This window comes from Strix uralensis, chromosome 9 (genome assembly GCF_047716275.1).
Source record: "Strix uralensis isolate ZFMK-TIS-50842 chromosome 9, bStrUra1, whole genome shotgun sequence".
Lineage (NCBI taxonomy): Eukaryota > Metazoa > Chordata > Aves > Strigiformes > Strigidae > Strix > Strix uralensis.
The window spans coordinates 30,608,662-30,678,421 of NC_133980.1; the positions used below are offsets into that span (position 1 = coordinate 30,608,662).

Below are 69,760 nucleotides of genomic sequence, written 5' to 3' on the forward strand. Positions count from 1 at the left end.
ACATCCAAAGTCTCTTCCTCCTAAATTTTTCTGTGTTTCTGTGTCTGATCCTGCTGATGACCCATGCAGTCTGCTTTACGAGGAGTGAAGGGAAGAGAAGAAAGCATTAGAAAACATGAAGAAATGTATCAGTATTGCTGTCTGCTGCAAGCTGTGCCAGGGAGCAGACGCTAGCTGCCTTTTCTCTTCTAGATGAATTTATTTGACTGGAAAAACAGCTGCTGTTGCTGTGAAGTGTCCAGATGAACCTGTACATAGACCTGGGGCAAGTGGGAATGTCGAGGGGGCAATTTGGGAAGGCAGGGAGCCCATGTTGGCAGCAGCCTCTGCCCTGCCCGGGGACCAAGCAGAGCTCTGGGAGCGATGTGCTGGGGAGGAGCTCCTTGTACTGCTTCTTTCCTCAAGAGCAGCTGTTTCAGGCTTACCTGGATTATGACCATGATGAGAGAGGGTTTCTTGTTGGGCGTGCATCCCCAGGAGGGGTTGCACTTGATATCTGACCTTTGTTTTCATTTCATACCAGGTGTTTCTAGGCCTTGAAATTTTTCTGTGGGCTCAAGGGGACAGTTAAGTGAAGGAGGAGGAGCGTAGGGAGACAGGATGTGTGCAAGGGTTGTGCTTTTGTGTCGTAGCTTTTGTGAGAGACAGACAAGCTTTGTGGGCCAAGAACAGCAGGACTAATCATGGGCATTTCTGGAGGGTTGTGTGCCTTCAGAGCTCTCGGCAAATGTCAGCCAGTTTGTCTGCTGCCCTGCAAATGCTGCTCGCTGGGAAGGAGAAATCTGACTGTCCCAAGTGAATGCTTCTCCCCAGCTGCTTTTCAGCTCACTTTGCCAGAGAGACTAAAAAAAGGGCTGCCCTTACGTGCAGGGACTGTGGATTGCACAGAGATACAGCCCAGCAAGCTTGAAATCATGGAGGGGCCAGTCCGACCTCCCCAGGGCCCTCTCCCGAGTTCAGGGCAGGGAGGGACCAGTGTGTCCAACAAGGCAGAAAAGCTCTCTGAGCTGTGGAGAGGAAGGAAGCTAAGCCCAGGGATGGAAGGTGCCATTATAGACTCAGATGTCCTGTCTGAAGGGAGGTTGGCTACCTCATCTGCTGCCTCTGCCTGGGGAGGGAGGGCTTGCATACCAGCAGAGGAGGGAGCTGTGTTGTGCCAGCAGCTGGAGCCTCCCAGAGTCAACCTGCAAAGCTGTCACTGCTCTTGCTCATGGAGAAGAAGTGTTACTGACAAGCTGGCTTCCTGAGCAGTCTCCTTGCTGGGCTAGTTACCCAGATCTGCTCCATAAGGAGGTTCATCAGCTCCCCTGCAGCCCAGCTATTCCTTGGGAAGGTGTGATGTAGCTGGCTTGGTTAATCCCAGATGTATTTTAATGAGATACCATTTGTAAAAGGAGTTCCCAGTGCTGGTGAGACCAGACAGGGCAAAAAAAAAGTTTCCAAACAGGTTTGTAAACCTCTGTCTTCTAGTGATAGGAAAATTAAACAGAAGCCATCTTTCTGCGTTCATCCCAGCGAGGTACTGTGAACCTGTCTGGGAGAAATCAGCATCCAGTTCCTGATTAAAAAGGTGGGAGCAACAGCCAGGGAGGGTTAAAAGAAGGTATGTGCCTTGAGGCTGTGCTAAAGGGAAACCCTAGATATTTGTTTCTCAGTCAGAAGTTCAGCTGATGGATGCCTCTAGAAGGTCCTGGTGCCTGGGCATAATTTTACTTGCCCTGCTCTGTTTTTCTTCAGAGATGGAGGATGCTGAGGGCTGAAGGCACCAGCTGGGTGCTTGGTGCCCTTCCATTTCCCTCTTCAAGGTTTTTAGGTGGGTGGCCAAGGCAGGAGGCAGGCAGCTGTTGATTTGCAGAAACAGACTCTACAACTCAGAGAGAGTTATACAGCAGGTGTGTTTACTCCGGCGCCGGGGTGCAAGGGGATTTCTCCACAAAGCTTTCACCCCAACAGCACATTTTACCAGAAACTTCTAGAGTGTGGATATACATATTCATTGGATCACATAACACAAATATCCATATGCATAAGTGAGGTTGGGTTAGCTTTTATCTTTTAATTTTTTTATCCTCATTTTTTGTTTTTTAATGTGGCTACTGTCTTGTCTTCTAAAATCCCAGCTGTTTTAAATGATATCAGTGGCTTGGCAGATTCATTCTTTCAGGCCTTCGGTGCTCCCTGCACAGACCGATCAGCGTTTCTGATCAACCGGTCTGATTTCACAAGTGGCTCCACTCCTGCTTTGTGTTTTGAAGGGTTTTCCCCTCTGCTTTTGAGGCCGTATGCTTATTACAGAGCTGTTTTTTCATGAGTGGGAAGGTTTCTCTCAAGGAGAATCTGCAGATGTTTGGGGCTGGTTTTGTTCCTGGCTCTTTGATTCATGGTAGTTCTTGGGATGTGTGAAGGATGGGAAGAGGTTCAAAGGAAGAACCCGAGGAGCTGGTTTAAGAGTTCAGCTTGGATGATCTCTATGTTGAAAATGAAAACCTGCCCCTCTGCTCCCACTGCCAAAATGTGATGTGCTGGGAGTCAGCATGCAGACCTCGATCACGTCAAAGCTGTGGAGTCTGAGAGTACTTCCACGGCAGAGAGCAGAGGCTCTTTTGTGGGGTGCACTAGGTGCCCTGTTTAAAAATCGTAAAGCCCTGGCTGAGGTTCCAGCCCAGGACGGCCTCTGTGTGGCTGTTCTTTAACAAAACGCCCAGTTTTTGTGGCAAAAGACTTTCGGATACAAATGCAGTCAAATATTTGACTAATCCAGCAATTGCTTTGGGATTTTGCTTGAGTTCAAACTCAGCAATTGTGGCTGTTGTGTGGTTGTATTAAGCCTATGAAGGCAACTGCCCAGAGCAGGTAAAGCCACATTCCACTTTGCCTTTTTTCTTGATGCCTGCTCACATTGTAACTTCCTCCCCCAGCAGAGCTGGTGCCTTCAGGCTGCCCCAGCACCTCTTGGCACAGCCCGTGTGCTGCAGGGAGCTGCACCCGCTGGCCTGGCAGTGGCAAGGAGACCAGCTTGTCCCTTCAGTGCTTCACAAGGCATAAAGAAAGCAAGCTGCGCCTTTCCCAGAACTGCTTCTGAACACGCTTTGTAGCTGCTGTGACTGTGCCTGGGGCTCCTGTGGGCTGAGGCTGAAATGCATGTCACAGGCTGGGTTTGTCCCTTCCCTGTGTCCCACTTACAGCTCTTGTTTTTTCTAATCTTCCTCTCCTTTACTTCATATCACAGAACCAGATGTTGGTGTTTGCAAGTGCCCTGCAGGAGAGGTACTGGACCTGCTGGGGCTTTGGATGACCGATTTGCTGTGAAACCAGGAGCCAAGGAGACCCGTCCCGCTGCAAATGGAGCTGCCAAGTGATGCCAGAAGCTGCAAATGCCAACCAAGCTGTGGTGGACCAGGTAAAGCACATTGTTTTTTTTCTTGTCCTGGAGAAGTTGGAGGGAAGGACCACTTGTGGCATTTAGCGTGGTCCTTGGAGCTGACCATGGGAGGATCTTGCTGGGCTGTGGGTGCTCGGGTATTGCCATGGTTTTAAATGCATGAGATGTCCAGTGGTAGAGAGCTGCCATGTGCTTGGGCTCTGAAGGAGGCTCTGTGCCCTCCTTGGGTGGAGGAGAGGAGGGCCTGGTGCTCCCCAGCCTGTGGTGCCCCATGGCACTGGGTGGGATGGAGAGTGCCCTGGCAGGACCCTGCCAGCTGAGGAGAAGAGCTGGGTGTGGAGGAGGAGAGACTGACCCCTGCTCTGCCTCTGTGACTGTGAAAGGCCACTAAGCCCTGCTCCTACAGTGCGCTGGTACTGCAGCATGTTTCTGCCCTCAATATGGTGGGGACTTAGGTGGTTTTTAGCTGCCAGAGGAAACACAAGGCCAGGAGAGTTGGGATTAAGGTAGAGTGAGCCCCAGAACTATCGAAGCATCCTGTAACTGTGTAGGTGATCAGTGCCCTTGACAACTGTCCACTTTCTTGTTTAGGCTGAGATGCCTAAGGGCAGTACCCTGCTGAGTCAGGCCTGAACCTCCATCCAGAATGGACCCATCTTCCTGTGGCATTGTCTCCTGGCAGTCACAGCCTCACAGTTACTGCCTTGCTAACCTCCATGTCAGAGATTCCCCTTGAGCTGTGATTAACTTCTTGAGGCTTGTAAATTTTCTTCTGCATTTACACAAAGACAGCTGGCTGGATTTAATGGTTTCATAGTATTACAGAAAAAGAAAAGCTAAGAGGCATTACATTTGTTGGGGCCAAGGACTTTGATTTGTTTCAAAAAGCAACGGGGAAAAACGAGTTTACTCTTTTTGGATTTCATGGTTGCACCGCTAATGTCAGGGTGTGCAAAATGTAGGCATTTGAGATACTGTCTTGATTTAGAAAAGGAGTAGAGAACCAGCTCAGGGTTTGGAAGTGAGATGTAAAATAAACAGAAAGTGAGGAAAAAAATTGATTCCGAACATGGGAATAAAAAGGGAGAAAGCAAACCCAGGGCTGTGTGTTGAGGTGTGTGCTACCAAAAAGATCAATGTTCTCCCCTGCAATGTGGGATTGCATTGCTCAGGGGAAGGCAGGACAAACATGGTTAAAAGGAGCCAACTTTATTTCCCTTCTTTCTCAGAAGAAAACAAGTACAAACCCTACTTGGATTAGAGAGGATTATGGACTGTCCATTGGGGAATTCATGATTGGAACTTCATGATGATGCAGTTGGGTAAGTGATCTCACTGCAGTTATTTGGTAGGAGACCTTTTGATAGCATCTAAAAGGGTTTGAGTGTCGCAGTCAGTCCCTTCGTTGAGCGCTGGAGTTCTTCCTTCATGGGTTAAAACGGGGGAAGGGAATGCTCCCACGGATGGTGTAAGCTGTCTGTGCCAGCACTGCCCTCCTCTCCCTGGGGCCTCACTGCAGCCCTTGTCTTTGCCTTTGCTGCAGCTCCGTGTCCTCTGCAAGACACCAGCTGTGCCCAGTTACTCTGTGGGTTCGATCTGGTGAGTGCAGCACTGATGCCAGGAAAGATGTTTCTGATGTGCCTGTGTCACCCGCCAGGGGCTCTGGTCCTGGTGTCCAGAAGCTGGGCAGTGCCTGTGCTGGGGCTTTGTCTCGGAGCCTGCAGCAGGGCTGTGGGGGGATGCAGGCTGATGGTGCTCTGTGTCCTTCTGGCACTGCAGCAAGAGAGAGGTTAATAATGCCACACGCCTGCTGCTGCCCTTGGCTGTATGCTCATGTGTTTCTGCAGGAGGATGAGAGCTGTCAGCAGCATTTTCCAGGGGATGGGGGAAGGATTTTCAGCCCTGTAGAGCAGCTCCCTGCATGAACCCTGTGCCTCTGAAGAGAGCAGGGCCAGCAGCCTGCTTCGGTCAGACCCTGCTAGGATGGAGGAGGGTGGCTTGTCTGAAGTGCTGAGGGGGCTGGGTTGCTTCTGTGCTGGGCTGTGTGCCAGTGTGATCCCCTCTCCACGCCCTGGGCTGCTCCACATGTGTCCTCTTGGAGTCAGAAATGCAGGCAGCCAGCTGAGAGCCAAGTGTGATTTGGGAATGATGGCTCCAAGCTGAGCTTACTGGTGACAGTTGGATATTGTGCAGGAAAGCAGAGGGGAGCTCATGGGGCAGAGAGAGTGTTGGCAAGGGAAGAGGGGCTTCTTGGTCCCTGAGGGAGCAGAGATGGATATGTCCAACCTCAGGAGTGGAGAGGGGGCAGCAATATAAACTCCGTACGTCCTCGTGGTGATGTTTCACCACCCATTTCACCTCAGTGGTGAAATTTCAGCTTCTGGGCTCTCTTTTTGAAAGCGTGGGTCTCCCCTGGGGACAGATGGCTGATGCTTCCTTTTGTGGCTGGCTTGCAAGCCTTCTTGGAACTGATAAGCCTGGTTCATTGGGAAGAAACCCGTAAGAGACTTGGGCCTCCCTCGACTTCCCTGTCTCAGCTGCACCCGTGTACCTGGGCAGGGAGCTCTGTGAGAGGGGGGGTCTGTCTGAGAACTTTCCATCTCCAGGCATGGTGAGGCCCAGGACTGGGTCAGAAAGTGGAACGAGGTCAGCAAGGGACTGTCTGTAGCCGCTTCCCCGTGCCGGGGTAATGCACCCGGGGCTGCGGCTGTGCTGGAGCCGGGCGGGTGTGCTGGAGGTGGTTTCAGGGCCTGCTTGCTGTGCTCACTGGGTGCTTTGGGCGCTGAGCATCCCTGTCCCCTCTGCCCCCATGTCACAGAGCTGTCCCCCCCGCCCCCCATTGTGTCCTCGCCGTTGCCATGGCAGTGTTGGGGCTGCCCAGTGCCGGGATGCCCAGTTGCCCTGGCAACGGGGACAACAGCCTGTCTGGCATCGGGATCCTCCTGTGAGTGTGTCCCCACAGCCCCTGCAGAGAGGGAGAGGTGGGGGATGCTGGGGAGTGGTGTCTGCGTCCCCTTCCCGGCCGAAAGCCAGAGGGCGGCTCTGGGTGCTGGTGCTGTCGGGTGGCTCAGCCACAGGCAGGCAGGGGGGAGCTTGGGAGCGGGGCGGAGCAGGGACCCGGGCTGCAGAGGAGTTCGGGGGGGGGGGGGTGACACCCCCTGCCCCATGCCGCAGGGCTGGGGGCATCCCTTGTGCGAGATGGGGGTGCCTGGGGCAGGGGGGTGCCCGGGGTAGGGGGCCCTCGGTCCTGCATTTGAAATCTGTAGGGATTTTCTGAGCAGCAGTTCCTGCGTACGTCCAGGGAAAGGAGTGGTGGGCTTGGCAGTGCTAGGTCTACAGTTTCACTTGATGATCTTAAAGGTCTTTTCCAGCCTAAACGATTCTATGAAATGTGGTCCAGATGCCAGAAAAAGAGTAAATAAAAAAGGACATGCAAAGTTGGCAAGCCAGGATAGCAGAGATCGGATGCTGGGAAGGGGAAAATGGTGCTGTAAATACTTAAGGCAGGAGCCACAGCAGTAAATGGTAGTATGTGGAGCTGGGGACTCTCCAGCAGACCCTTGGAAGGGACCCTTGGTCCATCTCACTGTCAGCTGACAGATGAAGTTCATGAAAAGAAATAGTTGTGGCTCGTGGGACTGCACCCACAGCAAAAGGCTTTTTTGGCTCAGGGAATATTTTTATGGAGTTTTACTTCTATGAATCTTAACTCTGCCACTTAAATATGGTCTAATCATGAAACAGTGTGGGGCGGCCTTATGTTCTCCGCTTAGGAAGGATGCCACAGCCTGGAGACACAGGTGTATCCTTTGGGTCTGCTGTGAATGGGATTCTAGATTTTCAAAGTCTCATTGTTACACCTTCCAGGTTTGCCTAGTCATGGCCACTGGGAAGATTCATCGGTCCATGGGATCCTCCAGAATGGCTGATGGACTCCAGAGTAAGGTGGCAGTACGTCGTTATCCGAAGCTGGTCAGAGAGGCAGAGCAGCGTGTGCCTGTAAGTACCTGCTGGGGGCTGGGTAGGAGCTGGGTTAAGGCTGGAAGCTGCCCCTGTCCCTCCTCTGCCTTCCCCTCCTGTTGTCAGGGTGCTGTGGAGCCAGGCACCACCTCCCCACCTCTTTGCTGCCGTGCTTCTGTTGGAGGGGGCTGTCATGGTGCAGTGGGGGGTGGACTGTGTTGCTTCAGGGTCAGGGTCTTGCCTGAACGTGCCAGTGGAGCCGAGATAAAGGAATTACTGGGCATTGCACGGGAACAGCTGAAGCACAAACGTGCTTCCTTCCGTCCTCTTTGCTGTGTGGGCAGTAACATCTTCTGTCACGTGGGCATACCTGCCAGTGCTGCCCTGGCCACACCGCTGGGCAGCTGGGCATGTGGTGGGCTGCTCAAACCGCCTGGAGTCTTGACAGGACACGACTGTCCCAGATAGAATAGCTTCCAAAAGAGTTGTTTCATGGTATCTCGTGTCCTGTGTGGAGCACAGATGCAGCCGTGCAAACAGCAGTGGATTCAGGGCGATTCCTCCTTCCCACCCACAACTGTCCCCTCTGCTGGCTGGAGCTCCCTTCACTGGAGGTGACCCAGTGCTGAGGCTCTGTCAAGGAGACATCTCTGTATCCTTCTGTGGAGGGGTCTGTGAGGCCAGAACAGCGAGAAAACAAGTGCTAATGGAAAAGAAATAACGAAAACTTGGACCCATTCCTCTCCACCTCAGTCTTGGCACAACACTGCTTTTCTGCTTTCCTCTGACTCACCCAGCAGTGCCATCTCCACCTGCGTGTTGGCTGTGAGCACTGTGCAAGGGTGGAGTTAGGGGATTTCTGATAACTCCTCCCCGCTCTCTTCAAAGGTCTCTGGCTCAATCCAGCAAAACTCAAGAGGGAACAAATACCCAAAGAGCAGAAATCCCCAAACATGTCACATCACCTCATGAAGGAGAAGCTAATGGGACAGAGCCACTTGCTTAGAGCGTGTGTATTCCTCTCTATATCATTAATTTACTGATGTTAAATATTTCAGCAGGTAATTTACGGGACTTCCAGGACTATCCTAGTGGCTGTGATCACAAATTACTCATCAGTGGCACTTGAACGAGAAAGTCTTTCTGTAGAAAGGCATTTCTGTAGCTCTTGCTGGTGTTTTGCATTTCAGCTGACTCCCTCTGCCTTCCTGAAGGAGATGTCTCTTACCACCAAGCAGAGGCTGGCCAGCACCCGGGAGATGAGGCGGCCCCGGATTACCCAGCTTCTAGACATGGGTGAAGCCTCCCATCACAAGGTAGCCTTTTCCTGCCCTTTTCCTTGCTGCTTGATGTGACATTTGAAGAGGGTGTGTGTTTGTGACAGGCGTGCCTCCGGCTCATCTGAATACCTCAGTGGCTAGGGCCTGTTGTCTTTTCAAACTGCTGGTGGTGGTGGAGTTCCTTCTGCTGGGGAAAGGTAGAACGTTTTTCCCTGGTGAGAGGTTGGAAGTCCTGATCTGCACTAAGTCAATATAAATAACCTCTGCTGAAGTTGGTGGGTTTTGCTGGAATTTAGCTGATACTGGGGGAAGGCTGGGGCAGGCCACAAGGGCTCAAGCTTGCCATTTTCCATCCTCCTGGTGAAATAGCCACCTCGTGCTTTGGTGTAGTCACTGTCAAATGCTTGGGGTCATGGGACTCCCTCAACGGTGGCAGCATTGCCCCTTGAAGGCTGAGGGCCTATAGAAGTTACTCGAGATTTAACAAAACCAAGTGCATTAATGTTTTGGGTTGGAACAATGTGTGGGACCTTTACAGGGTGTTAGATTTTGCAGGCTGCCAGATATACAGGGGAATGGCCCTGGGCAGAGGGGAGTGGAAGTGCGTTCTCTGGATCAGTGGTTACTTAGATGTATGTTTAAGCTGCTTTTCTCACAGGACTGCTCACCACAGCACACAGTCCAAACGGGTGGATCGCTGAGGTAGGCTGTTGAGTGGAAAATTGCCAGCAAGAGACCTGTAACCAATTGGTTAAGGATTGCCCTAGGCAGCACAGGAGGCTGGGAACGCATCAGATGAGCGCACACATAACTGGCAGCGTGCTGCAGGCACGAGCTGCCGTGTGAGCGTGGCTCCTGTGGAGCAGCAGGAGGCCTGCCTGGGTCTTTTGAGTGGGAACAGTGCAGCTGGGAGAGGGGAGACAAAGCAGGGAGGAATTTTCTCAAGTATTGCCTCTGCTCTGTGAACATTTGCTGTTTGTGTATAGTTTCAGACATGCTTCTGCAGTGGTATTAAATGAAATGGCAATAATGGAATACAATAAAGCATTTATTTAAAGCCTGTGGAAAAAGGAGATACCAAGTCCAGTCTTACTGAAGTTGCCCAGTAATGCTGAGAAAAGAGCTAAACCTTACCACTATCCAGCATTCACCTCCTTTGTCTTTTTCCCAACTACTGTGTTACCTTCTTTTTAGCCTTACCTCCTCTGGTAGTGTTGTCTTCTAACTGGTTTCTAGGCTCTCTATCAAAAAAGATATTTAGGGATGTGTGGGACTCGGTCTCTGTCTCAGAGTAAAGATCATCCCAAAATTGTTTCCCATGGAGTCTCGTGTAAATTCTTGGGTTTCGCCTGCTCCATGAGTGCTCGTGGCTCTTCCAGGAAGTGCTCTTGGAGCTGTGTGACCACCTTAGCACAGGGCTCTGCTGGCAGTAAGCGCTGCCTTGCATTCTGGAGAAGGAAACCTGGAGGAACACCCGCCAAAAGAGCTTCTTAGCTTGAGCTTGAACTTTTGATCAGCTCAGAACACAGGTGGGGAGCTGTTTCCCTAGCGTGAGCTGCGTGGACATACTCACCAAGAGACTGTACTCCACTGGAGATCGGTGTAGGATTCTTTCATGAATCTTTCTCCCAGCAGCTGACCCTCCTCTCACTGCTCTGTCTTGCCTCTCCAGTTCTCAGCAGTTGACCTGGAACAGAGCTTGTTTCAGCCTTTTCCTTCAGAGGTGGTATTTCAGAACTACGTCCCCTTCGAGGTCTACGAAGTGCCACTGATTCTGAGGAACACTGACAAGGTAAGTGGTGGGATGCGGAGGTTTAACACTGTGCTGGAAGAGGAGAGCAGAGTAATTCCTGTGGTTTACAGCATAACAAATTATCTGCTGCAGCACAGCACACCCAGAATAAAATGTCTCACCACCTTTATTCTGCAAGATGGTGGAAATCTTCCCATGCTGGGGATTCTCCCCTTGATTTTGGCCACGCATTGGTGGTATGTAACGCAAAGGAGCTTTTCTAGTCGGCGTCCTTCCCCTTGAAAGCCCTGGATTGATGGGAACGTTGAGGGTTGTACAGTTCTTACCTGCTCTCCTGCTTTACCTCGAGTGTGCACCATATGCTGGTGGCTCCCTGGTTAATCTCGGTTTCTGGCAGGGCACCTCTGCCTCTCACAGCCTGTTTAGCTGCCTCTGTGCAGCTCACTGTCAAGGCCCAGAGCTTGAGCCTTCTCCATGCTGGAGGAAGTTATGGTTAGTGGCATTATCACTCCAGGAAGGGTGTTTTGAAGCAGCAGGGGAAATGGACTGATTTAGCAGAAGCAGTGGGAGGCCTTTAGGTGCCACTTTAGGCTCCTGCTGAGCTTAATGCAGTTCTGCTCAGGTTTTTCTAAGCAACGTGGCTCTCTGCTTTCCCTTTGGAGAACCACAGCACATCCAGAGTAATGTTCTCTTGAAGGTCTCCACCTTTACTTGAAAAAATTGTGATCGTTTTGAGATTTCCCAGGAGAGTTGAGAAGGGAGAAGTTGAAAAATGCCAGCAATGTTGTTGCACTGTAAAGAGGAAAATTGAGACCTTTTGAATTTTGGCAGGGGAAACGTTTGCTTCAATGAGGCATGTGCCAAGAGCAGCTGGTGGGAAAAGGCAGGAGGGAGGAAAGGAGCTGAGTGGGAAAGTGCTCTGGGAGAGAACATTGTACACGCAAGGGTTTCTCTTGACATGTAAGAGTAAGTGTGCTGGAAGCAGAGAATGTTCAGAAAAAGAAAGGTGTAATTAAAGATACTGTTCTGTAATGAAGAGTAAGATGTGTACGTGAGAGGAGGGCAGGACGGGCAGAGGGAAGTGTCCCTGAGAGCACGTGAATTAACCCCCCCTCCAAATCTACCAGTCTTGTTGGAAAACAAACAAGTGGACAAAAAAAGCTGTCAGGGCATGTTGCAGGTGGGGGAACAGCAAGAGAAGTCAGAGTATATTCTGAGATAACAGGTTTTGACAGGGACGTGGTTGGAAATGGAAGACCCTTTGGCAAAGACAGTTGCAGGGTGGTCCCTCAGTTATTCCTGGAGAGTCCTGCGCCATTCCTGGCCTGGCGTTTAGCTTGGGAATACTGGAAAGAGCAGCGTGGGTGCCCCTGTCCAAGGGATACCATTCATGGGGTCCACGCTGATTCTGGGCCCTGGCAGAATGGATTCCATCCTGGTGTATTAGGTGCATGTACCTCTGTAAGGAACTGAAGGAATTGATGCCTCAAACATTCATCGACAGAGAAAACCTCCAGGACAAGCTGTGGCCTTTGTGATTAGTCTAAGGAATGTCACCCGAGGGAGCAGGAGTGTATGGAAGGCTGCACCCCCCACTCCCTTGCAGTTGTACTGACAAACTCCTTATGTGGGCCTCAGAGGGGGGAAACTGAGTGGAACCGAAAGTTTCCCCTCAAGCACAAAGACCGCTAATCCCTGGCTGCACTGTGTAAGCCCGGTACTGTGTGGCTCTATTGTGTAAGCCAGACACCATGCTTGCCTTGCTAACAACTTCGTGCCTTCACCGTTGAAGGGGCGACAAGGCCTGACAAGAGGTGAGCATTTCTGCCCCAGAAGCAGAAGTATGTTAATCAGCTGATAAGATGAACTGAAACTTTGCTGTGTGTGCACCCACCGCCCAAGATGGTCGGACCTGAGACAACGCTGGATCCAGGGGTGCTGATCCAGATTTCTTTGACTCTCTTTCTCACCTTTCTACTGCTTTCCTTTCTTTTCTTTCTTACAGATTTATAAGAGATCACATTGCTTATTATCCTTTTCCAAGTTTAAATTGTTTTCTACTGCAAGTAAAACATTTTAACCGGTCATTTGGTGTTGTTTCACCTTAATTTAACCCAAGGGGATCACGGAACTGTTGTGACTTCCTGGGCTTCCATCCCAGGTTGTGACAACCTCAAGAGTTAAAAGTGCTTTGGAAAGGTGGTTAACACGGGATGTCCCCAGGGCATGGCCTGGTATTTTCTCCTCATGTTTCCATATGAGTGGCAAAATCATAGTTTCCTGTCTTTCCTGCAGGTTCCTCGGCTGGTGAAGGTTGTCTTGGAGACGTCGCCTTACTTCAAGTTGACCAGCCCCGGTGGTGTGTGCTGTAAGGTAGCACCTGGCATGTGTTCAACTTTCCAAATCCAGTTCACCCCTGAGGAGAACAAGGTGAGACTGGAGGTCCAGAGAGGTTGGTGCCTTCAGTGGAAGCTGAACCTGCAGGGCTGGATTCAGAACAGGGCATCTGCTGTGGGTTTTGAGGACTGTCCTGGTTCCAGTGGGGTTGCCCTGGATCTAGAACCGGGGGAAACTCTTTCCCCATGGTGAAGATTATGCTCTCATAGGCTGGAGTCTCTTATGCGTTTCAGACCATTTTTATCCTTCAGTGATGGAACATTTAATGTCATGTCTGCTGGTTTCAGAGATAAGAGAGTCTGCCGTCTGTGGTGGGGCGGCCTCCCAAGGTGTTGGTTTCTGGTATCTGTTCAGTGCTGTGTGATTATGGGTTTGCTCCACTAACGGTAGATACAGAGGTCTGTTTAAAAGGGACCTGTTATTTGGAAGACCCAAAGTGAGCCTGATCAGAGTGGGGACCGCCACCTTTGAAAACTGGAGTCACCTTAATGCCTAGCGTGTTGGACAAGGTAGCGAGACAGCGGAACATTATGTCTGAAGTCATCGCGGTTTTTACGCACTGGTTATAGCCCACAGCCTGCTGTGGGGTCTGCTCCAGGCTGTGGTCGGGCAGTCTGCAGCTGGTCCCCTCTTGGCACTGCAGGATGCTGTTAGCTGCTGCAGCAGGGACTGACGGGCTGTGCTTTCCCACCCTGCGCTTCCTTGAGCGTTCGCGAGGGAAGATGCACGTGGAACAGTAGGAAAATGGCAGGGTGGGGTGTGGATGTTTATCCATCTCTACCCAATGGTAGGGGTTTAATTATTATGGAAAATACTAGAGGAACAAATAGATCCAGAGAGCTTTTCTGTTTCCCATCGGGCAGCCACTTCCCTGCCTCACCCTGGACTGGAGCAAAGATGGTGCTTTTCCATCCCCTCTGTTTTCAAGCCTTGCAGCTGTGCTGTCCCTGAGGACACTTGTCTGTCTGCGATGCAGATGCGAGGCTGCGGCAGAGGGAGGGCTGTGCAGGTGGCAGGGAGCCAGCCTGGCACAGGCACACTGAGCTCTAGATGTCCCTAACTTGGCAGGAGGTTGTTGGGCTGCAGGTGGCTTTGAGACATCTGCCTGAACGAGCACGTACGGGAATAAACGGGCAGGTACAAGCTGCAGGCAGACACATTACCCAGAGCCTGCGGGGTGGCTGTGTCGTCATGCGTGTTACTGTGGTTGCTCTGTCAGCTGGCACCTCTTCCATGCCAAACACGCCATGCCTTTGCTTAGAGGTTTGCACATCAGTGCTGTGGCCCTGGCAGGTCTGATTCTCAGTGCTGTGGTGTGAAGGGTCAGTACTGTTATCTGGAGGCTTGTTAGTACAGAAGAATTTAATACCTGGCATGGAAGGGGGGAAGCATTGCAGGGAAACAAGGACAGGCAGGCTGAGTCCTTCCACCAGCATCCTGCTACCTCTTAGCACTGTTCTTCGCATGACTTTGTTGGAGAGGTGAGGCTAGGGGATAGCTTTGAGCCAGCAGATGTTTCTGCACCCAGCCAGAGGTACAAGATCTCTTTGGGCATACCTGCTTTTTCATCTTTCACTTGCTGCTTAGATATAGTTTAACACTTTGTCCTATCCTCAAACAGCATGGATATAGAAAACTAAAGAGGAAATGCCCTGTGGTCCCTAGCTCCCCATGCTTGTGAAATAATCTGTTCCTTTGGAGGGACTGAGAAATTATTTAACATTAATATTTAGGGTTAAAATTATGTTGTCCTAGGGCAGTTCTCCAAACTACCCAAGTGACACAAGAGCTTAATCTCATTGAAGCAAGTTTTGAAAAGTACACCGGTGCCTTCAAAATGTGATTTATTCATATTAATTAGTGTTCTTTTTGGGGGTGGCAGAGGTAAATTGGTGCCCATGAAGGGCAAAGTGCTGCTCTTCAAGTTTAGAGAGTCAGCAGAGCAACACGTGAACATCACCACAAATACAGGTAGGGTGAGAGAACCCTCAAGAACACCGATGTCCAATACTTTGTCCCTTGTCTTGCCCTTGAACTGGTGAGTGCATGGAGCAGGGAGCTCTGCCAGCGAGAGGTCCTGTGCACAGCTCCAGTGACACTCCGGTGGTTTCTGCTGCACTGGGGGTTGTGCAGGGCATGGGCAGAGGGATGCATGCTGCTCAGCGAGGAGCACGTGGGGATTTATACAGCAGAGTCAGAATTTTGTACGAATCGAACATTTTGTCTCGTACTTGATGGAGTGTGGGCCAGCGAAGTACCAGAGCGCTGTAGCTCAGCTTGAAATGTGTCACTAGTGCAGTCAGGAGGTGCACGGCACCTTGAAAACCCCTTAGCAAAGAGGCTTTGGGAAATGGCTCTGTAGAGTCACCTGCGTTGGGCTTGCAGTGGCTTGCATGCAGAGTACCTGTGTGTAGTTGTGGAAGGCTTACGAGTGCTGCCTTTGAACAGCCTCTGCCCCTCTGCTGCTCCATCATCTGCAGGGATGGTGGATCACCCAGTGAGCTGGGACGCAGGTACAAGCCCCTCTGCCAGGGCTGGGCAGTCCTCCTGCTGTGGAGTTGGTTTGAATCTGTTCTTCCCCGGGGTCAGTCTGAATTCAGCGAAGTCACTCCTGATTCAAGGGAGTAAAATTGCGGCTAAGCCCTAAATAAAAGGACCGTGTGAGTCGTTAGTGGCTGAAATGCCATGTGCCATGGAGCGCTTGCTTGAAAAATGAGCAGTATCCTATTTTCTTGCAGTCATTTGGGAATGTGCCACAGGATTGGACTGTCAGAAAGTAAATAAATAGCTGACATGTCTCTCTGTTTATTGGCACTTACCTTAGAAATAAGAAATGCTAATTTTTCTGTTGGGCAACGTTTCCAATTAGTTACTCTTGCTGCTTCTGATGTACACATTTCTGTTTTAGGGCTTCAGCTGCACGGTGTGGGTGTTCTCGTGCCACCCTGTGTTCGGGTGTCCTTGCATTATGGTCTGACAGTCTCTGTCTAATTGGAAACCATTGTGGAACTGACTGGCAATAGACAGGAATACATTTGTGGGTGTCCTTTGGCTTATTAATAGATTATCTTAAAGGAAGAAGGAAGCAAGAAGCATATAAATACATAGCACAGCTTATTCTGTTTGTCCTCTCGCTCTTTTCGCTGTAGCAATACAATATATTCAAGCAATACAAGTTCAGTCTGTAAGGTTTGCCAAATTCATTACTGATGCTCAGTGGAGACTGAATTAATGCTCATTAATATGAAATATGACAGGCTGATGAGTTATTGCATTACTGAAATTAAAATTCAGTCGGGCGCTGTTAGATGTTTGGTAGCACACAGAAGCTATTCCAAGTACACTTTTAAGATGACTTTTGCAGGGAGGAAAGGGGCAGAAAATCAAGGCAAATGGCCCTGCGCAAAATGAACCTGGAGCAAAGTGACCGATTCCAAAGCCTCCTGTGAATTGGTGGCTGAGGAAGGCAGGAGAAGGGCCACCCCTTCTCATGGGAAGCTGTCTTCACCCTCCAGTCTCTCCTCTCTTTTCATGGCCCTTATTTCCCAGCCTTTATGATATCCTGGTTTCAGCAGGGAGCTTTCCCTGCTTGACTTGCTATGCTGCCTCGTGCTACAAGGATCTCTTCTTTGCAGTTGTCTGCTGCAAGGAGTTCAGTGAAGTGTTTAGGATTGGTTACGCAGGAAAACCAACACCTGCGTTTGCTGGTGTACTGGGCAGTTAGGGTTGCTGTCACTGTGACAGTAATTAATGTTAGCCTGCATTTGCAAAGAGACTGAAATGACACCTCTGAGACACAAGCAGTTCTTTAATTTCATTGGGTGCGAATTCAAATGCCAGTGGTGATACTTTGCAGGCCAGAGCTTGTAACTTATTGCTTCTGGAAGGTGAATAAGAGAAGAGGAACCATTGTACAGTGGGAGGTGTTTTCCTTGAAACTGGGAGAGGAGTTGTGGGAAGGATGAAGTTGTATTTTCATGAAAATCTGTAGACTGAACCTGGTGGGTCTAAAAACAATCTTTAAAGCATGGAAGTGATGCATCCTCTCTCACCCAGGCATGCTTATTTAGAAACCTGGTTTGAAACCGTCTAAGGGTTTGCAGTTGCAAAGTAAAACAAGGCTGTAAACTGGTTCCAGCTGTACCCGCAGACTGTAAGCAAGTGCCTAGCCGAGCTGGTAACGCAGGGCAGTGCTGCAGTGGAGAACTGCAGCCTGTATCTCCCCCCGAGGGAGGGTGATTCAGCTTGCAAAAGCTCACGGGACTGTGGGTTCACAGCAGCCTGAACAGCCAGCTTCTGCCTCGCACCCCTCTTCCCTTGGCTTTCCCCCCGTTTGGCCTGAGGCTGCGTTCAGCTTGGTGCAAGGTCCCATTCTGGTGGGTCACAGAGTGTGGCTGAAGGGTCAGGGCACTCTGAAGAGCTGAGTCCAGCCTTGTACAGGATGCAGCGTCGAGGGCGTCCCTGGAGAGGGGGCTCGGCACGCAACGTGCGTGTGCATGAATGGCGAGAGGCAACTTGCTCTCTCAAGGTCATGGTTGTCTCTGTGGCCAAATCCTCGTTGCTTTAGCCTTGCTTTCGTGTACCTGGAGAAGTCCCTTTCCTGGGGCAGGCAGTCCCAGTGCCCCTCCCGGCCCCAGAGCTGGGAAGGTGGCATGTGCTTGCTTCTGGGGGGGTTACACCTGGGGGAGGCATTTATTCCTTGGGCTCTTCTGTACATTGCTGTGGATCCACTTGCTCCTTAGCAATGACAGTGACTTGAAAATGGTTTCCTATTATTTCCCTTTAATACTTCCAACTGTTGAAGTTTCTTTTTTCTTTATCTCCCTGCTGATCTGAACTCCTTGCATAATCCTCTGTCAATCTGGCATCTGGGAGAGAGAAGTAAATATGGCATGCCAAGATTTAACAAGGCAGGCAGCTTTCAAGTGGATTTACAGTGCCTTTGTTACAGTAGTGTGGCCACAGTAACAACAACAACAACAACAACAAAGTAAATAGTATTCTTCATTTGCTAATGCAGTTTCTGAGGATCTAAACAGTCCAGGATGTGAAGTACCCAGATAGTAGGTGCTTTAAATTCACATGGGCTGCCCGTACCTTTTATTTTAGATGGCTTAGGCTGCAGGATTGAGTACAAAATTGCTAATTCAGAAAGGCTTGCTGAAGATTAAAGGCTCTCCTGAAATGTGATATTCAGTTCTGTAGGTCGTTTGCTGCAGTTTCCTTCCTGGTATTTTACTTTCCAAATACAAGAAGCAAAAGCCCTTCTGCACGGTCCGGTGTGAATATTTGATATGTCTAGAGAGAAAGATCTTTCTTTATTCTTTTTACATCTTGGCTGTGACAGCATCTGTTACAGCAACCTTAAGCCCCAGCTGGTGGGTAGCGCTGGGTGTTAGTTGTTGTGTTAAAGCAGTAGCTCTGTGTCTGTGCCTCCTCTGGCTGCTGTAGGGCCCTTCCAGGCTTGGAGGGGGGCGGGTGTGGGAGAGCAAGAAATCCCAAGCACAGAGGAATCTGAATCTGTTCTGGTTAAGAGAGTTTGTTGTGTGCAATTCCTAAATCAAATTATCTGCTTGCTGCTTCAACGATGATAAAAATATCAGACGACTTCAAAGCACTGAGGAAAAAAGATCAGGACAGCAAGTGAGTGATAAGATGCAGAGCTTCCATCAACTCATGGCTAAGAGAGCTGCTGGAGGTAATGGCTCCTGGCCCTGCTGCAACAGTTTTACTGGTGATTTCAGCGGGGGCAAGGGGTTACTTGCAGCACTGCGATGCCACACCGTCCATCTGGAGATGGATCTGCTCCTCCCTACAGTAAAATGATTTTGGTGATTTGATTTGCCTTCCTACTGCTGAAGGCCAGACAGCTGGGGGGACTGTCTGTCTCTTTTGTGAACAAGCCTATGCTGGGGAGTAGCACAGCTGAGTTTGCTGTGGCAGGGCTGTCCCAGTGTCTCCCATCTGCAGCTCCTGCTACCACCTGCCTCAGGCAGGCATGCTAACAAGGCATCAACCCTGCAACAGAGAGGAAGCAAAGCTATTTCCCACGTCCCCTGAGGCTAGGTGAGCTGGAAAGGGAACTGAGATTAGACACAGGAAGAACTCTTAAGTCTAGGGTAGAGCTGGAATAGGCTGCTGAGGGCAGGGGTGGAATTGTTAGTGCATTTAAGTACTTGTCAGACATCTTGCAAGAATAGTTTGGGTGTAGAGCTGAGCCAGTTCTGGGGTGGGGAGATAGATCAGATAGCTTTTTAAGGGTGTGTGTCCCCAGCCTTGTCCCTATAATGCTCTGGGAAGTGGTGGGAAATACACACTTACCCTGCACTCACCTGACATTAAAACAATTCCCTTGTCCAGCTTGTTAAATATTTCACCGACGACTGAGTGTTGGTCGTGCATGTGGCAAAGTCCTTTTGAAAATGCACCTGAGCGTCCCCTGGCCAGCGTCAGTGAGGTCGCTGCGTTGCTGGGATTGGAGTTAGTGCTGTGGCACAACTGGGTGCTTAGTGGAGCCTTTGATCATCTGCAGTGGTGATTGAAGCGGGTTCTTGTTACTGCTGTAATCCCTTCCATGAAATTGCTCTATTTTGGTGCTTCTGAATCAAAGTATCAGATAATTTTGTCTGGTTCTGCCAGCTTGCTGTGAAAGCAGGTGAATCAATGGGATTGTTTCTTCTTTGCAAGTTAACAGCCCTGTTGAAGTCACGCTGCAGGAATGAAAGGTCACTAAGGTAAAAAGTCCTTTGACATTGCTGGATGCTACTGTTAGAGTCACAGAAAACAGCAGTTTTTCTTCTGCCATGGGATGGTACTGAATGCACTGTGCTGAGATTGTTTCTTTCCCTGCAGGATTATTTCTACCAGCTCACCTGCATCACAGAAAGGGAAAAGTTTATTGTGCCAATCCGAGCTATCGGTGCCCGAGCTATCCTGGACTTCCCTGACCAGCTGAACTTCTCTGTCTGTCCAGTCAAGTACAGCTCCCAGAAAACTCTGCTGGTTCGCAACGTCGGTAACCGGGAGGCTCGCTACCGCATCAGCACTGAGAGGTAAAGGAGCTCGTCTTCTTTGTGTAAAACACTGTTGCATGATAACATGGTTGGTAACAACATGGAACCAGAGCATCTGAGCTGCTGTATTGCAGCTGCAGCTGGAAACGGGCAGGACACGTGGGGTTTGCTGTTGCTTATAGTGTTTAAGCGTGACACAACCTTTGATAAAACTCTGCGTGCTGCAGCGAGGTTTTGTACTGCAGGGGTGTCTCCAACACAGCATCTCGCAAGAGTGGTTCTGTTAGATTGAAAGAGCAAATGAAGGAAGGCAACCTGGCTGCCCGTGGGCTGTGTAAGATGCTGCGTGGCAGGAGACAGCTCTGGGAGCTCGGTTCCTGTAGACTAAACGCGGTGTTAAGAAATGGGCAAGCTGTGAGCTGGTGAGAGAGACATTTAAGAATTTACCAGCAGCTGTGTCTTTATTTGCAAGTGCCATTAGAGATCGTAGATCAAAGCAATTGGTATTGAGGCCCTGACAGGAACACTGTGTGGTCCAGGAACTTTGTTTTCCAGTAGGTTTGGTCTGGTCCCTGGGACCAAATATTAAGTAGAATGAGCTTTTAGGTGGAGATGAGCAGACACTGGCTTCAAAACTGCACCACAGCCCCAAAGCAACATGCTAATGAGGGCACAGGCAAAAGGTGCAGCAAGTGTCTGGTGCATGGGTTGGGGGCCTTTTCTTCTAGAGCTTTATCTCTCCCAGATTTCCTGGAGAGTGCTCGAATCTGTAGGGATCCAGCTCGCAACCTCCTGATCCTGAGTACCTTCTGAAACGGTTACATACCAGTGTCGGCCAAAGACACCCATGCTCTGGGAGGCTGCAAGCACGTGGTGTTCCGGTGGTCCCGAATCAAATGCCTGACATGAGTTGTGTTGTGGACAGCCTGTCCTGCTCCTTTTGGTCTCAGAAGACAGTCACCAGTTTCCCAGTTTGCTGAATGGGAGAGGGTGGTGCAGCTGCAGGGAGACTGGTTCAATTGGCTGATAATTCGTGGTGAGGTGCTTGGTCCCGGAGGTCTTGGTGTAGGAGCTGAGGTCAAGAATGCAGCAAAGACCAGTGGTCTGACTTGGTGCACCTGAGTTGCTTCAACTTCTTCTCCAGGAAAACAGGGCTCAAAAGACTGCTCTTTACTTTTCTCTTGTGAAACGTGAGGGTTCAAGAGGAGCTTCCACCAAAGCCTGGCAGGGTATTTAAGCAGGCTTCTAGGATGCTATTTAAGGAGGCTGCTTCTTTTCCCTCTGGAAACACGTAGACAGGAACTTGTAAATCACTACACAGTTTTCCTCTGGGATCTCCAGATCTAGTTGTTGCCACCAAAATAAATACTCAGTAAAAGTCTAGCATATTTTTGCAATGTACTTTCCAGCTCTTCTATTGAGTGATACAGCACATGTCGAATCCTGCTTGATATGGATTTTAAGAGTTTCTGAACTTCAGCAATTAAATATTTCGGTCCTGATTTGCAATAAAGAAATGGGAAGCATTGCAAACGTTTTATTTCAAACTACACAAAAAAATATTCTGAACAACTGGGTTGCATGTGTACAGGGATGGAAAGCTGGTATGATTTCCTTTGTCAGCTGAGGGCATCTGCCATCTCTTCCATTTCATTATGAACTTTTGAAAGCCACTTTGAAATTTCAAACAGATGATTTAAATCTTTGAATATAAGTAGCATTTTATTCTAATTAAGTTGCCCTGACTTTCGTTCAGATTTCTTTTTAAATACTCTTAAAAGAGTATTTAAAAACACATGCTTGCATGTGAGAGGAGGAGGAGGATGATTAGTGGCGTAGAAGGGAGTGAGAGATCTGTCTAAGCTTAGATCCATCAGGTGACCTCTGTATCCTTTATTCTCTATCTAAACAATTTAAACTTGTGTTTTCTGGCCTGAGCATATTCAGGCTCTTGCCCATTCACAAGTCAGCTGCAGATGCCACCATTTCCTAGTCCATCGTGCTGCTCATACCATGTTTCCTTGCAGCTTTTCTCTGGATTTCCTTGTCTGTGGCACCAAGCATAACCTGTTTGCCTTCACCTTCAGTGCATTTTCCAGCCCATCTCCAATCCTAACCTTTCCCCTCAGTACTGAGTGCTCAGCTCTTGCATCTGGTCACTTCATGATGACGTTCCCTGCCTGTTACTCATTTATCTAAAGGCTTTGATGTTTTCTGTTGTGCATTTCCCTCCAGGGAAGAGCTCTTAAGTGAAGCCATGGGGCCAATTCAGCATCCTTCTGCTGTTCCCCGTTCGGAGCTCTCCCTTGCCATGGTTTCTACCAGAAGCATGGCTGCATTTTGACCACTTTTTCATGAAGGGAGAAAACCACCAAAGCACTCCCCGTTATGCAGTCTGGCTTTGTGCCTCTCCTCCCTCTGCATGTCCATACCCAGCTCTTAACTGCATAGCATGGTAATAAAAAATAAGAATAGTATAAATAGAGAAAGTCTCTTCGTGTTGTCGCATTGTTAAGGCAGGACAATGAGTTTCTGCTCCATGACATTCACAGAGATAAATGTCATTCCAGTACATTCCAGTTGAAAATGGTGTCTGGAAGCAGATCTCAGTGCAGCACTGCCTTTTCCTGACATTGCTGGCATGCTATGCCATGCTATGGGGCTAGAGGGGATCAATCCGAGATCAGATCCATTTAGGAATGTCCCCACCAAGCTCTGAAAGCTCAGGAAATTATCCTGCGAGGCACAGTGCCTCAAGCCCCCTTGCATCCCTCCCTGTAGTACCCATACGCTGCATGGAGGCGTGAGATTGGCCAGTTACCATAGGACATGCAAAGACCATCCAAGGACATGAAAGTAGAGCCTAGGTGCAGTGAAAGAGGGAAATACAGAGCTTGCGAGATGCTGACTCCACACAGGATTTCTCAGCACAGAGATGGAGTCTTGGATGCTTTGACTGTAGCAGACTGGGTTTACTGGAATAGTTATACTGCTTGACTTTGGCTGTTATACCATTACTAAAAACTAATATATGCGAAGATTAAACGACCTTTGGTTTTTTTCCTGCAATAGATCTTAGTGGACAGAAGAGGCAATTCAATCACCAGTAATTTTACTGTCTTCCTTGGGTTTGGAGGTAGCTTGTAATGAAATCAATTCTCCCAAACTCAAATGATTGTATAATGCACCAGTAGACCAGAGAAAGGTTGGCTGCAGAAGATAAACGCGCCACGGCACTTGAAGTGTATTGCAGCCTCCTTGCACACTGCATGTGCCAAAGGTGTGGTTGCAGGAGAACAGGCGACATGGTGGTTTGAGAGCCTGGGCCACAGAACTGCCAGCTTTGTTCACTTGTCAGTCGTGTTTCTCAATTCTGTCAGGAGTATTTGGCCTTTGGTATCATCATGGGATGCCCAACTGTCAAGATGGTGAAAGTAAGCAAGATGTAAATGCCAAAATATATCATTATGAAATTGCTTACAAATCTAGTGTTGCTTTCTTTCTGAAGGGCAATAACAGGCAAGATCTCAGCAAGTACTGATGGGCAGGTCTCTCCTACATTGGTGTGGCTAGATAAGTTTATACAAGCTGGGGACTGCAAGGTGCCATTGGGAGATCTGGACTTGTGAAAGTTTAGATGTCGTACAACAAAGAAAACCTACAAATGGACATAGTTAAAAAGCATGTCAGAAGAAAACGAGCTATTAAAAAACCTCCAAGCCTTATCTTTCGTGTCTTTCAGGAGCAGTAGGGATTCATTAGAAGGGTAGATCTAACAGGATGAGAATTATCCTAAAGAACAGCTCACACTTAATGGATAAAAAGCCAATGTCTATCCCGCTAGCGTCATCTCTCAGCAGTGGTTTTCATTTGGCTATGACAATGTGTCAGGGGTGTCTCCTTAGCATCTCTTCTTATCTGTAGGCTGCAGACAACAGCTTAGTGACGGTGACTGAAATTCAGGGGAGTTAAGTTTAACCATGGAGCTTGCATCTCTGGGTCTTGGAGAACCAGGTCCATGTGAGGAATAACGAGCTCCTGCTACAGCAGTAAGAGAGTTGTCTTGTGGGTACAGCATGGGGTGGGATGTAGGACATGCAGTGTCTGATTTGTGCTCCGTTTCTCAGTCCTGAGAACTGAGTCCTGAACTTGGTTGGATCCTCTTCTTCTGATAATTTGAAGAGATGAAGATATCTTCAGGAGTGTTCTTCCCATCCTATCCCATCCATCTGAGGGCAGGAGTATGTAGACATGGGGAAGGAGTAGGAAGGTGATGGGATGGGAGGTAGTGCTGAAGTGTTGCCCGGGATCCCCCTTAACTGGCAGCTTTTCTGTTCTGGCAACATTTCTGAAACAAAAAAAAAAAAAAGGAAAAACCCAAAATCTCTGCCTTTCCCACACCAGGCAATGATCCCACACAAGCCCTGGCAGAGACCTGCAGCAGTCCTGGCTTAACCATCAGTGCAGATGCAGGACCGTGTAGAACAGCCCAGTTCTGAGGCTGGTGGTGCCTTGTCTTTCCTCCGCTCTCTCCAGGGTCTCAGGTCCAGCACACAAACATTGCAGGCCCCGTGCTTCGGTGGCAATGCTCTCGCTGGTTGTAATGGGAGCAGGTCAGGCCCCTAATTGCAGCGATATCTCCTTAATGAGCAGAAACTCCAGCAATTTCATCAGCTGTCACTACTTACATGAACAAAGTTCAGCTTGCGCATGGCTCCAGTTGTTCTCAATATTTTTGTGTGTGTTGCATTCTCTAATCATGGTAAAACTCTCCAGAACATGTTTTTAAGGTGACAAATTGACCACCAGCAAAGCACTAAACCCCATAACTTTTGTTTTCTAAGTGGGGCTGTAGAAGAGCCACGAAGCCCAGCTGCAGAAGCATGTTTCACCTGACTTGTCCCTTTGCCTTAAAGCACTGAGTTTTGTGTCTGTCAGCCAAGAGCCGTTTACCCGGTGACAAATCATAATTGCTCATATTAAATCCAAAGTACCCCAACACATTTTCATAATTATTTCCAACGCATTGCACAGAATTTGCCTGGTGGGCCAAGCAAACAGTTATTGAGCTTGGATTGCAACCCAGAGTCCCAGATTGCAGTGCTTGTGAATACACAGAAAACCTCCTGTTAAACTCTCCTTGATGTGCTCCTGGTAATGGCACTTCATGTAGCCAGGGGTTTAATGGTTCAGGCTGTGCATGGGATCCTCCTTCCGTGTCTTGTTTCCATGTCGTTGTATCGCTCTAATCTGCGTTTGCACTTATTAATCTTTTCCTGATTGTTCCTTTTCTTAGAGCAGCTTTCATTGTAATGCCAATGAAACGTGCCCTTTCTTAGGCTAAACTAGGATGTTTTCAAGGTAAAAAAATGAATTCTGCAAATTAAACCATAATTATTCTCTGGTCTTCCAGAAAGACACTTATCCTCCCTGTCTGATTCCTAGGCTGCAGTCTCACTGGGACAGGTAATGCCCTGACATTTGCATCTCTTGAGGTGGAGTTTATAGGTGGCAGGGAAAGACAGATTCCTGAGGAAGTCAGTGTCAAGTTGTGCAGGCAGATAGCTCTCACCCTCTCTGTACTCCTCAAAACCCATCCTCTGGCTGTATAGCTAGCGGTCGGACTCCTGAGCCTCCCTGCAGAGAAGGGGATGCAGAGTATGGGGGAGATGAGGTCGTTTGACACCACAGGATGTTCGGAGAGCTGGATCTCTTCAGAAGTGAGAGTCAGTAGAGCCATTTCTGATCCTCTGTGTTCTGTTTTTTTCTACTGACTGTGGCTTGTTTGCTTCTTGCTTGCACAAGTGAGCTGAAGTGGAGCAGACTGCAAAAGGAGTATAGTCCCCGAATCACCCACAGTAGCCCTGATGTGTCTCTGTCTCTGCGTTGCAGCCCCTTCTCTGTGGATCCCTCCATCGGGACTCTTGGGATTGGTGATGCCATGCAAGTAACAGTGGAGTTTCACCCGCTGAAGACCGGGGATCATTCCAGTTCCCTGGTAGTTCACTATGACACAGGTAAGTGCTGGGCACTGCGTGGTGCACGCTCTCTGCATCCTTCAGAGCAGAGCCCTTTCTAAGCAGAATAATGTTAAACTTGCTTTGCAAACTACTTCTAAAAGCTTTTCTTTCAAAACCTCTGCACGTTTCAGTGCTTAGAAGGGAGCAGATAAGGGGCAAAGGCTGAGTCTGTTCTGTGTGTCCTGTGTGGCTGTGTGCTGGTCCATCCCTGGTGTCAGCACGGTGTTCTCCACCCAGCACGCCCCCCGTGACAGTCATCTACCATCATTTCCCGTTGTCGCAGCCACCTTAATTCCCTCTCCAGGTGTGCCTCCCCTGTCCTTTACCTCAGGGAAAAAGTGACAAATAGTTGGTGTTTAGGGGGTTGTTAAAGTGGATCCCCTCAAGCAGGAATGAGATTTTTGGCAGGCTGTTTTCCTGGGAGTTGCTGAGTGGAGGAAGGAGGAACCTTGATTCTCCATTGCAGTGTGCACATGCAGGTGTGAAGTTTTATTCCTAGACAATGCTCTGTTTGAAGTGTAACGTGGGGAATGCGTGTCTCTGTCGGACTCTCTCTAAATGCCCCCTGTCTCTTACACACCTCTGTCCCCTGTACTGCTTCTCCGTTGTTTTGCCACAGACCCTTTTTTTATGTTGCCCTCTACCCACCTACATCCCACACTTCACAGCATCAGGACTGAAGCAGCCAGGACTTGAGGGCTCTTGGGGTTTGGCAGGGAGCGCTCGCTGCCTCCCGAGATAGGTATAAAATTTATACTAGGGTACGAGAAGCCAAGCTCAGGCCACAGAAATGCTGTCAGCTTTATAAGTCACTTAAGAGTAAGTGGGAAAAACTCAAGAAAAAGGTGTGATGTTAAAATGCTTCTGTCTGCCTTGGTTCAGCAGAGGTATCTTGTGATGCTGGTCGAGACACTTCCTCAGTTGCCTGAATGCATTTGGTGTGCATTTTCTCTTGCCTGAAAGAGAGGTTTGTTTTGTCCCTGTTCCTGAACTTCGGTCCTGGGAAGTGTGATGTCCTCACCTGGGTGCTGCTGTGATGCTTTAGCCCAGCAACGAGCATTTTATTGTCTTGAGTTTGTAGAAGTTCTAGAAATGCTCCTATATCTTCCAAATGCTCTTTGTAGGCTTCTGAGTTATCACAGCTTTGTTTAATGTTTTTCAGTCAATGACACATTCACAGAGAATGGTTTATGCTCACTCAGAGAAGCTCATTGGTTTGGGTAGCACTGTCTTGACAGAACTACTGAAATTTCAGAGAACGACAAAAGGTGCCTCATTTGTATGCATATAGGGAACCTATAGGATAAACTTCAGAGGGACAGATCTTTTTCTGGGTTAGATCAGGGCTAACTACCCTAGAGGTTAGGGCTGTGGGGTTTATACCATGTGAAATGAACAGTCCAAGTGAAGAATCCAGGGCCAGGATCTTCACAGCTTGCTTTGAAAACCTGAGTCTTGTTCTTACTGAAACACCTGATTCCTCCAAGGTTAATCTTTGCAAAAGTGATTTTCATGGATAGGCCACAGGGACCAAACTATCTGCTGGCTCTGGGATGGGCCACCTCCCGGAACATGGTGCAGCCACCTGGGAGATGAAGGCAGGATTCGTTCCTGCCTGTCAGTGCAGCGCTGCAGTTATTTTTCAATAAACCACAGACTGAGAAGGAGAGCAAGGAATGATTAAGGGATTGTCTCTCAAACTTTGAAGCATACAATTAAGTAAAAGGCTGCTGAGATTAATTGCTGAAGTGAAACTGAAACATTTAATCAGTCTTAAAAGCTGCTTGTTGCAGGTGTAGTGCAGAGCAGCAGACAATGTTGCCCAACCCGGCGGGGCGAGCCCTGGCTGATTTGTCCTGCGCTAAGTCAGACTCCCTGTGACTCGCATACAAAAAGCAGCTGGGTTGCTCTTTCAGAGCCACCAACAGACTGTTTCTTATGAAACAGAGGCACTAAGAGCAAAATATCAGTGTAGGGTGTTGGGAGGCGTTTTCCTTGCTTTACTGTGTGTCTGTATTGACTTGCTCACAAGTGGCAGCAGTTCTCAGTGAATCACACTGTTGTTAGTGTGACTGACGCAGGATCAGGTGCATGTTGCGTGGGTTTAGTTTTTGCTGAACTTGAGTCAAATCTGTCCCTAGCATTGCTTAAGCAGACATGGAGCTCTTCCCTTTGCCTGCTATTTGGTTGATTAGAATTGTGTGTCCTTTAGACTGTCCTGGTTAGGAGCACAGGTGTTGTCCCCTGGATAGACTGTCTATGTGGTGGTAGTCGTGTTGCTACAAACTTTACAGGTGAGTGTGAAGAAAATGTCTTTGCTGCTAAGAGCATAATGATTTACAATGAAAATTTGACCTTCACTGCTTTACATGTCCAAACTCCTCCATTTCCCCCATGTACATGGGTCTGGGTGTGAAAAATCCCAGCTCATACTCCAGCTGGGAATGTAAACATGTCGGGATGCTGAATCCCTGTCTTCGGGTAAAATTGGTGCTGGGTTTGGCTGAACCAGCTTACTTTGGTAAATGAGGCCACCCATGCAAGGGCTTGGTGGTGTATTAGTGGTCACTGTACACATGCAGGAAACTCATGAAATCCCAGCCCTGGTTGTTTACTGCTGTTTGAGGTTGAATAAGTAACTGTAGCATGGATGTGTCAGCACCTCTGAACATCTCAGCTACCCACAAGGATAAAGCATCCGAGAAAAGCACTGCCTTGCTGTGATAGTCATCTGTGGTTTTGTGTAGGCTTTGGAGAAAACAACCACCTTTGCAGAGCTCTGCTCTCTTTCCTTTAAGAACCCCCTTTCGACCAAGGATCTTGTCATCTGTCTTGCAAGGCTGGCATTGCAATCAGTGGCTTCCAGGAACTTGTTTGAAAATGAAATGAAAATCCTCTTGATGTAGTCTCTGGATCAAGCCTTTTCCTTTCTCTTTTTTCTCCTTTGTAAATCCACTGAGGCATGTGGACAGGCAGCAGGGTTTAACTGAGGTTTAGCCCTTGTTGTGCTGCATTTTCCATTCCTGAGATCACTCAGACAAGTTGCTGAGTGTTCTCAGTTTGCACTGACTTCAGCCAGAATGGAGGAGGCTCAGTACTTGTCTGAGCAAACTCCCTACCTCGTTACATACTTGGGTCGTCCCTGTATTGTGCAGGATACCAGGGTGGGAATACCGAAAACATTTTCTGGTTTTAATCTTAGTCTTGTGCCAGTGTTTACAGGGGCTCTGACGTTGCCGTGAGCAGCGTTAAGTTACTGTTGAGCTAAATTCATGGCAACAGACCGTGAGCTTCTGACGGCCACCGCTGTGTGCCACTGCCACTCCAGTCTGCAGTTGTTCCTCTTCATGCACTTCTCCATTCCTTCCACACCAGGCAGATTTATAGTAGCTGCTCACAAGTGCTAAGAGGTGGGGAAATCTTCCACTTCCTAAGCAGCAGCCCCTTTTGAATCCAAAGCTTCCCTGTAGTGCACTAACCGATGTAATTCTTTTTTATTTGTGTTTAGTGCTGGCAGATGGTTAGAAACTTACATTGTTCTGTGAGTTTTTAAAGAAGATCTTGTTTCCCGTGTTATCCCAAGGTGTAAGCCAGACTGATGCTGTACAAGAGGCTTCTCTAGATTTGCCTTGGGCTATCAGGCATTTAAAAACTTTGCAAAGGGATTTTTCTTTCTGCCTGTCGTAGGTGGTGAGTGCACGTTGTGCTTTCTTCCCTTCGCTTGTGAGAATTCCCGGCAGTGTGGCTGGTTTCTGTCAGACGTTTATGTTCTTGTACATCTGCTTCAAAGTGAGTGGAGGGAGTCATATATTGTAGGCAAAAGAAGTGTAAATAGGAGTTTGTGCAATTCTGTGTTGTCTTTGCATCTTAATAGTAGCAGCACTGCAACAGAGCGAGGATTGGTAACTAATACTTTATACAACTGATTGGTTATATGCTTTTATAGTTCAAATCACTTAGATTGATGGGTGAGTCTAGTTGGTCTCCAAAGTGTTCGTTTCTGTCAAAACAGCTAATAGGTAACAACTGTTTCCTGTCTTTGTTCCCCTCTTCTAGAACTGCTTGTAATAATGAATTTTTCTTATACTGTTTTAGATAAGGCCGTTCTGCTCCTTGCAGAGTATGGCCCCTCTCCAGGGCCTTGTGTTTCAAGAGAGATGATCTGTCACTTTGAGGGTAGATGAAGGGGAATTAAGTTTGTGCTTCATTTGCTTGAGGTTTCTTTGCACAGCTTTGTAGCTCCACAACTCCGTAACACCCCTCCGAACAAAAACCCTGCTCCAGCAATCCATGGAGTTGGCTGCTTGAGCACAGACTGGGATGTATGTACTAGGAGGGTCACTTGGAAGTTAAAAATCTCCTTCTGGCTGTTTTGTTCATCCTCAGGCATGCACAGAAACAGACTTCTGCGTGACGCTGCATACCCCATTTTTAGCACATGAAAGATTTCTGGAAGAATGTGGTTTTCATCTCTTTGCAGGACACCCTTGACCGCAGCTTGTCTACGCTATCATCAGTGGAAATCACTGACATGTTCTGAAGTGTCATTACCGGGGGATGTGTTTCAGGGCAGAACTGACCATTCATTAGCCTCCTTTCCTTGTGGATCGATCAGCATCTGCTGAGAAGCAGAAGAGCAGCTTGAAGGGTCACTGATTTATTAAGTGGTCTATTGGGCATGTCTTTGCCAGGCAATCGGAATGAAAGTTCCTGCACCATTTTCCCCATGGCCAAAAGCAATGTTTCAGCCAGTCAGGTACCCCAGCGTATCGTTACTGTAGTAGCAATAATGGTTAAAAATAGCCCGTGGCATCCTGGGTATGCGGCAGTGGTCTTTCATCATCCGACGGTTTCATCGTCGTTTTCAATACATTCTGCGAAGCTCCTTCATGCTGGGCAGGACAAAGCCTCCGTGCTGGCTCCCAGATATTCCTGTGCTGGAGTATTTCATCCTGGAAGGAGGCAAACAGTTCTTCCTAAGCACAGTGCAGAGGGGTGATGGGGAATGCTGTGGGTGCTCGGTCACAGAAGGATGCACAGCGAGAGCCTGACTGCAGAGGAGATGACTTAACGTGCAGGAGAGCTGTCTGGAGAGCCTGCAGCCTGTCCTGTGGAGCACTGCTGGCTGGTCACTGCTTTCCACCTCCCTTTTCATCCCCATCTGTTGTCTTACGGCTCCTTGCAGGGCCTCTGGGGTAGAGACCCTCTTCTTGCACTGTGCTGCGTGGGCTCAGTGGTGCTTTGCCAAGGCCGGGGCCGTGCTGGGGACTCTGACCGTTACAGCAATACCTGTGGCCACAGTAATGACGAGGATGCTCTGAGCTTTGTTGTAGCCTGGGAATGGTTCTTTGGAAACACCTGTGTTAGCAGCAGCAGTTATTTAGTGGTGAGGTTTATAAACGAGGTCTGGAGTAAATAACGTGATGGTTTAATGATGTCTGAAGGCAGCTCCTGAACACCACCTCGGAGAAGCACTTACAAATGACTGTCGCTGCTCTGCGTTTTGCTCTAGGGCTGGAAATACAAGCGTGGGGACGGACAGACGGCCCTTCTCAGGCCGGCGGAGACTCGGTGCATCTTGTAGGTGAAGCCATTAGCTTCCCAACAGCGAAACAGCTCAGAGCAGTGCTCCTGACTCTGATCTAGTGGTAGCTCTGTGGGAGATGCAGCAAAAAAACACATGGGGGGGCAGGGGGGGGGGGGCTGGATCAGGCTGTAGGTGACTTCTCCAGCTTTCCAGAGATCACTTAGCCTGGTGAAGTGACTCGCTTCTCCGGCGGTGAAGTGGTAACAGAGACCTCTGCACGCTGTTTGAAAAACAAGGATATGCTGGCAGTGGAGGCAGCTGGGTATGATAGTAGCAGGAGCAAAAGAATTACTTATCATAGGTCGATATGGGGGTACAGTAACATCCTTTTGAGTGAAGAGCTCTGCTTTCATTGCTTGCTCGTATTTTCAGTGAAAAAGCAGCAGGACCTGTCTCTCTCCAGCTGCGTTCATAGAAGAGATGAGAGCAAGGCACTGTCTTCCGACAAACTGGGCAAATGAAATTACACTTGCTTTCCATGCTACCTAAATATTCCAAATTTGACTGTCATTCACTCCTAAAAAGATTTAAAATCCAAATTCAGCAGAGAGGGAGATACAGGGATAGAGGAAGAATATGTCTTGGTGAAGACAAAATGCATCAGGGTTCTGTTTTGTTTCTGTTCAGTCCAATCAATCTGGCTACCAGCTTCCTAATGTTTAGAGCAGTAATCAATGAAGGAAAGTACCAGCTGTGAATACTAGGAAAGCGTTCTTCATAAAACCTGAAATTTGTTTTGAAATCTTGTGCAAGGGTTTGCTCATCCATTCATTGAGCTATACTTTCAGGCTAAACAAAATCTGTCTTTCTGTTTAAGAACAGTTTGTACTGCTCTGAAAATTATTCCCCCTTGCACCAGGATGATCATGTAGTATTAGAAGAATTCAGAAAGATGTTTTAGCTGTTCTGTAAATTCTCTCTTTCTCTGTTTCCCTGCACAACAGGAGCCCCACAGAGGATGACCCAATGCTAGATTTCTTACTTCAAGATAGTGAAAAGTTATTGTGGTGTGCTCAGATACCTGTGTCCGTAGTCACGCAGATGGATGCTGGGATAAAACACAGGGGTGTTTCTGCTGTGTCAAAGAGCATCGCTCAGGAGTGCACAACCCAAAGCATCTGCTCTACTGCTCTATAAAAAGTCTAGCTTTTAATTTCAAGTTCAGGCATTGCTTTGTTCAGGTTGCAGAGAGAAAGCTGTGTCCTGCCACCTGTAGGAAATGTATCAAAAACATGTAAGAATGAGAGAGTTGACAGCCTGTAATAAGCTCATGTTGTGTAAATAACGATAGGGCAGACACATCTAGATTCAGTAAATGTGCTTTCATGGCAGCCAGGCATCCCAAACCACACGCCATGGACATTACCCTGTCAAGCGAAATACCTAGTGCTACGTCACTGTTACAGTACAGAGGGTTTTTTTAAAAAACTTATCTATTAAACAGCCAAGAGTCTTAAATGAAATGTCACATCTAATTTGACACCAAGACATGAAGCCTGCAGCCGCCCGTGGCCGACCCTGGCAGGTCCGCTCTCTGTGTCAGCTCATCGGCCTGGCAGACAGATCCATGGCTTCCTCCTGACTCGCTGGCAGCTGTGCCCGCTCTCCTGGACCCAGAGATTTGTGGGTTTATGTATTCAGAATGATGCCGAACGCTCTCTGTGGTAGAAGGTGCTCCGGCAAACCCTCCAGCCTTCAGAAGAGTCCTGGGTGCCTGCAGCCAGGAGCGCAGGGGTGGCTGCGTCCCCAGCTCCTCCCCGGGAGAGCAGCAATAGGGGATGTTTAGCAAATTGTGTAGAAACAGGCAGTGCATATGCTTTCTCCCTCGTGGGCTCTGGAGTTAGCATTTTTCTGTGCTGGAGGCTTTATTCTCATCGCTGCTTATAGCTTCTGATGGCTTTATCTTCAAAGAATTTGTCCAGTTGCTCTCTGGATTTACAGCTGTTAGCCTCTACAGCCTCCTGTGGCAGTGTGTTCCAAAGGAAGGAATACGCCCTGGAAAAGTACTACCACTTTTGTGTAATTTCTGACTAATAACATTATTTCAGGCCCTCAGGTTCCTGTTTTATGACAAATAGTGACCAATTTTTCCTTATTCACGTTTCCCAGGCCATTCATGCTTTTACAAACCTCTCCCATCTATCTCCCATATGATTTCTAGGATGAGGAGTCCTATTCAATCTTCTTATAAAAGCTGCTTCACACTTTTAATTGTTCCTTCTGCCCTTCTCTATTTAGCTTCAAATGCTTCAGCTTGTTTTTTGAGATCAGAACTATACCCAGTATTTCAAGACACACGTGGCCATGGGTTTAGACAGTGAGACGATGATAGTTTTCGTGGTGTTTATTTTGCAGTAGTTTGTCATCTTGATCGTTGTAGAGCGCTGGCTCGTGTTTCCATAAACCCGAGCTCGAAGCACTGTGCATGTCTCCCATTTCTTGGCTCCTGGCTCCTTTGCTTGCCAATATATGCCAAGGACTCAGTGGAGGGAGAGGCAATGCTTATAAAGCATACCCGCCTCTGTAACCCTCCTGAACATCAGTTATTTCTGTATGCCAAGTTGTCCATTATAGAAAGCAGATTGCCCAGTCATTGTAAACATTGCTGCTGTCCTCGCAACGTAACTCATCTCTGGCCACAAATCCCTACCACTCCAGACTCCCTTAAGAGCAGAGAAATTGAGGCTATACAGGCATGAAGGCTGAATTCTCGTTGTGTGGAGATGAGTGAATGACTCTAGAGATCTACTGTTTTAAGGGTGAGTCTTGCTTCATTCCCCAGTGTCCCCCCAAAAGAGGGGACTCCTTTTTTTTTTTTTTTCCCTGGAATGAATGTGATTCTGCTGTGTTGTGTCTGGCTTAGGATTTCAGGAGTCCACCCAGCGCACATCCAGCTCTCTCCCTGTGTTGTTGCACGGTAGCCGTTTAAAGGCAGGTCCGTTCTCTGGCTGCCTTGCTGTGACCTGTGCAGTGAGGAGGAGGCTCTGCCTTTGCAGAGGGATGCTCTCCAGGCTATGGCCGGGTTGCTGCACTTGTCCGTGGGGGCTGGCTCTGAGGCTTTAAGCACCACCGCACAGAAATGCCATTTCTAGAGAGCATGTCTGATGTTTGCTGTTTGCATCTCACCTGGGAAACACTTGCCTGCAAGAGGAAGAGTGGGCTTGGTACTGAAGTTTGAGCTCATTTGACTCCCAGGAGTTACTTGGCTGGGAAGAAGGAAGGTTTGAAAGCTCTGGAAATGAGGGAGCCTGTGGTGGGAGTCTGTTCGGGAGGGTGATGTGCTGGCAGGTACTCCAGCAAGGCTCCAGTCGTTAGTCAGTTGATGTGCACAGCCCGGGACACTCTCCTCTTCAGCTGGGTCTGAGGTGGAAAGCAAAGATGCCCTCGCTCTGGTCGTTCAATGGCTTGGGAAGACGCAGCGTAGACTTGCAGACTCAGGCATAAGCAACAGGGTCCCGGCTGAGGAAATGGGCTTGCAGGACTGTAATGGGCAGGTTGGGGTGGGCCATGCCCCACCAGTCTCGTTTTGACATGTCTTCACAAACCCACAGCAAGTGAGGGCGCTGCTTCTGCAACACAGTGAAGCTCTCTTCTGTGTCCCATCCTGCCCTGGGCTGTCACTTGTTCCTCTGAACCTCCATTTCCTGCCCACGTGCCCCCAGACATCTTTGCTTGTCAGCAACAAGGGGTCAGGAGAGACACAACATTGGGCAAGCCCTGACTGAGGTGGGACTCCTCAGAGTCACCCGAATGACTTGGATGCAGAATTCCCTGTGACTTGATTGGGATGGCAACCCAAAGGCCACCTGAGCACATCTGAAAAATCTCACTGTAAATACTGTGACCTTGGGGATAAATCTCTACAAACACACCATAAGGTGCTGACGGTGGTGCCCAGGACATCCTCATTCTGTACACGGGCAGCTGTCAGGATGTGATAAATGTGCTGATCTGTGGAACTGCTAATACAGGTAAAAGCTGTAACAATTTCTTCTGTTACTGGTGGCTTGCTTTGTTCCTCGTACTTCCATCAGCAAGTGAGATGAGCAAAGACTCCCCTTTGCTTTTTTCCAGGTGAAGATATTCACACAAGCCTTTATGGAGCAGCTGTAGATGTCAACATCAGGCTGGCCAGGAGCTCCCTGACAGTTGAGAAGACTTACCTCACGCTGTCAAACCACAGATCTGTGGTCATCCACAATCGGAGTGAAATCATAGTCCATTTCCAGTGGAAGGCTTTTGTTACTCAGGAAGAGGAAGATTATCAGAAGCTGAGGTTTGTTCCAAAGATTCATTTCAGTAAGATACACTGCCCAAGGGTAAAACTAACGTATGGCCTCAAGGGGTGTTGGTGCATTGAATGGTTTAGGACAAGTAAACCATCTAGGGCATCAGGTTACGTGTCCCTGGAGCTCAGTGCCTCCCATTCCAGCTCCATCCATACTCCAGCTGAGGATGGTGTTTTGGGGAGGAAAGGCTGATTGCAATGACTGGATTTCCTCAGAGAGCAAATTTGCTTTGTGGGAGCACCAAACCACTGAGGTCCAGAGACCCCTGGCTATGGAGGGTCCATGAGGCTGAGGAGAGTGTCAGCACTCGTTACCTGGGACTGCACTGAGTAGCAGCACTTAACATAGCTGCAGGGAGCATAACTGTTACGATATTCACTGCAGCTTCTTCCACTCCAGCTTTGATAAGGTGTCAGGCTCCTTCTCCAGTAATGTGCAGGTGAAGTGCTTCGTTGGCCCAGCAAGTTGAGGCCATCCTTCTGTAGGATGTTGAATTGCCTTGCACTGTCCCGGTTTCCAGCACAACAAGGTATTTCTACCCTTCCTCAGAGACTGGGGAGAATTCGGAGGTGAAGGGTTCTGCAGGGAAGGTAGGGCAGCACAGGACAGAGCGCATTTGGGCTGCAGCAGCCTGTGTCTTCATGGTGCTGAGAGATGGGGCAGGTTCTTCAAAGGGTGTCTGTGGTGAAGCTTTGAAATTCCCGTTTCAGGCAGCAGAGAAACACTTATAGCCCGGGGAGATGAACTGGAAATGACACTTAGAAGTTTGAGTGATTAAGGGAACCCTTGTGGGACTTTTCAGACTTGCATGGGTGTAGGTGTATAGGAGTTAGCTCATAGCTGATCAGGAAACTGCCTTAAACTGGAGCACTTTTTAAGGGCTTCTGAGCCCTTAAAAGATCAACATAATTAGGTCAAAAATGCCTTGAAGGCCAAAACTAGTTTTCCACTGTTCGCTATTTTTAATTACACAATGTGTGACTTCCATGCAAGCTCAGTGCGTTAAAAGAAAATCTCATTACCTTCTCTGGGCACTTGCCTGGACCATTCCTTTACCGCTCTCCTCTCGCCTGCCTGTCTCAGATTGGACCCTGAGTGATCCTCTTTCCCCTCAGAGGCAACCAGGTTTCCCCACAGTTCACTTCAACCTGATTCTTTTCCAATTACATCTGATCTCATGCCAGATTATGTCCTAGAGTCTGATCAGGATGTTTTTTTCCTCCTACTTGCAATCTCAGGGATGGCCGTAGCTCCAAGGCCACTGTCCTGCTGTCAGAGAAGCTTTTGAGATCTCAGAGCAGAGAGGACTTTTTCCATGAGAGGAGGCAGTGCAGGACCCTGCTCTGGGCTGTGACCCCAGAAGACCTGGATCATTAGAAGGTCTATCCAGGGGTTTGCTCTGTCTCCCTCCTGCAGGACTTTCTGGGATGTAATGGTGGAATTACTGTCTGTTGATGGAGGTTGAGTTGAGGGTTGCTCATCGGTGGCTGGAAGCCCTCCTCAGCGCAGCACTGTAGGTCAGCCATGGAGAAACATTTCCCACTGCACTGCAGGGGGAGGGAGCCAAAGCAAGTGGTTTTGGCGCTGGTGCCACCCTTGGCCCGAGGCTCTGTCTGTGTACAGCTAGTAACGTCCATGACCGTATTTCCTTTTGAACTGTATTTGAATTTAGCTGGGTGATGATTGCTATCCTGTTTATACTACATTGCCTCCATCTGCTACACATGGAGCCTTCCACTCATCCCCCCAGAGTTGTCACCTGCTGGTTCTTCATGGCCAGGGACTGGAGCATGCAGAGGGGACAGCGATATGCCAGCTAGGAAGCAACTGCTCTGTAGCCGTGCTCCCTTATCTCTTGGTTGTGATCTTTAAACACTAGAATGATTTCTGCTACAGCTACCAAGTAAGGGAGAGATTAACTGCGTTCAAAGCCCTACAGAGGTGGCCAAAAAGAGGAAAAAGATAAGGTGGTTCAAGGCTAGACATAAGGGTTTGGATTCAGAGATGCTGGTCCAGACTTCTTTAGTGGGTGATGCTAGGCAAAGTCCCTTCCCCTCTCAGGGCCTCTGTTTCCATGCATATAAAGCCATTGGTTTCACCAAAGGGATGCGATGCCTGAATTCATTGGTTTGCTTTTACAGTGCTCTGGGATCCTCTGGTGGAAGGTGGGACAGGGCACAGAGAGCACATTTAGCTTGTTTATCCCTGCAGGTCCAAAGGGGAAGAAAAGAGTGATGCCAGTAGCCTGCAGCTGAAACCCAGCTGCGTCTCCCCTTGCCAGTGAAGCCCTGCAGTGGGTGCTCCTTCATCTTGATCTGCCTCCCCCAAGCAGCTCTGTGGTAGGAAAAGCCAGTTGGGGTTGTTGGTGGATTCTCCATCAGTTGTGGCAGAGACTTTGAGCCGGGAGGCTCTCGAGGGCTGCTGGCTTTCAGAAACCTCTTCTGAGCTTGTAAGCATGGAGTAAAACTACGTGCCGTGCCTGCGAACAGCAAGTGATAATCTGATCCGTTTGGACCCTGTGGCTTGGGGTCAGCCCCTTGCTGAGCTGCTGCTGTTCCTCCCCGAGCGCTTTGCTGCCCCTGCGCTCACACGAGTCTCTGCAAATACGTTGCTCATTAAATTATCTGCTTGGTTTGTCTCTCCCCGTGGCTGCAGGCTGCAGAGGCAGAAAGAGGACGAGATGGATCGTTGTCTGAGGGAGTGCAAGGTGGAGCCCGCTCTCCGAGAACGCTGTTCCCTTCTCTCCCGCCCCTCCCAGAACCAGCGGGCAAAGGCGCAAGGAGACTCCATGCTTTTCTCCGACGATGTGTTCACCCTTGAGCCGCTGGTAAGCGATAGCTGAGAACCTCCCTTCCTTCTCCTCCCTGGCTGAGGTCCCTGCATCAGCTGGCTTGATGTGCCGAGAGAAAACACCAGGTTTCTAGTGAGGCTGCGAGTTTGTTGCAAAAAGCATTTCTGTGGGCTCCTGACAGAGCGAGAGGCTGCCTAAAGCTGGGCTCTGCTGCAAGGGCTATAAATTAAGGGCACTTCATAAGTGTCCTTACACTGTTGAGAGCTATCGATAATTATGAGTAAGGGCACAGCTTACACGTAGCGTATGGGGGTTAACAAAGGATATCAGAGCACTCTCAGTTCACATATTGACCTGAGAAATGAAATGGTCCTCTGTGGAAAGGAAGCCAAATTCAACCCATTTGATCACAGACATACCAATCTCTTCACATAACCTGGATGGATACCACGTCTGAATCTCCCTTCCAGTGTCACCTGTGAGCCTGGACACAAGGCTGGCAGGTTTAAACGGACTTTTTGAGTTTCATTGCACATAGGTACATAAATTTTTTTGCTTTTTCTGTTTACGCAAGCAAAACCCCATATCCTTCAATCAGCCAGAGCCCTGGTTCTGAGTATTTGCATGGTCTGAGATGAAGAATGCCCACTGTCCGAGCAATGCAAAATCCCTTTTCATCTTGGAGTAAATCCTAGGATAATCTCAACCTCTTCTTCCTTTTAAAATAGGTGAAACTATTTTTTTTTTATTTTCAAGGAAGGGGATCATCTTCTCAGTTACTCCTATATCCCATATAAGGCTGAGAGCCACCAGTGTTGTCACAGCTGCAGTTTCACACCACTGTAGCTGACAGCAGCATGATGTGACCAAGAGGTTGTGTCAGAGTGGTGGGAATATTGTAGAGAGTGGGAGCCGATCAGCTGAGCATTAAGAGCACCCTGCGGTGTGTCAGAGCTGGTTTTGGAGTGTGTCCCAGGGCTCCTGCTGCTTTACAGTCGGACTGTGTCTCCACAACTAGCTTAGCCTGCTCTTGAGCTCCTGAAGTGCGTTAAGGTGAGGTCCAGAAGTCCGGCTGCCCACAGCGCCGAGTCCTGGTGCTCCATGTAGTGACATACGGACATAAAGTGTAGCCTGGCCTCAACTCTCGAGTGGAAACCTTTCCTGAATGGCTGTGTTAATGTTACACAGTTTGCTCTAGGACTGAATATAAGTGGGCTACTGCATGAGTCTCTCCCCTTCTGTATTGTCCAGCATTATCAACCTTTTGATTTCCATTAATTCCATTATTTATGGAACAACCAGGTTCACATTCAGTTTTACTCGTGCCTGTCTTTCCCCCTGGCATATGGGTGTCTTTACATCAAATGGTAGTAAGTATTTTCTCCTCTTTATCAAATGTAGAATCTAAAAATCCACTGCTGCTGGCTTCCACAGCCTTCTCTCCAGTGACAGCCCTGTAACTTCTAGCTTGGGCAGACACCCTTCTTGCACTGCCATGTAAATCTGCTGGAGAGGCCCCCCAGAGATGGGACCTTGCTGCCTCAGACCTTCTGGCCAAAAGTGGCTGCTCTCTTCTTCCCACCTCTCACCCCTGATGTGTGGGAGCACCCCACAGAAATAATGAAACCCTTGTAACAGGTGACTGGAGGAAATAATTGCTTCCAGAGGTTAAGAAGCTGGTGGAGGGAGAGTAATCTTGGAAACGCTTTCTGGGTGGGATGGCTTTGCAGGGTTTGTGCAGAAGCTTTGCTGTGCCAGTGGACCATTAGCTGCCAGTATTTTCAGGTGCTGCAATCTGTAGAAGCTGCAGCAGGTCACTTCAGTCTGTATAGGGTTAACTTGCTGATGAAAATAATAACAAAAAAGAGGAGACATGATTTTGGAATTACCATGTGACCGAGAACATTTTGAGCAGTCATCCAAGCCTGTGGGAAACAAGCTGATACACAGCTCTGACTTTCTGAGCACATCTCAAATTTGGTTTATTTTTGCATCTACACATGGTATGTCAGCAGAGGCAGCTGTGATGGAGGCCCAGGTGGCTGCCAAAGGACAAAGTCCTTGCTGTTTGCTGCATCCTCCCCGCCACAGCTCGGCTGTAAGTCACATTGCAGACCCATGGGAGCTGACCCCTTGGAAATGGCAACCAGAGGAGAGGGAGGACGAGGACTTGTTACTGTTACACTGACCTTGACAAGTCATCGCTGTCCTGTCCTTGCCTGGTAGTGACTGCTCAGTGTCACGTGTGAGCTCTGAGTTGATGGAGGTGGTCTTCAAGATGTCCAGGTTACGAAGGTGCTACTGTTGTTGATCCAGAGGTTGGGCCAGGAGGTAACAGTGTTGTTTGTTGCTGCAAATCTGCACCTCAGCTGGGGAACCAAGCTGTTCCCCATCCAGATGAGAGGCTACTGCAGAGCACTTTGGTTTTTGGTGGAAGGCACCATCTCCAGTGGGAGCCGTGGTCCATCCCACAGCTCCCTGTGGGTTCAGTTATTTATGGAAAGAGGCAGATGTTGGCTTTGGCACTGCCTTTCTCCTAAGTGCCCTGAGCTGACAGGGTGCACTTTGAGTGTCATTTTAGTACTTCTTTTGCCAGCTCTGCCTTTTGTTTCTTTGACTGCTTTGAGCAGTGATTTCTTTCCATTGACTTCCCCCTCTGCAAAGCAAAGCAGGTGATTTGGCCAGCAGTTGGTGGTTCCCAGCTTTTCAAGACCAGCTTTTTCTTACTCAAACTGGTGGAGATGTAGCAGATTCTCTGGATGTATTTATGGTTGGGCTCTTGCAGAGAGACCACTTGTGTAGCTGTGAGTCACGGTGTGCCATCCCCTCCCGTATCACCTTGCTTTATGCTGTAGCAAAGCCAGGGTACGACAGCTGGAGTGGTTGTGCTGTACCATCATACATCCACCATCTGTATTTTATGCCACCTGCCAGTTGCAGCCTGTCTGAGGCCAGAAGTGTTTCAGTCAGAAGTGTTGCAATACCATGTTCACAGCACTGCATAGTTTTACATCTGTCCTGGTTACCATCCATGGTGGTTCTCCATGCTCTGACTCAACTGCCATCCTATAGAGAACACGTAGCCCAGGCAGACCGCTGGCTCCTGAGGTGCTACTGGAGTGTGAGCCAGTTTAGTTGCTTCGTTATAGCCCTAATTTAACAAAACACCTCTACCAGATGCCAGTAAAGGTAAGAGACTTAGAAAGTTTTTTTGCAGCTGCTTCCAAACTCCCATAAATTTTGTTGATAAGTGTTGCCTGTTCCCTGCTCTTCATTGATGCTCTAAATAAAGGCTACAGGGCTGTGGTTGAAAACAAGAAATGTGACGTTTGAAGATAAATGGTTTGCTGTCTCCTTCTGTTTCAGGAGGGAGATATCTGGCCAAATTCCTCAGCTGAAATTAATGTGATCTTTAGACCGCGAGAAGCCAGAGTCTATCAACAAACGGTCTACTGCGACATCTCAGGTACGGCTCCTTTCTCCTGCTTCTGTTGCCCACAGTGGAGGCGCAAGTAGTCTTGCAGCCCACTCGGTTCTCGTGTAGTTGGTAGAAAGGATCAGTGGTCAGCAGGGTGCTGGCACGTGCCCACTGTCCCTGCGGTTTCCAGGTGGTCTCCTATCCAAGGCCAGCCCTCAGGATGTGTGGCTATCACCGATCCCAGAACAACTAAGGCAGTGAAGGGATAAGTTTTCATGCCGTGGGTTTGCCAGCATTTGCTCTGCTGCCAGGTGCCTGTAGAGGCCAAAGAGCTACAGTGGCCAGGATTCAGGCACTTGAGGCTGCTCCAGTGGGTCAGAGCATCCTTCAGACAAAGATCCCACACTGTCATCTTAGCAGGCTTATGGAAGAAAATGAGCATCTTAGAGTTTAGCTATAAGCCTTGCAGTCTCAGTTCCTTTGCAGCAAGGGGTGTATGTATTAGCAGTATGTTTATGGCTTCTCTGACCTCAGCAGTGAGGTTTTCCATAACTGTTCAGCGTGCTTCAGGTAAGGTGTCTTTACAAAGCTGAGCTCTCGGTATCATGGTGGGCATAGGTGAGTGCTTCTCTCTGGAGATCACAAAGCCCTGTCTAATTTAGGTGCCGCTGCAGCAGGTGAGCCCTGGAGCCCCGGGCATGGAGCTGTGTATCAGGCACGGGCAGTGGCTGAGCTGCTCTGCCTGCTGGAGGCAGCTCTCAGACGTGCATACCGCCGTTAGCAGGGAGCTTCGCCTTGCCTGGGCTCGTACTTCTCGGCTCCTGTGCTCTTGTCTCCGATTGCATCAGTATAGATGGCGTATTTTTATCTTCAGTTCTGTTTCATGAGCTTTGTGCCTTCACTGAATGGATTTCAGAGCTCATCTAAGCACATGGGAAGAAATTCAGAGATTGTGTTTTAAACTCAGCATCGCTTTTTCAGGGTGCAAACTGATGGCTAAATGAGAAACCAGCCTGAGGGGTTGGTTAGAAATTAGAAGCCAGCCCCAAGGCATATCTCTTGAGGGAAGGGAAGAGTCCTGTATCTCCTCCTGGAGCACCTAGAGCTGGTCCCATCCAGCCCCGAGTCAGGGACTAGCACTGAGGCAGCCTGGACAGTCCAGGATAACAGAGGGAATTACTGTACTGAAGTGGAAATCTCTCCCCAGGCCGCGAGACCAGGCTGCCCCTGCGCATCAAAGGGAAAGGCATAGGGCCTCGGCTCCGCTTCAGCTTTGAGCAGCTGGACATCGGGAAGGTTTTTGTTGGATTAGAGCACAGCTATGAGGTGAGCAGTCGGGATTCTGAGGGGCTGGGGGGGATCCTGATGGCTCCCAGGGCAGCAGTGAACCTCGTGGACCTGTGGGATTCTGGCAACTCGGGTCATTGTGAGTAGGGAGTACTTGACATACTAGTCAAATTCGGGGGCTTTCCCAGAATCTGGATACTTCTGATGGGATCTGAAAGGTGTGTATGTTGTTTGTGAAGTCTTAATCCCTGCTTTTTGTCAACCTTCCTTGGAGATCAGCTGGGAGGCTTCATGTGAAAAAATACCCCCTTGACCCATGAAAGCAGCACTGGGACAAAAAGATAAATATTCAGAGGCTTTTGTTCCAGCCCTGGATGCAATGCACCTTTGTACCCGGGCTGTTAAAAAGCAGCTGGAACAAATTTACTGTGTTTGAACTCCAGTCCACTGCAGCCAGTTTTCGGTTAAGTGCGTGCTGCCGGTTCCTGGGAGTTGGAGGAAAGCTGTCCAGCCTCTGGCTCAGAGCTGTGTCTTGCAATGGAACTGGGAGTGCTTTCCCTTGCTGACCAGTCTCTCGCCACTCTTCAGATTTGCTGCATCTCTATGAAGAGCAAAGCATTTCTGGAAATGAAGCAAAGGAATTTTCTACATATTTGCCTCCCCCTGCCAGTGGTGTCAAGTCTTCTGCAAAAAAATAAGATAGGGCAACTGAAAGAGGTAGAAAATGAGGCAATACTTTCAAAAGTTTGACTGTGGCAGGGAAGGACACATTAAGGTGTTTTCTTACCAAAATATTGTGCTCTCTATGCATTTGTAATGGTGATACTTTATTGATTACCATTTTATTATTTTCATGACTTGAGAAAATGTGACTAAGTAGATGATACTGTTAGTGCTGTACTAAGCAGCTAGACTGGAGGTAAACCTCAGTTCAGCGTTGGATCCCTAAGTGCAATTTGTAACTGAGGTGTAAAAGACAAGAGAGGAGAGAGTAGTTTTCAGGTTACCCTTGCAGAGCTTGAATACGTGAATATTTTTAACAGCAGCTGCAAAATTAAAAAATAAGGGACATGTCTCTGCTTCTGTCTCAATTTTTCTACCAGGTTTTACAAGGACAAAAGTTAGGGAAAAGAAATCCAAAGCAGATAGTTAAGTCCATGGAAATGGCAGGATATCACCCCGCAGCAATCAGAACCTTTACCGCTTTGCTTCGGGTGGGTTTGTTGGTGCCTGACAGCGTGCTGGTACTCGCAGCAGCTGTGGGCATTTCTCGCCCAGCATGAGAAGAGCTGACTCTCAACAAGTGCTGCGGGATTGTGTCACTTGATCGAGGCAGTAGATCTCTCAAGTGTTCAACAAAATACGGCTTAGTTCTAAATTTGCAGTTTATTCTGATAACGGTAAAGTCTTAGATGGTGGCTGTGAATATTTAGGAAAGAGAAATTCTTTGGAATAGATGGAGTTGCTGTGCACCACACGCTCATCCTTTCCTGACACGTCTGTTTGAGCAAAGACTAAGAAAGTATCCCATTAAAGAAAAAATGAGAAAACTGAATTACATACCATAGCAGAGTTGGGGAGTGCTTCTGAAGTTGGCTATAGTGCTGCCCTGAGGTGTCTTCTACATGCAGTAAACTTGTTGGCTGCAACGTGTTCTGCCCTCGGCAGGATCGGACTCGTCGGGAGCAGAATCAGTTGTGTGATGATTCACTAGTAATGCTGCAACTGCCCTTCCTTGCTCTTAGGGACAGGTCTGAATCGACTTGGTGATGCTGAGCAGCTCCTCTGCACGGCAAGTCGAAGTGGGGTGCTCTGTGTCAGTGGAATAAACCCCGAGTGACTGCTTCTATGAAGCTGTCACTGCTTTGTATGAAAAACCCAAAGGCAGAACTTGTCCTGTTGCATTTTCTTTGGCTTCTGCCAAGCAGCAGCACACAGCATCTTCTGCTTTTTACAGACGTTAATTGCTTAATCAGAAGACAAATCAGCCTTCTGTAAGAAAGGAAGATTCCTTATGTATTTCCATTTTGCTTTCTTGCTGCTGCAGGTGGTGCTGTTTAACAAAGGAGCCATCGACGCTGTCTTCAACTTGGTCCCTCCAGCTACAGCTCTGGGCTCCTGCTTCACCTTCCTCCCCCAGGAGGGCATCATTTTGCCGGACGGGCTGCAAGTCATCCGGATCTCATTCAGTTCCACCATCCTGGGGGAGTTCACAGAAGAATTCAGGTTCAGTGTGAACGGATCCCCTGAGCCTGTGACCTTGACTATCAGGTGAGGAGGGTTATAGGAGCTTGGTGGGCACGTCTGTAGCTGTCTCTGGGTAATCATCTCCCACCTACCTCATTTTAGGATGAAACAGAGAAAAAAAGATGTTGTCTAAGGTCTTAGTCTTGGCTCGGATCCTAGCATCCCCACAGTAAGAGCCAGGGCTTTTTAATCTTGACTTCAGTTTGAACCTTGCAGTTGCAGCAGCAAATGAAGTGTAATTGTCTGTGAGAGGAAATCATAGAATTGTAGAATAGTTTGTGTTGGAAGGGACCTTTAAAGGTCATTTAGTCCAACCCTCTGCAATGCGCAGGGACGTCATCGACTCGATCAGGTTGTTCAGAGCCCCGTCCAACCTGACCTTGGATGTTTCCAGGGATGGGGCATCTACCACTGCTCTGGGCAACCTGTGCCAGTGTCTTACCACCCTCACTGTAAAATATTTTTTCCTTTATAACTAGTCTGAATCTTCCCTCTTTAAGTTTAAAACCATTACCCCTTCTCTTATTATGACAGGTCCTACTAAAAATCCAGTTCAAATCTTTCTTATAAGCCCCCCTGAAGTATTGAAAGGTCTCCCCGGAGCCTTCTCTTCCCCAGGATGAACAACCCCAACTCTCTGGGCCTGTCCTCACAGGAAAGGTGTTCCATCCCTCTGATCATTCTTGTGGCCTCCTCTGGACCCGCTCCAACAGGTCCATGTCTTCTGTGTGCTGAGGACCCCAGAGCTGGACACAGCACTGCAGGGGGGGTCTCACCAGAGTGGAGTAGAGGGGCAGGATCAGCTCCCTCGACCTGCTGCCACCTGTGACCATGACTCCTGTGCTCTCAATACCCAGTTTAACTTTCAAAGTCTTGGGTTCCTCTGGGAAGCAGCTTTGCCTTCATGGTTGAGGTGGGTGGCTCTGTGACTTTCCAGGACGCTGTTTGCACAGAATTTGGAAGCAGTAGGTTCTCACACGTCTCTGTGTGAGGGCCCCGGGGCTTTAAGTGACTACCCATGCTGGAAAACAGTTTGACTGGAGGTGGTACAGGAAAGGTGTGGAGATGCCTGCTGCCCAGTCCGGGTACCCAGGAACTGGAGTGACTCCTTCCTACAGGTAGCTCATTTGTCCTTGGGCCACGGCAGACAGCGGGATGGCATCAGCTTTGGGCGGTAGATGGTCTGGGCCACCCCCCCTGAACACACAGCAAGGCCAGCAGGGCTTTGGGGATGGGCCAGCCTGGGTGACTGCAGCCAGAGGCAGTGTTTTTAAAATCCTCTGTTAATAATCCATCCCAAATGGGTAGCAGCAGCCTCAGCATCACCTCTCATGCTCATGGGTTGGGACAAGCTGTCCTCTTGTGCAGCCAGCGCTGTGGTACCTCCTCTCTGCAGCCAGAGCAGTGCTGACGCGGGAGACGGGGAGCTCTGCGGCAGGTGCTGTCCCACGGACTTGGGCATCATCCCATGGGCTGGTGCCACGGCAAAAGATAATCCTCACCAAGCAAAGGGGAGAAGGGGGAAAAAAAGCTGATGACAGGAGAGGCAAAGCTCACTTCTCAGGACTGCAGCAGCATGCAAACTTGTCCCAGCTGGTCTTTAACGACGGGCTGGTGGGATGACATGGTGTAGGCAGGAAGGCTGGTGCTGGGTGCTCTGGAGCTGTGGGGCTGGCTGTGCCTCCTCAGCAACCAGCTTCCTGGGCTGGTGCTGCTGGGAGGCACTAGACAAAGGCAGTAAAGCAGTGGGAGGAATCTGCGGTTGACTTTACCAATAAGGTGAGGGAAATAGATAAAAAAGAACAAAAAGGGTATTACTTTGCAAGAGAAGAGTGGTGAGTAGGTCTGTTGACCTCAGTAGAGAAACAATTACGTTGGCTTTGTGTTTGGAGGGAAAGTGCTGCTTTTTTTGGAAATCAAGAGGGAACATTTCACAATCAAATAATTTATTCTCCTCTGTCCCTCCCCCAAATTGGTCACGGGGTGTTATTGCATGAGCAGCTTTCTCCTTGAGCAAGGGCAGGTTTTGCTGGTAAGGCTGCACTTATCACAGGTAGAATACAGTACTGCTGCCTCTGCCCCGCAGTGGCCTTGCTCCTGGGGAAGGAAGGAAGGAGCTGTCAGAGGGATGGTTGTGTTTTGGCTTCCCCACAGCCAAATGAAGTGGTCCTTTTTTCCCCAGTGATGCCCTGGCTCCCAGTGCCCAGCACGCCCTCCCCTTCTCTGTGGCCACTCGCTGCCCTGTTTGGCCAGCACCCCCCTGGGCTCAGTGCAGACCTTCTGTCTCAGTGAAAGAGGATTGCTGGTCCTTTTTTATTTATTTCTTCCCCATCCTTGTACTCCTCCTCCCTGGATGGTGGCTCCTATGCAGCCCATCTGATGGCACCGCAGCACACCCGCCTGCTCCCATGCAGCTGTCCCTCAGCAGCAATTCCCATTGCAGTCCTCTCCTCCCTGAGATGGCATCTGCCTCCTTGAGCTCTGTCTTGCCTTTTTCAAGGATCCCTCTCCAGCCCTTCTGTCATTCTCCAGCCCCACAGCTCAAGCTGTTTGTTTTCAAATGCCCTTGAGATGTCCACCCACCAGATCCAGCTGAGCCTCCCTCTTCGGAAGGTTTTGTGCACTGGATTTCGTCCTCCATGGAGAAAAGCTTCTGGTTCTTTTGAACGGAGGCGAGCTGGCTGGTGGGACACTGGGCTGCAAAGGAAGGAACAGGGATGAGAGTTCAAGCAGTTCCTCTCCCGCCTTGTGTTATCCTTCCTACTCTGCCAGGACCCTGATCTCCCTTCACGCATGCATTACTCAATGCTACTGTAAAACACAGTTGTTGCCAAAACCACTGCCTTTTCCCCCATTCTCTTGCAAGCTGTACTGTTATCAGCTCTGGGTTGGCTCCTTGGCTGAGCCTTCTGGACAGTCATTCCAGTTTAACTTCCTAGAGCACAGATCCGGTGCACTCAGCAGAAATGGCAGTCATTTCCCCACTTGCCTGGCAAGGCTCATCCTTGGCAGTTTCCTGGTGTCATCCCGAGTCGTGGCTGGTTTGGAGGTAGTTTTCCATCATCTCCTGACAAATGCTGTGACAGAAAGCGTGTCTGCTCCCTTTGCTCCATCTAGAGTAAGCTGTTAGGGCTTGGGAGGTCAAGTCTGGTTGTGTGAGGTCCCTGGAGAAGGAACTTCACCATCAGCAGGGATTTGGTACCTGACTCATTCTTAGGAGCTGATTCAGCTGCAAGAATCGAGAAGTAGTGTTGGATTGAAACTCCTGAAAGTCAGTTTTTGAGTGCTCTTTGACTGTGCAGTCAGAAGGTGCCAAGACCATAGGTGATTATTCGTTACTTAGAAACCAACCTTATGAGGTGCTGGATGCTTGTTTCTTTGGTGTTTGGAAAGGGATGCTGGAAATGGGACAGCACGGATGGACGCAGGTCCCTCCTGCGGGATGCTGGGGTCTGTTCATGTGCAGAACATGTGGATAATGACAGTGGCAGTCCTGTGAATAAAATGAGAAGGCACTGTTCACTGTGGCCCTTGATTTTTAACTGAGGCAGAGCTGACATTGATTGTCATCAACCATGAAGTCAATTACTGAATGTTGTGCAGCTTCAAGTACTGATTTCAGTGGATGTGAGTGAGTTTTGGAGTTTGGAGCCTGTCTGCTGAGTTTAAGGATGGGCGAGGTGGTGTGGTGGGTTCAGGACACCCGTGTTCGGCGGTTTAAGACTGTTGCTCTTGGATGTGTCAGCTGGTGCACTGGTGATAAGCTGATACTTCCCTCCAAGATTCAACTGTCCGCTGTGTAGAACTGTTGCTGCTCTTCTCAATGGATGTTGGGGCTCCCCTGGATTCATGCCCCAAAGTCCTGCATGTGTAATGATTGTGTGGATCAGGTCTTCTGAGGAAGGTGTTCATATACTCCATGGAAACACCAGTTCCGGCTAAGAAATACCAAAGCAGGGAACCTGTGGCTGGGAAGGCTGGTTACAATGAGTCCCCTTTTGTGTGGACACCTCTGTCCATCACATTACGGGTGGGGAAACCGAGGCACAGAGCCATCACGTGTTCAGGGACCTTCATGGGGCCAGCAGCAGCATGGGGGCACACCCTGCCATGGTGTCCTGAGCCTCAGCAGCAGCTGTTGGCTGCTGACCACTTTGCTTTGGCTGCCTGCTGTCCACATGGGTGCTGTGCTGAGCACAGGGGTGACAGGTTGATTTGAAACCCACCGTGGTTCCGAGAGCAGCTTTTACCCACCCGAGCGATAAGGAAAGCTGAACGCTTTGCCATTCTCTCTAACCGAGCCAACGCCTCCTCTGCCTGTCTTTGTCCTTGCAGGGGCTGTGTCATTGGACCGACTTTTCATTTCAACGTCCCTGCCCTCCACTTCGGTGATGTCTCCTTTGGTGAGTGTGCCCTGGGCTTGGGCCATGGGTTGAGAGCTCCGTGAATTACCAAAATGGAGCACTTTAACATAAGATTATCTGTCACTTGTGTTCCTCCATAGCAGCCTTCAGGGTGTTAAAGCCAGGGCTGCTGGTTGCTTAGGCGGTCTTGTGCCATTGTGAGATCAAATAGGACCAAAGGAATAGAAAGTCAGTAATTTCTGGTGTCCTCGTAGTCTGTTCAGCCCCAATCTCCCAATCCTTGGCAGCAGAATGACTGTGAAAGTCCTTGTCCCAGAAGGGCCCAGGGGATGGGACTGCAGCAGAAGGGAGTTTAAGCCACGTACTGGCCTGTAGCTGCTCTGGGTAAATGTTCCTGTTGCAAGGCAAGGATACCATTTACCTGCCTGACCTTCAGTGCGACATGTTAATTAATGCTGTGAGGGCCCCTCGTCGTCACCCACCAGGTAACATGCCCAAGCCCTGAATCAGGCACTGATGTCCTCGGACCATGGGCTCCTCCTTCCCCACCACAAGCCCAGCTCTGCTGACAGAGCCGGGGGCTGAGCATCCAGAGCGTCTCCGTTGAAACGCAGATTCTGGTTCTCCATCTCAGTCTCACAAAAGGCTTTTTACTGAGATGATCTGCAGTTTAAATGTGAAATCAATTGTGGATTGACTGAAGGGCCATTATCATTCTGTGCCCAGGATGTCTCTGTGTTTTCAAGCTGTTCATGGACTTTTTAAGAAGACTCATTACCTTTCCTGAGCCGCTTCTCCCCTCCCTCCATCACCACTCTGCCACTTCTTTATTTTCTTTTGAATAAAACAACAAGGAACACACCAGGCAGAAATGTGGTTATGTAATAGGAGATTCATCCTCCTTAATCTCATTTCATTAATAAGGCCTTTTCAGCTGAAGGCAGCTATTGTATTTTTGCTTCTTTTAACTGCGCTGCTGACTGTTGACCTGTGTCTGGCGACTTTGGTCTTGTTTGGGACTGTGAAGTCTGTGTTTGTCCTTTTTGTGCCCCTCCTGCCTCCCTGCTGGAGTAACTGCTGGAGGTGGGCAGTGGTCACTGTTGTTGGACATGGAGAAACTCCCTGCTGTGGCTGCAGTTGGTTTTTCTCCCCGTCTGTATTCAAACGACGCTTGGTAAGCAGGCCACGGGAGATGTCTCCTTCTCGCAGAGCTGGCCAGCCAAGCCAGATGTCCACGCCAGAGCAGGTCTCTGCAGAACACCCCACCAGGTGTGGTTGTGTCACTGGTTTTCCATGAGGGAAGGCGAGTATCACAGCTAAAGTGATGTTGACCTTTGCGGGCCAGTGTGCAGTGTGGAAGCCATGTCCCATTCGTTAGGGAAGGTGGAACATGGCTCCTGCTGATTTCTGAGCAAGCATCAGGTTTGCCTCCAGTGCGGTGGGCTGGGAGTTGTCATGTGCTCAGTCTGGTAGCCCCAGACAGGAGATGCCTTAAGGATCCTGCCTAGAGAAACTGAGTTAGAGTGCTTTGCATCATGCTGTCGTTCCCAATTTCATCCTTCCTTTCTTTTACCGTAGCTTCTCCTCGATGACTTTATATACTGAAAACTGTAGGAGTGTTCGCAGAGTTCACAGGGCATTTTACGGGTTGAATTTTCAGAATAAATGGTCTGTCTGGATGGACACTTGTAAGTGAGAACTAATTGGTGCTGGTTTGGGGGCAGGTGAGAGAGCTCCTCACAGTTAGAGAGAGAGAAACTTGTGGTGTTCAGCATCGCTAAGAGTGGGCATTTCCAAGGAAGCAATCTCTGTCATCAGCGTAAAAGGGAACTTAAGTGACAATTAATTCCTTGCGTAGCTTCTCAGTTAGCTGTACTTCAGATTGAAAAGAGCTGAACTCCAAACCCAGTTTTATCATAACAGGCTATTCACACCAGGAATCACAGGACAGTTGGTGCATAAATTCATATTTGTGTCATTTTCCCAGGCTTTCCTCACACCTTGTCGTGTCGCCTCACTAACACCTCCTTGGTGCCCCTGACCTTCAACCTTCGCATTCCTGGGGACGGCTTGGGAGAGCCCAGTGTCAGCAGTTCTGTTCAGATGTCAGACAACACTCGCCTACTCCGGAGAAAGGGAGCCCAACATCGCCTCAGGCCAACCGAATTTACCATAAAGCCCTGCAGAGGGACCGTCCGCCCCCTGGGATTCCTGGATATCCAGGTATGGGAAGAATCCAGCCATACGTGCTCAGCGGGTGGAGCTGGAGCTTCTCTGAGGGATGAGAGGGCTTTAGCACTGCTAGCTTTGAGTTTAACGCGGGTAAGATACCTGCACTAGTGTTAGGCTTTTGTTAGCTGCGTTACTCCGGGGCTTTTCTGAAGGACCACTGCTTTGTTTCCAAAATCGTAAGCTGAAGATCATGTACCGTATGGTCAAGGACAGAAGCCATTCATATGTTTTTGAGAGCTGCTTTGAGCAGTTTCTTTGATTTAAAGTGGGCAGAGGAAGGATGAGGACAGAAGGCGGCTCTTAAAAAGAGAGATGTCATTGTATAAAGCAGTTTGCTTTTCTTTCCGGTCTTATTTCTCCTCTCCTGATGAGCAGAATGAGTTGTATTCACTGCGGTGATCTCCAGTGGGGACTGGAAAAGCTCTGGCAGCCATGAACTGCACAGCACCTGCTGGGCTGCATTTTGCCCTCAGCTTCCCAACGTAAAGCTGAATGTTGAAGTCAACAGATTGCCTCTGCATTTATGCTGTTGTAGTTGAGATTAAAAATTAGTCCCTTAATTTTAATACAGTGGTGAGTAGAGCATTAATCTAATCGTGCTTACGTATGCCCTGGTAAGTGCAAGGTGTATTTAACAAAGCAGATTTGTCAGAAGGCTTTTGTTACTCCCAGCAACTGTGCTCTGTACATGGACCAGCAGAAGAGTTAGGGCAAAATCCTCCCTTTCCTGCCCGTGGAACGAGAACCGGAGGACAGCACACGTGAACGATGGCTTTTGGGAGTGATGAAGTGTTTGATGCTCTTCTCTTCCCCCAGGTCACCCTGTGTTCCAACACTGTGAAGAGCTACGAGCTGGCACTGGTGGTGGACGTGTGCGGTGTTGGCAAGGCGGTGTCGGCGCTGCTCCTCACAGCCAGGTATCGGCGCTTTCCTTGCAGCTCGTCGTCTCTCCTCGTGCATCCAGCACCACGCTGCCTTGCACGTGGTTTGCTGGCTGCATCTCCAAATGACAAGTGTTGCTTAATGAGCTAGTTCTGCCCAGCTAGGTGTGAGACCAGCAGTGTTCTGAAAGCAGCACCTGTGCTCCACGGGCAGGCATGGCCCTGAGCCTTTTTCTAAGGGGAACAGTAATTATATTCATTATGGGCCTGGTTTTTGGTGCTTGAGGTGTAATAAATTTCCAAAGGGCCATCTTTCCTCCTTCCTGCAAGTGGTGGACTTGTGCTGGGTTGCAACCAAACTACAACATTCATTTGGGCCGCAGTGAGCAGCCTGCTGAGAGCTGGTGTCTGGGTCAGTTAATGAAGGTGCATGCGAATGGGAAAGGGGCTTATGGCAGGACTGGTGAGGGAAAGCTCAAAGCACGATCTTATGAAGGGGAAAATAGTCCTTGATGTGGAAGGTGAGCTCAGGTTTCTCTGCTTCCCTCTGGTTCTTTTGAGCATTAATGTTCTCAGACTGAAGCCAAAAGTTGTTCTTGCTGCAGCCAGGTTCAATGCTGTTGTGCTGCAGTGGGTGTCGGTTTAATTACAAGAGGGATGAGTTCACTGTGCTGTTCCCTCTCCCAGGCAGAGTCATCCAGTCAGTGCCTGGGCTGCAGTTTTGTAAAACAAGTGCAAATGGGGACAGACAGTGCATGGAGCCGTGGGGGTGCAGGAGCTGGGAGAGGGTGATCCCCCACTGCCTAAGGCAGGGGGTGGCTTGTGCCCTCCCTCGCTGGGGCAAAGGGCTGAGTTCTCAGGCAGGGCAACAGCGGTGTGGGAGAGGAGGGAGTCGTTTTCACTGAGACACTGGAGTCTTGTGCTCTTTGCGCCTTGGTGAGCGCTGGTCCTCGGTGGGAAGGCTCCCCCAGAGCTCATGCCTTGCTGGGACTGTTGGGAGGGTCCTTGCAAGCCTCCTGGGGCAAAGAGCGGGCAGAGCTGATCAGGCAGCTCTGGGACAGGGCACTATGTGCTACCTGGGCACTTGGCGAGGCTGAGTCCCAGGGTTTTGCCCCACCTTTACAGGAGGTGGTTGAGTCAGAAGAAGTTAAAGGCGATTTATCGCTGTAGGGGTATTAAGTGTCTATTTGACAAATGTGTTATGCTCTATTTCACACTACTTGGGGAGTAAACGACCTCTACATTCTCTCGGTATCTCTAATTCCCTCTTGGTCATCTCTTTGCCTAGATGCGTGGTTCCTCCACTGCGAGTGCTCAACCCCGTCGTGATGTTTGGACGGTGCTTTCTAAAATTCCCTTATCAGCAGATGCTGACCCTTGTGAACGACAGCGATCTTCCAGGCTGCTACAGGGTTCTCCCTCAGGTTTGGCATTGCATCCGCCTCCTGCCCTCAGATGTTATCAAGGGGTTTATCAGGGAAAAAAGGGGTTTTGGATAAGACCTTGCTGGTTTATATTCAAACCTAAAGGTTGCTGAGAAGAGGAAGCTACCTGAATATAAACTTCAGGAAGCAGTTAAATAGGAACCTACCTGAATATAAACTTCAGGAAGCAGTTTAAACTTTTTAGGAAGCAGTTTATATTCTAGTCTTTGGGGTGCTTTCATGCAGGAGAACATAGAGGGTTGTGAAAAGCTGCTGCAAGGAGGCTGCCAGCCCAGGAGTGGGTGTTTGTGGGTGCAGCAGCTTTTGGCCCCCCTGAGGACGCTAAGCCCATACAAGTCTTGCATCTTGCTTTGTACCTTTCTGCTTTCTCCTGGGGATTTTTGAAAATGTGTGTGAATTGCCATTGTGTAGATGTTGAGGAGTTCAAAGTTTCCTCAAAGGTCACTCCTGTGTGTTGCATTTGACTCTGTCCCTTACAGGAACACAAGGAGGACGCTTCTGTGTGGTACTCCAGCCCCGTGCCGTGGGGGATTGTCCAGCCTCGCGGCTCGGTGGAGGTCCCATTGACCCTGGAGGCCCAGGTGACAGGAGAGCAGGACACTGTTGCTCATGTTGCAGTGTTTGGGAGTGAAGAATCCCCTCTGGTGAGTTCCAGGGGACGTGGGCCTTTGTGCGACTCATCTTGGTGGGCTGTGAAGCGTAAGGCAGGGTTGCTAATTCCGGGGATCCTTCCCGGGAAAGCAAGAACTTGTAATATATGCTGGTGTGGACAAGGAAAGAAGGAGTTTGTGGCATACGCAACAGCTAATGCCTGTGAAACAAAGAGCTTCACTCCACAGTCAGAACTGAGTATAACTGTTCAGCAGGGATTCTTTATTCGCAGCTGGGCAGCGCTGGGGATCGCTCCACCATGAGTGCCACACTTACTAACAAAACTCTCTGACTAATATACACAAAAAGCATACACATGCATCAGCTTCCTAGAAAAGACAGTCTTGTGCTAATGGGTTCTTAGAACTCATTTACATAGTCTGAGCATGCGTAGTAAAAATAGAGTGAGGGTATTCTCCCCCCCTTGGTGGTCCACATCATCTTCCTCACACTGTCTGCTAGCTGAACTTTAGGTTTCCCATGTCCGTACATGGTCATGGAGTGACCTCATCCCTCCTTCGGCTCCTGTTTGTTTCGAGGGGGTTGGTTTAAACCAGCTTCCAGTCGCTTTTCTTGACACTGGCGTCTTCTCAGGCGCTTGTCTTGCATTTTTAGGTCCCTGTTATCAGGGATGTACTCAGGGAGTTTGCCAGACTGTGCAAGGCCTGTTTTATCTCCACTAGGCAAGGAGTTACAGGTTTCAAGATGTTTTACAAGTGGGTAAGATGTCAGAGGGTAGGTAGGAAAAGAGTATAAATGAAATTATATACATTGCAGTAAAATACGAGAAAAATAAAAGCTAGTGAAACACAAGTGATGGTTAACGTTAAAACTAAACGTCCTACTTTACTGGTTTCTATACATTAACAAGATCAGGAGGTCTTGTAATTTCAAGTATACTTGCAGCCACTTCCCTTCACCTAGAGAAGAGGAAGGATGTATCATCCTAGGTGGTAATCTAAGTGTCCGACACAGCATTTAATTACGGTAGGTCAGACGGGATAAGAAGGCCAGTCTGACGCCCAGAACAACCCCTGGGTCTCATACTCTGCTGTGCTGTTAGATGAACAGCACTGGTGCTTCGTTAGGCCTTTTGTTCAGGAGCACGCAGGGACGTCCCTGAATCCTGCTAAAGCAAGCGCTGTGTGAGAGGCCATGCTGAAAGTCAGGCCCATCACTCTGAGAAACATCCATCATATCTCTTTGCCAGAGCCCCAGCCAAAGACTCATGAGTCTCCGCACCGCTTGCACCTGGAGCACAGAGACTCTTTTTTCTACTAAGTTTGGAAATGGATGAGGCAAAGCATTCCTGGACTAAAGCCTCCTGAAAGATGTTGTTCACATTTAGGCATACACAACAGCAGCAATGACAACAAAATGTAGGCAAGAGAATGTTGTCTGTAGTGTCCTGGCTTCATCTAGCTGAAATCGAGAACAAATATAGTTAATTAAACTTTAATTTAAAATGATATCAACTTTTGAAGCAGCTGTTTCAAAACGTCTTCTCCTCTCTCTGGGCATGAAAGAGGATGTCAGAGGGTTCCTGGGAACCTTAAGCTTTCTGTAACAAAGAAAGGCTGACATTTTGAAAGTTGTTACAGGGATTTAAACTTTTAATAAAACAAGTGGAAATGATGCTGCTAAATCTCCTGAATGCCTCATGAATGTTTTTAATGATGTGAGGAGGTGGTTTAGCCAAGGGATCCACATTCCTCCTCCAATAGTCTGTGCCAGTTCTGCAAGAACAGAACTTTTGGGTCTCAGACTGTCAAAAGAAAACAATACTGCTTGAATGATGTAATTAATAATTAATGCCCATTATCCACATAATACCAGGAATACACGTATGTGCAAATCAGAGGCAACTAACTTGCGTGATCTCTACTCTAAAGGGCCTGCTTTGCCTCTGACTTGTGCTGGCTTTCACAGGTGTAGCTTTGGGACTAAAGTCTGTGTCCACACTGTCCAAGTGTGCTGTGCAGCAGCAGAAGTCAGGGAGGGTGGTCTGGGGCAAGACTGAGCAGTAAAAGGAGTGGGAGCAGGCACAAGGTAGAGGAAGGAGAGTTGACAGTGTGGAGGAGGTGTGAAAAACCAAACACGGGAAACAGGATTTCTTTATCCCCTGATAACGGGAGCTTGTGGCTTTCAGATGGGATCAGTCCAGATCCCACACTTGCTCCAGGCCTTCTGTTTCGGTTTTACAACACTGAAAAAACTTCAAACAGCCATAATTATCCCCCAGTCTAGGAGTACCCTTAGAGCTGTCTAATCATTTTAAACTTTCTCTGTTGGTTTTTTTTTTGATCTTTCCTACCCTCTTTCTGGAGCAGAAAATCCATTTAGTGAGCACTGGAGAAGGACCAGTTGTCTATGTGCATCCAAGTAAGATAAATTTTGGCAGTATCCAAGTTATACAAGATGCTTCCCGAACTCTCCATCTCTCCAATCAGAGTGTCATCCCTGCATCCTTCAGGGCAAAGATGGTAAGTATCTGTGGGGCTATTTTCTAACAAAAATGACTGTCAAGCAACCTGTGACTTGATTTTTATATGCAACATTTGCATACCACTGTATGATTGAGAAAGCAATGTATTCCATCCCAATGCAGCAAGAGGAGCCTGGCTCTGGGGGCAGTTTTAGCTGGGGGACCCCTCAGTAAAACAGAGAATTTGCATAGATGTTTGAGCAGAAATGAGTCTGGATCATTTTTGCAAGTTCTCCCTTTATTTTGTGGAAAGTATTTATCTCTAAGAGTCATGTGTTTGGAGCTCTGAGACCAAGAGAACGCTGTGGCCCTTTGCTCCTGAAAGGGCATGGGTTTCCACACGGTTTCCCTGTTAGATCTGCATTTGCTTTCTGTCGAACTGCTGTTAATGATAGAGACTAGGGTGTGAGGTCTGTCCTCAAACTGCTCGCAGTGAGGTGAGTTTCACACCTACTGGGGGTCAAACCAGTTGCACAAGAATGTACGTGTAAGGGTCGTGTACCTACGGTGGACTCTGTCGCATTGCAGAGCACCTCTGGAGACTGGCTGCAGAAAAAGGCTCTTTAATTCATGGAGGCTGCGTAGTGTGAGAAGCTGCACAGCCAAAGGAGGTTGGGTTGCTGCCTGGCAGGGGGAGCAGGGCTGATGCAGCCAGGACAGGCTCGTGTGCTGAGGCTGGGTGGGGTGTGCTCCCCACTGGAGGGGGGATCTGTGAGGGGCTTGAAAACGGGTTCAGAGGAGGTTTGTTCTTCTCCATGCTAGGTGGGTCAGACTTCTGGGGCTGGTTAGCCCAGACCTGGCACTGTGGACTTGGTGTTGTGGATGGAGCATCAGGCAGTGTGTGAGAGTACAGGCTCAGCCCCCTGGGCCAAGGAGGGGGCTGAATTTCCCCCGTGCTGCTTTTCCAGCTGTTTGGGGGATAAATGTAACCTCAAAGTGGGGGATTCCCAGGGCAGCTTGCTTTGATTCCACAATGAAAACCTGCTTTCCATCTCTGCAGAGAGCAAGCCACCTGGGGTGGGTGGTATTGGTGTGTGAATGATGGGGTTTGCGTGCTCATACCAGGCACTGACCTGCAGAGCTGCTCAGGCACTGCTGTCCCGGTCACTCCCTCCCCGGGCAGCTTGCGGTGTACCCGGGGGGCTCACAGGGTATATCGGCCTCTGCATTGCCTCATAACTTTAGTCCTTCCTTTTCCTGCACCCCACAAGAGACCAGGGTCCATGGTTTCCATGCTAAGTTAGTGTTTGGCTTGTCTTACAGACTGACAAATGCTCGCGCTGGAGGATTGAACCCAGTGAAGGAGTGATTCCCCCCGAGACAGAGGTGTCTGTGTCTGTCATAGCGAACTTGGATGACACGGAGAAATTCAAGGACGAGGTGAACCTGTTCATAGAGAACAGCCACACCTACGTTATCCCCGTCCGGGCTGTTGGCATTGGCACCATGATTGTCACTGACAAACCCTTTGCGCCGGAGCTCAACTTGGGACCCCACTTCAGGTAGGGGATCTCTCAGCGTCTGCTTCTGGCGTGGGCTCAGCAAGAAGGAGTTTTGCTGTAGTCCTTCAGGCTAGTTGTTCTTCAGCGCTCAAGGTCCTGGCTCTGTTTTCCTGAAGCCACAGGGCTTCCTTTAGAAACCTTCTATGGCCATTTGAAAGTTGTTAGATACCCTCAAAAGCCACCAAAATAGAAACCAGCTGTTAAATTGTCACTGACTTGTCTTTAGTTATAATACATATATCTCCTCACTTTTTCAAATAAAGATTTGGAGGAAAACAGCAGGTCCTGGAGGCCTCTGGGTGGAAAATGCTACATTACAAGTATAAACATATTTCCCTTTGCGATAATGTTGCTTGTTTTTCCCTTCACTATGGAGTATCATCTCGCAACAGCGGAAAACCTTGGTGGTAGCTTGTTAGCAGGTCCTTGACTAAATTAATGGTGCTGTTTTGTTTGGCCTCTGCCTGCAGTCCTGGAGGAGCAGCAGAATTTCTTTGCCCCGTACCATCCCTCAGTTTGCTCGCCTTCCCCATCTCCCCTGCCAGGCTGCTCTTTATTAGACGCAGTCGCTCTTTCCTCGTTTCTCCCACCTTTCCTTGGTGTCACCGCCACAGCGGCAGCCTGAGGCACGGGCAGGCGAGGGTGGCTGCAGGACCAGCTCTGAAAGGGAGAGGAGGAGAAGTCCACTGAGTTTGGGCGGCATAAATGGAAAGTGTAATTAAAGAGCTTAGCTCAAAGGAGGGGAGTCACTGGTCCTAACGCCTGTGTCTGAAACCAGGCGTGTTCCCGTAAATGGGAGACAAATAAGCCTTTTCAGAGTGCTGCCTGCCTTGTGTGGGAGACCTGTTGGGACAGGAAGAATAGTCTTCTCGAGGTGCCTGTTCCTTTCCCTGGCTGCCAAGAGGCTCCACGGTGGTCCGGTACCTAAATTTTGGAGTAGAAAGAGCAGGTTGATCCTATTCTTTAGGATAGACTTTGGGGGTTTAAATACGCATGCACAAGCCACCCACATAAGCAGGGACATTGCAGGGAGGTTGGCGCTTGTCCAGCGTGTCCTGTGCTCTGTGCAGCCACAAATTGGCTACCCAACGGAGCGGACAATGTCATTGTGATTCGTGTCATCGTCCTCTGCCCCCCTTCACGTCTTGGTCTGCAGACTCTGGAGTTGTTGCCATTGCTGTCGGCTGCAGAGCTGCCGCCAGGTGAGCTGAGATGGGACCCAGGTAACATCTCAGATGAGTTGGGCTTTCCCAGAGCCCCAAACTGTGCATCCACCCAGAGCTTCTCCAGGCTTTCATCTGTGCTGTCCGCCACATAAACCATTTCACACTAAGCTTGTACGCATCATGTTTTAACAGCCTGTTTCAAAGACTGGTTTGTTCTACACTCTCAGGTCTGTATTTAGCTGCTTGTGGCAGACATGCATTTTGTAAGCCGTGTATTCTGTCCTTTTCAAAAAACCAGTAACTGTTCCAGGAACAATTCATGTCCTGGTCATGCTCAGATTTATAGAGGGTAAAATAATTACTCCAGACTAGCCTGCAGTTAGTGTTTCTTTACATGAAGAAATCAATTTCCATTGAATATTCATTTTGGTTTATATCTAGCTCTCGTTATTCATCTCTCGTTGTTGCTCTGTCCCCTCAGCAGCCAGACCTGGTCTTGCTGCCATGTTTGTATTGGGGAAACTTCTGTTGATCCTGTGTTCTCACAGTGCATTTATCTTCCTAAACCACAAAACCAGCTGCACTGTTCAGGCAAAGGATGACATGTTGGGGGTGATGAGGGTTGGATGCTCCCTAAGGGATGGGGGGTGAGGGGATAACGTGGGTGCCAGGGCAGGGGCCCCGCCAGCGAGGCAAGGGGTGCCCAGGTTACTGGAGGGTCTCTAGGCTGGTGATGCTCTGTCTGCAGCAGCTGAGATGATGATCTTCATGCAGCTCTTCCTTGCTGTACGCAAACAGAGCAGCTGCTGGATGCTGATAAGCTTAGGGGCAACCAAGGTCTGGCTTTTGCTGAAGCTTTGAGCTAGGTCAGCCTTTTTGGAGGTGCTTTTATTGCTGAGTGTGCAGTCAGATAACGCCATCAGGGTGCTGAAGCTGGGTGACCGCTGGGAGATAGCAGCTCCCATGACATTTTCCATCTCTTTTTCTCTTCCAGCCTGGATCCCTGCTGTTACCACTTCAAGATAACAAACAAAGGACGGCGCACCCGTTGGCTCTACTGGTCAACAGAAGGTTTTGGCCAGTTTCACCAGCGCGATCGTGTCCCTGCTGTCAGCACCACCAAGGGCCAAGGTTCCTCCCAGAGCCCCAGACCTGCCTGCCCTGTGTTTAAGGTTCAACCGCAGAGGGTGGAGCTGATGCCGGGCAAGACTATGGAGATGGTGCTGGAAGGCTTCTCCAGCACTCCCCAGGTGAGGTCCCCCCCGAGGGCTGAGACTTCCCAATCAGGAGCAAGTGCTTTCAAGAGCCACAAGTTACCATGGCAGCACCAGCTGCTTTCCTCCCTGGCCACCATCAGCTCCTAAGGCTTTTTCATGTTTCCATGGCTACCGTAAACCCAACCTGCTGATACCAAAACACGGGCTGAAGGAAACATTGCTAATTCAGGGGCAAATGGCAGGTTACAAGGTGTCATGTGCTGAGGCAGAAAGGAAGGGCAGAGAAAATAAGTTACACTTAGACTAGGAGCACAGGCAGAAAGTAAATAAAAAAGTGCAAAGTAATGTATCTGGGGGAAGCAGTGAGTAAAACAAAACACCTGTGAAGGGAGGGAGTGTCTGGGAGTAGCATCATTTTTCCTCTGTAGACAAACATGGGCAGAGGGCTTGTCTAGGACTGAGTCCTGGAGCAGAAAAATGAACAGTGTGTCAGCTGTAGTGATCGGGGTGATGTTCATCCATGTGGGAAACTGTTCGCAGGGATCATTATAATTGACAGCTTGGCCTTTGTCAATATTTCCATAACAGCTTGCCCCAGTCTCTCAGCCAGTCCCGGGGTCCCAAGGGCAGGCAGGTCTCGCAGCACCCTTGGATGGCAGCTCAGAGGGGGAGATTTCAGCAGGATCACTGGGTGTTCTCCTCCCTGGACCCTTCTTTCCAGGGAAATCCAACTCTGCAGAGAAGCTGCCAGCTAACCCTGGTGTACATTCCCTTTCTCCAAGACCGCTGACCACAGATATTTAGGTGAATGTGGAATAAATCTACATCAAGCTCCTGCTGAAACTTGTGTTTTGAAAGGTGTTTGAAAGGATTGCCTTGGTGGTAGCTTGAGGAATACTCGATTACTCACCTAGCTGACTGCGATGGGACTGTCCCTGTGCAGTTTGTTTTGCTGAAACGGGGAAAAGGTACCAGAAAGGAAATAAAGTGACCAGGGTGCAGGTGAGGCTGTCTTGCCTGGAAAGCCAAAAGGGGATCTGTGAGCTGAGCTGTGGCTACCTGCCTCCTGCAGTCAAAGCCAAGACCCTGGGAGTGGGCTTTCCACCTTCCTCGGGTCTTGAGAACTTAATACTCTTGAGGTTGGTCAGAAGCCCAACTCCCTGCATTGCACACGCAACATGGATGATTTTGAGTCTGTAGACTCCGAGGAGGAGTTGGGTTGTGGTGTTGTATCAGAGGGAAGAGTGAGAAGTGAAGGGAGGAATTTGGGGAACTGAAACCATGAGAAATCAGGAAAAAGTCTTAAGTGTAAGAGCATCCAGCTTAAGCAGAGGGTTTTCATGTGAACTGCAAGACATCTCTTTCCTGGGGAGGTTTCTTTTAAAACCAGCTCTAGGAGGGCACGGTACCTGCTAGGAATGAGTGGCCCCCTCTTTACCTGAAGGCCATCTGGCTATTTGGGTTTTTCCCATGGATCCTGTCCACTAAGCTTCCAAGGGAGGGTTTGCTAGCATTGGCCCTTCTATCACCTGTTTTCCTTAATATAGTTGTATTATTATTTTTTTTTTAAATCAGTTCCTACAGCTTTCTATAAGTATTATGCTTGGCAGTGGTACAAATCAAAACAGTAATCATTTGGGGCAGGGACTATTACAACTGTAGGCAGCACATGACTCACAAGGGCTTTTTGTGGATAGTGGGGTGTAGCATTACGGACGTTTGAGAGCAGAATAAATGGGATGCAGCATAAAAAGAAAAGGGGACTGCTGAGGAGCCCAGTGGCTGTAACTTGATGGCGGTAATACGGTCTCTGGCTGGGTGGGTAGCAAATGCAGTGCGTTTTCGGGACGCCCTGCTGGCCCCCGCTGAGTGACGGGTGACTCCTCCGTGCAGGTGGTGAAGGAGCGGCTGCTGTGCCACACCGTCGTGGGGAGCAAGGCAGGGAAGGCACAGATAAAGCAAGTGGATGTCACGTGCGAGTTCATTGCTCCCGTCCTGCAGATGTCCTCCAGAGAAATCACTTTCCGGGTGGAGAAGGTAAGTCTCTGGATTTCATCCTGGCATTGAAGAGCATGGCTGATGACTGAAAGCCTGGTGGGGGTGTGTGCTTGTGTTCAAAGGAGGAAGTTAAATGGCTTCTCCAAGTCCGTGGGACTTTGACTATTGAGCTGAGCTGGACCAAGATTTTGCCATTAACACTGAGATCAATATTTCGCTCCTCTGGGATTGGGAGCAGTCCCACCAGCTGTATTCTGCCTTCATGATGTGGAGACAGAATTGAGCTGCTGAGCCAAGGGCACAGGGCGAGATGTGTGGGACCCACGAGAACAGCGTGGGCTTTGCACAGGCACCTCGTGTGCTGGGGCTGCAGGTGGGCGAGCAGAGTGCTGCAGCTGAGCGATGCTAAACCCCCTCCTCACCCGTCCTGAGGTGCTTCATAAAGTAAGTGAAGATGTTTTTAGAGATGGGACTGGTGTTTAACTTCACCCAAGTAAAACTGAGATAACAGCTGCTCTGCCGAGGGGGATCATGGCTACTTCTAGAGAGACACCAGTTCCTGTACTCGGTGTGAAGGGAGGTTTTTGGGGATCCTCCAAGGCGCAGTGATGTCTGAACACTGATCCTGTAGGGAAGCTGAGAAGAACTGAGATTCCTGTCAGCTCCTCAGGCTGATGAGAAAAACCTGTCATCTCTTGTCTCTCTCTGCGTTCTCTGCTGTTGGTATGGATGCTAGCTCTTTGCAATTCCCCAAGCTTCACCTTCTTCAAAGGACCCGCAACATCCTTCAGCTGCAGTGACGATAACACCAGCGCAAAGCAGATGCCCTTTAGCCTCTGGATCCTGACTCCTGCATCACCTTTCACTCTCCCGTGAGGTGTCTGAAAAAGAGAAGATATTTCATTATTTAGTTTCTGTGTTTTCAGGTCTCTCCTCTGGTTCCCAGGCTTCCAGAGAAGCACAGAATCCTGTGAGCAGGCAGTTTGGGTTTAATTAGAAGCTTTTCAGCTCTCCCTGATGTCTGCCTGTGGTCTGCTTGATGCCATGCGCTCTGATTTATCGAGTGTTACGACGCTGCAGCTGTTTGATATCGATACATCCAGAACCAGTTTCCCAAACACTGTCTAGTTGATATAAACCATGCAGGAAGCCCAGAGCAATGCATAAACAGGAAGAAATAGCTTAGGCAGAGCTGAGCTTTGAGGCTACAGACAGCTTGTCACTGGAGCAGGGGCAGCAGGACACCTGTTGCAGCCCGACTGTTGAGGTTTCTAGCTGGCTGTATGTGCCTGTAGATGTTCAAAGCTAACCTTAGGCTGCTGCAGGCTCTCCACTGTGGGCCAAATCCTGCTCGCTTTTCTCCTCTGACCAGCATCACTGCTTTTATGAGGCTACTAGAGCTGATAAGGTTGTAAGAAATTACTGTATGTGAGTGAAAATCATCTTGTGCCATTCTTCTCGAGGGAGGATACAAAACTGGAGACAAGTGGTCTGGGTTCACTTTCTGCTATTGATCTTGTTCATGCAGCTGCCTCCTCGCGGGGTCCTATTCCCTCCTCTGTATGCAAGAGTGTTTCCCTGTCCCCGGGGGATGCTGTGGTTTCTAAATATGAAAGGCATCAGATATACTTAGAGAAAAACCACCTAGAAGGGTAGAAACTAATAAAAATAGTAAATAGAGGTGTATGCCCTTTGGGGTTGAAAAACTTGAAATGCATCAGAAAGGGAAGGAGTTCCATGGCCACTTCACGTTGTTTTTTTCCCTTGTGTCCTGTTTCTGTAGCAACCCAGTGATGTCCTAACTCTGCAGTACCAGCCTCTTTCTTTAAGAAACGCGTCCTCCCTGCCACTCAGCATTGTCCTGGCCTTAGAGCAGCCCTTCTTAATCTGCGGTGCAGACCAGCAGCCCCTCTCTCCAGACGTTCAGGTGAGCAGCCGTGGGCCTTCCTGCTGGTGGGGTTTGAAGAGGGGGGAGTGTGGTGGTACGTTTCTGTTGGGAGGTCCTCTAGTAGAGAAGTTTATTCTTTAGACTCAGTGGTAGACTGGCCTGAACTAAATCAGATTTGAAACGAGCTGCTGAAGGAAATGAAATATCATCTGAACTGGGGAAATACATCCTGGCTCTAAGACGTGAGGAGAGGGGAGCCCGCAGCTAGGTCTGGGCAAGCCGTGTAGTAAAGGTGTCTCTTGGAGGCCATCGAGCTCTCCAGCAGCCGTTCTCAGATAACCTCAGGAGGAGCTTGCTTTCTTCAAGGGCAGCCCTGCTTTCAGGAAGGCTGAGGAAGCTCCTCCAGCTGCTGCCTGGCCCCTGCCCTGTTGTTGGTGAAGGTGTTGGACATGGGCTCTGCTAAACGCTTGTTGTAGGCATGGCCACCACTTCTGTGCTGCGCCAGTGACTAGCTCCTGCAAGGGTGAGGCTGCAGTGCCATGCTGCTTGTGCCGTGAGGGTAAAGGAGTTCCTCTAGAGCTGGGGCAAAAGGCCCTGGTGTGCCAGAGTGCTGATTTAGTTGTGTATTTAGCACATCGCTTCTGTGGGTCCCGAATTCAGCAGAAGAATATTTATTTTCCTCGTGTATTGATGCAGAGCACAGTGAGATGAGCCTGAGATAGTCTCAGACAAGAGCGTGGTGGGGCTTGCAGTCAGGCGCACACTGTGAAGGAAACGCAGGATGAACTGAGAAGCCTACGCTGGGGTCACACGTTGAACATTTACACGTTTCGTGCTGCCAGACCTTGGGACTTCATCACACTGGTGATTAATACTCTTCATTTCCTTGCAGCCCGTGAAGCTGGAGATAGGGGAGGAACTTCATCTCTCCATCAGATTTAACCCTGCTTATGAAGAGGATTTGTGTAGCCGGGTAGTAGAGAAGGTTCTGAAGATACGATTTCTTGAGCACCCTCATGAGGAGCAGGTCACGGTTCGGGGAGAAGTCTACTTTCCGAATCTCCATATCCAGCCCACGGCCCTGGACTTTGGCTGCATCTTGAACGACACTGAAGGTGTGCGTTACATCGAGATGACCAACCGCAGCCCACTTCTTGTCCAGTACCACTGGGCGTTCCTGATGGACAGCCGCGTGAGCCAGATGAGGTATGTGCCCCTTCGCTCTCTCCTTGCAGCTCTTCTCCTTCCTCGTGTCCTGTTTGTGCTTTGCAAAGACCAAGGTTATTTGCCTGTGATCTGACAAATTGCTTGCAACTTTCCCTGTGGGAGTAACACCTACCAGCCGTGGTCGGGCTTAGGTGCTCAGGGAATAAGTGATCTCCACCAGTTTGACACTGGGAAGGAGACAACGTTCTCCAGCCAAGCTGGGGCTGTGAGATGCTACCAACACTTTTTGCATTGTCCATAGCCTAGAGTCCTGCTTTATTTCTGGAGCTACAAACCTATACTTAGGCACTGGGACAAGCAGATATATGATTTTTCTTTCCTGCCAACCCTACGTGTTGTCATTTTACACTAAGAACCTACACAGGCACTGCCACCAGAACGATATGCTGCTGCCCCAGTCTCTTGCTGCTGCTTTGCTGTAGCCCCCATACTGGTTCCCCTGGGAAGGAAGGCTGGTATTGGAAAGCTGCTTTCTCAGACCTTTGTGGCCTGAGGCAAACACCACACTGGTGAAGTGAATTTTCATCTGTTAAACTGCTCATCACATTCTCCAAACAGCTATTTAGTGTTTTACAGGGAAACGGCAGGTTCTGCTGCAGCTTTGGGTACAGCTGTAGGTGTTGGTGGGAGCACTTGTCTGAACGTCCATGGGAAGCGGGGCCATCCAGTGCTGGGCTGTGGTTTCCAAGCCCAAGAGCAATCTTGCAGTCATGCTGGAGCACATTTATAAACACATTTCCAGCAGTTCCTCCCGCTGTGGCCTCTCTGCATAGCACAAAAGTCTAGTCTGGGCAGTTTTAATTACAGTAGCAAATGGTTTTTCCATAATGCCCTAGGAAACTGAGCAAAGTTAACCATTGTGCGTTGAAGTGCTGCCATTACAAATAATAGAGATCATCAATAAACAGGTTTGTTTAGAGAACTGGGATCTGGCTCAGAGGACACAACCTACTGGGAACTGGAGATTAGCTATGGCTATGAGGAGAGCTTGGGGGAGAAGACCTGGGCGCTGGGGTAGCCTGTTCACAGCTGGATCTTACCGAGTAACAACCAGTCTTTAGTGTGGCCCTTCTTGATGCACGGCACCTTCAAGAACAGACACTAAAATGCAGAGGAAAGCCCGCAAAAGCAGGTGGAGGGAGGTGGGCAGGGAAGAAGGAGCAGAGCTGTAAGCTCTGCTTGGAGGCCCCATCATCTCCTGGTAAACTAGATTAGGGTTTAATTGCAAGCTAGAGGGAAAATCTAATTTTGATGATAGAACAATGCATATGTTTTATAATAACAGAGAAGCAAGCACGTTACAGCAAAGCCTGTGTGGAATTAATTTCTTCTGGGGCCACTTGCTGGCCAGTTGCCTGTTTATCTTTACTCTTTCCTTTTTTTAGAACCAATTTAGGTTTTTGGAAATGTGAATGCTGAATCAGTTTTCAGCTTTTAATTACCCCGTCTCCACCTGAACTGTCTTAGGACCTGAGCCTGCAGGTGCTTGTTCTTCCAGGGGATGCTGAGTCACCAAACTCTGCTGAGTCGGTAGCAGTTGAGGGTCCTGAGCATCTGGCAGGGTAGCAGCCTCTGCTCCGAAGGGTTTGGCATAGCCCCTTCACTGGCTCGTTAGCACTGGGGACGTTGTGGCAGCTCCCTTTTCTGCTCTGTATATTAATTAAGCAGAAATGTACTTTCTGTGGGTCCCTCAGCAGACACCATGTGATTCTCCGTGGCAGAGCTGGAAATGAAGATGGTCTCCAAGCTATTAAGACCTCAAGTTGCTCATTAAGAGCCTGGCAGAAGGGCAGCATGTCAGATATTATTTCTGGTCCACATTAAGCACTGTTAGTATTCTAAATTTTCAGATCAAACTCACCCAGTCTGACATCGAGGGAATCAAACATCAGGTCTCATGAAGGTGAGATCAATAGAGTTTAACCATCCGTCCATCTGACCTTGCTGGAGCCGATCATCAGAGACTGCCACCATCAATCAGACACACACGTTTATTTTGGCCAGGAGAGAAAAATGTTGTTCCTCTGCCTGGACAAGACTGTGTGCTTAGATCTTTTTTTCTTCTAATTGTTCAACCTATTTTTCCTACTTACCCTTTAATCACTGCTGCTACTTTGAGCAGAGCAATCATATAAGCAACACAGTCCAACCATTGCTGTGTGGTTGGACGTGCCCAACTCACGCCAACCCATGTCCCTTCTCTGGCACTGCTGAGCCATAAATCTCTCATGGTTACTCTTCTTCTAGACCTCTACATGGTTAGAGACAGACTGAGAATACGTTCTCCTCACCCTTTGGGCCTTTGATAGCTCAAAGCTGAGTTAAGCCTTTGCACCAAGATGTTTTCTGCAGCGTTGGAATGGGTCACCAGAGTCACCCAGCAGGAGACAGTAGGTCTGGACTCAAATTCGGACATTTTATCATATTTCTTACCTTAAAGGTTTCTTCCTGAAAGACTGATTTGTCCCCCTTTCTAAGGGCAGTATCCAGCTCCTCAGCTTTGTTTGGGTTTCCCATCAAAAGGAAGACATTAAATCCCAAAGGATATACAAGGATTTTTTTTGAGACCTGTGACAAAGGCTGCCAAAGGCTCATCCCCAAACTTCGCTGTTCTCTAGAGTTTTCATCCTCTGTTAAGGACCTGTGCCTTGTCATTTACTTTGAGCGTGGCTGTTCCTGCATCACCTCTTTGTCCCCTTCACGCGAGACACGTTTCCTCCCTGGGACAGAGCTGACACACACCAATCAGTCCGTGTGCCAGGATGGATCAGCAGGGAGCTCTGCACCTCTGTGGCACATGTCAGACCCCCTCTGTGTATTGATCTGGTGTGTCTGGAGAGTGGGAACTTCGTAGCTACAAATCCAGCATAATGCATTGCCAGTACATTCTTTGGGGAAAGGCTTTGTTGAGCTAAACATGTAGAAAATGACTCCTTTCCATCCAGGATTTTCTCGGCCAATGTGTTTTGAATCAACCAGGAGCCTTTCTCCTCCCAAGTGGATCTTCCTACAGCATTAGTAAATTCTCATTCCTCCGCCCTCTCTCCTTCCATGTCCCCTGGCAGGTTGCAGTGCAGGGACCCTGCGAGCCAGATCCCAGCCTTGTTACTGACCAGAAAACCCCAACTCTCTGTTATATTTGATGGGGTTTCTGCTTTGTTGTTTTTGTAACAAGGAAGAAATGGAAAATGCAGGCAGTGAAAAACAGTGCAAGGCAAAAATCTGACAGCAATCCTCTGTCAGCCAGCGGAGGGGAGAGGTAGCAACAGCAGCAGCGAGC

General features: G+C 49.0%; 1 protein-coding gene across 1 annotated transcript; it reads left to right on the forward strand.

The window, feature by feature from the left end:
* Positions 1–7,261: 7,261 nt before the first annotated feature.
* On the forward strand, positions 7,262–58,988 carry LOC141946961 (hydrocephalus-inducing protein homolog). The gene is made up of 18 exons (XM_074877430.1): positions 7,262–7,381; positions 8,533–8,658; positions 10,295–10,414; positions 12,671–12,805; positions 19,625–19,824; positions 25,678–25,802; positions 35,467–35,660; positions 38,383–38,508; positions 41,839–41,938; positions 43,098–43,216; positions 45,225–45,448; positions 49,760–49,827; positions 51,776–52,011; positions 52,837–52,937; positions 54,190–54,325; positions 54,826–54,990; positions 57,328–57,480; positions 58,746–58,988. The coding sequence occupies exons 1-18, from the start codon at positions 7,262–7,264 to the stop codon at positions 58,986–58,988; spliced, it is 2,691 nt and encodes an 896-aa protein (XP_074733531.1).
* The last annotated feature ends 10,772 nt before the right edge of the window (positions 58,989–69,760 follow it).

Excerpts from the sequence above, each read along its gene's own strand:
- LOC141946961 (XM_074877430.1), top strand. The coding sequence starts at position 7,262 with ATGGCCACTGGGAAGATTCATCGGTCCATGGGATCCTCCAGAATGGCT. Across the intron at positions 8,659-10,294 it reads GTGAAGCCTCCCATCACAAG|TTCTCAGCAGTTGACCTGGA; the intron begins GTAGCCTTTTCC and ends TTGCCTCTCCAG. Across the intron at positions 52,938-54,189 it reads GCGCTGCTCCTCACAGCCAG|ATGCGTGGTTCCTCCACTGC; the intron begins GTATCGGCGCTT and ends CTCTTTGCCTAG.